This window comes from Gossypium arboreum, chromosome 11 (assembly GCF_025698485.1).
Source record: "Gossypium arboreum isolate Shixiya-1 chromosome 11, ASM2569848v2, whole genome shotgun sequence".
NCBI lineage: Eukaryota > Viridiplantae > Streptophyta > Magnoliopsida > Malvales > Malvaceae > Gossypium > Gossypium arboreum.
This window is the reverse complement of record NC_069080.1, coordinates 37,327,740-37,399,828: the sequence shown is the minus strand read 5'-3', so window position 1 is coordinate 37,399,828 and position 72,089 is coordinate 37,327,740. Positions and strand designations below refer to the sequence as shown.

Genomic DNA, 72,089 nt, shown 5'->3' with positions numbered 1-72,089 from the left:
TTGTTGGAAATTAATTGTTTAATATGATTTGGTTATCAAAATGAATGAAATACCAAAACTTTGGCCTTTGTTCATTTTTACAACAAACAACTATTCATGGAAAAGTGGAGGAAACATCGAGTCTTGAAAAATATGATTATATCTGCAAATAATTGCTTATATATTATTTATCTGATTACTTATGTATAATCCCTAAAGTTTCTAATTATTTTATACTACTCTAATCACTGACTTCGTCATATTCATTCAAGTTATCACAATTAGCTTTGCATTCAAACTCATCTGGTTCAGCATCGCAGGGGAGCTCATCCATTGTGCAAACTTTAACTTTCATCTGCTCTGGCAAGCTTCGGCAAATAGCAGAATGATTTGCGTCGGCTTGAACTTCACGGTAAACTACTTAACCATGTATTTATATCAATTTAATAATAATAAATTTGAGGGATTGAAGCAGTCAAACAACCTATAAACATGAGAAGTCCAAACCATGCGATCATACGTATGCTGCCACAAATAAAAACTGTCTGTCATTTTGGAACTATAAGGACTATCATCTAAAAAGTCCTAGCCAAAGGGTTGTGATATTCCCTGGGAAAATTGGAGTAAGCATATGTCCCATGAAGCAAACGCTTTGACTAAAAACTAACTTATGTGGCAGAGGCAGTTGGCTGGAATGGCTAGCTTTGACACAAGACGGCTGAAGTTAAGGTTAGTTCAAGTTTCTGGATATAACCTGCAAATTAAAGTCCATTTATTCAATTAAAAATGGGTAAATTAAAGGAATTGATTTGTCTTTTATTAAAATAAAAGCATGCTGAAAGGGGTAATACACCCTGAATGGTAGGAAAAGGAGAGAAATGAATAAGACAGTTTGTTGAGAAACATCAGATAAAGTGGAAGTAAAATATGAAGGGAAATAGAACAGAAAAACAAAAGACTGCTGAGTTAAATAACCTCTGATATTAACGGCTTAGCATGTTCTTCCCACTCAGCGGCCCATCTTGCTGAAGAACCTGTTTCCAATGCACCGTTCTTGAGAGATTTCAGAGCATCACATTCATTTGGAAATCCCCTGAAGAGCATCTGCCAATGTTGATACGTACAATAGAAAACCAAGGAATATTAGAAACTGCCATTGTAACAGTCTCAGGAAATGTAAGTCACAAAATAACAACGAACTATTTAATTAGTTATTCTGGTCCCAGTTTATAATAAGGTTCAACAGCCAATCACAAGCTAACACCAATTAGTAGTAGGTGGAGGGACCCAACTTCAATATAAGACCACAGGTAACCTAATACTTGACGGATGTGGGATGTTACTGCTACACAATCCCTTTGACGTGTAGCTCATAAGGCACTAAGGAGCTATGGTTCAGGTCATCATGATGCGATCATGACTAATTGTTCAATTTCAAGGAGTTTGTCGATGTAGATTAAGTTCATGAGATTTTCGACCTACACGAAGAGTTTACTGCAATGAAGTGTCAGTTGCAAGCATGGTTATCAAAACTAGACCAGACTGAATGGTTGAATTGTGAACCGGTAGTCCAACCAGTACCATAAAACCGACAAGGGTTCAACAAGTAAAAACCAATCAAACCAGTTAAACAAATTGAACTAGATTGAAGCTAGTTTAAATATTTCATTTTGAGGTTATAATTTATGAAATGAATGTTTATGTTTCTATCTTTATCTATTATGTTTATTAAGATTCCTAGGCAGGGTTGTATCAAGATATGCGTCATCCACTTTTATTTGCAAGTACCAATTGTCTTTGATAAGTACAAAACACTCACCAAAAGCTCATCAGCTAGCTCTGATGACGATGAAAAGAGCAGACCATTTTTCTCAACCTTCACAAGCTCGTCAATGCTTCAGAAGTCAAACCAGTAGCAGATAGTAATAGACTTTAGCATTAAGAGGTATCAAGTTATAAGCCAATAAACCATGAATGATAAGTGCACAAGTTTACCATGAGTAGGAAACAGCGCATACTGGAAGTCCACAACCAAACATATCCACCACCTACTAGCCAATACAAGTTCGGTGAGTGATAAAGGTTTATCGCTGCAAATGTTCTTTTCCTAAGAAGGCTTTAACGGGAGCACCAGAAGGACATACCTTCATCGGAAGGTCTAATCCTGAGGAGGAAGTATGCAAACAAACACCTAAATCTGCTGAACCTGTAAAATGAAGCAAGAATTTGGATGTAAAACAGGTAGCATGAAGCACTTTTCCCTTCTTCCAAATGAAATAAGAGGAAGAGAAAATAGATTACAAATATGGTACCAAGAAGCAATGGATATTCTTCAGCTGACAGCCACATGGTACGAAATGCAACACGTTTGAGATTTAGCCTCTTTATTTTCTCTTCGTACTTTTCCTTTTCAGGACCTTTGCCTAAATGAATATTGGAGAATTTTAAGAAACAATGGAGCACAGAAGCAGGTGCTTCTGGGACATACAGTACTGTTACCTGTAATGATGAACAATAACCTAGGGTACAAGTATTGCTTTCCACCAGAGATCTCCTTCCAGAGGACCCCTTCATCAGCAGAATCATTTTCATCCAGTAGAGCAGCAACTCGTCTATCATACATCACCGCGGCTTCCAATAGAATCCCAAAATCTTCATCTGGTGTCCTGGAAAGATGTTACTCTCGAGAATGAATCACTTAATAGATTTATAAATACTCACCACGCAAAAATAAGCATGTGCATACTTGAAAAAAAGGGAGGAAATGGTTCAATTAAATAATTTTAAAATAGGATAGGAGAAACTTCTACAGTGAGCATAACTATACTTCAATAAAAGAATATAAAATGTTGAAAGTGAGAAATTAAGTAATCTTAAAATAGAACAAAAAACAAACTTCTTCCATCTAGGATCTAAAGCAACCAAAACACAAATAATCTCAATCAGAAGTAATCAGAAAAAACCATTGGTCAGAACCATATTAAAAAAAAAAGATACCATGCAAAAAGTACGTTTCAAGAACAAAACTTGTCAACTTGAGCATTTTTTATATTCCATAGACTAAAATCTATTAGAATATTCTTTCCATTATCGCTCTTACTGGGTAAAAGTTTAATAAGGCAAGAGCAACAAGGGGTACAACAAAGAATAAAAAGAAAAGAAGAAATATGGAGCGCAAGAAGTACAAATAGGGCATTCATAGAGGATGGTCTCACCAGCTTGTACTGCTTACAACAAGAGCCGGCCTATTTGGCTTCAACAAGATGTCGGTGTCTACCAGAGTTGTAAATAATGTTTCATTTTGGTCATCTGCCCCAATTCCTGTAGTTGCTGCATGATGGGTAAAATCAGTCAAAAGTGTTCTTTAAGGCCGCTAATCAAAATAAATTTGATTATTTACTATACTTACTAGCGGTTACACAATCTCGAACCCCAAGAGGGTGACAAAGATACCTATTTAATCTGCTAAACAACTAAGAAAGGAACTCCATTACAAAATAAATCTTAGAGCACAAATCTTTACGAGAACTCAATAACATGAACCTCACCTTATGCTTCTCCTGAAGTGAAGTTGGACAAAAAAACTCAGGAGGCTGATCATATAAGACTGTTGCTCTACAAATTTAACCACATGCAATATAATTAGACATTTTCCCATAACCTTTCATCAGAAAATGAAAATAATTAACCAACAATGAGCTGGAAATCTTACCTAATTCCCCAGTTTTGAGCTAATTCATGCTGCATTGCCCTTGTTACACATAGGGAACCATTTGCCATTTGCCCATAATGCTTCTCAAACCTAAGCAGATACTTAAAATTCAAAACCAGATCCATCCATCGCACAGCTCAAGAAAGGTCCTCTTGATAATACCAAACAGGAGGCTTATAACTTACCAATGGTATATTGAGACAAATGGGCTGCTTCTTCCCACAGACAATCCAAGTAAGGTATATCCAAAATTATGCCAATCAACAATGAATGCCGATTTTCTCAATGAGCTCGCCCACTTTACAGCCACTAATGTTGGAACAGAAGGAGGATTCTACACAAATGGATGAAATATCAAGATAGTTTCAGAGGGAGAAAAAGGAATTTCTTAAAACAATGAAAGAGCAAGAGAGCAAAATTTATGTAAATGAAAAATTAGGCATCTACAACATGTAAAACCGACAATGAGGAGAAAAACCAGCTAACTAAAAAACAAGATACTGATAACCACGGAGATATTATAAGATGCTAAGAGAGACATGACAAACTACAGAACATTACAAAGTTTCACGTAAGAACTAGACTTTCAACTCCTAGGTCTAAGGTAGAAACTTGGGGAAGCAGTAACTTCAAATAAAACAAGAGAGTTTTACCTCGTGGAGTAGACCAAATCCAAATAGGATGCCATACATACCAAAAACAAAATTATGATAGTAAGGTTCCATCACCACCTATCCATATTGGCCTTATATGATGTTAATAATACCACAAGTATATTATGAATAAAAGTATAATCATCAATGTAATTCACAAAGGCTTTTACTTAAGAATATGGATCATGTATAAGAATGTACCATAGGAACTCTCTTTCGTTTCAAAAAAAAAAAAAAACAACAACAACTTTACATATCATTAGAGAAGAATGGCTACTAGAATTTGGTTGAAATTTTCTCCTTGTTAAAATGAAAGTTTGAAAATGCAAAAACTGAGCAACAAAACTTATTCACACATGCAGAGGAAGCAAGTGTACACCCCAACCATTTGCATGCACATACAAAAATAAACCCAAAAAAATATAGGAAGAAATTTGCTGCAGTAGTGTGAGATAACTCTGGTCAAAACTCATTTAAAAATCATAGAAAGCTTGATAAATAAGAACCACTAGAAAAACAACCACAAAGCCAAAAAAACTCATTCACATATGCAGAAGTAACAAATGTACACCAACCACTTTTGTCTAATCCTTTCTTTATCTCTCTCTCTTTTGAAATCATTGCTCATAAGTCGTAAACCTGCCACTCATCACTTGAGCTTTAGAAAATTGTTATTTTCAACCTCTTAAGCAATTAATAGAAAGAGCTAATTTGTGGTTAATCCCTACTTAAAAATTTGATACACCATGGTAGTACATCAAAATCTTTGAAAGACAGATTCCATCGAAAGGATTCTACAATTTTTGGTGGAAAAGACACAACAACATTCTGTAGCAGTTAAGAGTAAGACTATTTGCTCTAATCAATATAGAAAACAGAACTTGGGATCTCTCTAGTGGAAAATAAAACCTCACCTGCACTATGAAGGCATCAGGAGGAGGAACTTTGAAGCAAAGAAACCAAAGAAGTATTACAAGCTGAATGATTGGCTTCAGTAAGAGCATTAGTGGATAAAGTATCTTCGGTAAGCTATGAGAGTACTTTTGCCATTGTATCTGCGAATTAATTTAAAAAATTAAACAATAGATATTGATAGCCTAGTAATAATACCTTTGCCCAACGATATTCCTCCAGACAATACCATTGTGTGAATATGAATACATTCATTCTCTATAACAGCAGAGTGGGGTTCGGAACCTATCAAAACATTTAAATTCACATTCAATTAGTATATTTATTCATATAAGAAATTCTTAAGATAGTCCATCTAAATTTAGGGTTCGAACAGAATAATCTTTTGTATATAGTGCATAATGTAAAATTTGGGTTCACAAAATCTCCATCATACAGGAAAATTTTCGTAACTTTTTTTCTTATTGAAAGCTGTTAAGTAGTATACACGATTCTATCCTATAAATTTTACTATAAAATATACATTCCATAGCAGGAAAAAGGAAAGAAAAAAAAAGGTGTACAATTTAATTCATTATTACGTAGAAAGGTATACCTCCATAAGCAACAATGTCCACGTCCAAGGATACCTGCAAAATCAATTAGAAGGAGAAGAATGAACAGCTTATTCATTTATTTAACTACTCTTTTGTTTTAACGGAAGCTCTTCATGGCATTTACAACAAATAAAAATGATGTCTTTTTTCTTCATTTCTAAGACATAACCATGCCATCTAAAACAACATGCTTTCTTTTCCGTGTTTCCTCTCAATGTTTCTACTATATTTAGGACATGTCAGATAAGCATGTCATTACATAGGACTAGTATATACAGATAAATAAAGTTTATTACTTTTCTACTTCTGGAGTGTGGCAAATCTGTGAGGACTGGAAGGTAGAGGCCTATTTTGGCATATAAAAATTGCATATCAATAAGTACTAATCATCCTACACCAAGAAAAAAAAACACAGTACTTATTTCCCAATACTGGGCTAATTTACAAGAACTATCCTTAAAGAAAATTTCCTTTAACCACCACAATTGAAAGTATGGAAGCTTACAAGTTGTAGAAGCCAGTCTTTATCATAATTAATTTCTTCATCTAAACCTTCTAAAAACTATGGAAATGGTTCAGGATTATCCACTAAGGTGTAGGCATGAATTGAAGGAAAATATAAGAACCAAGGAGATTGGTAACCGTAGTAGAATATTGATATAACATAAAGAATGAGAGAAAGTCAACAATCTTCTCCAAAGTATATAGAGAGGCATATCCAGCAAAATGTTTGTGCCAACCATTGCTACCTTAATGCCTATATATGTCAAATCTATAGATTATGTCAAGCTTTGTTCCTATGAAGATTAATTAAGTACTATAAAAACATTATAGATACGTAGTTTAGGGGTATTCATTCTGTTCAAAACAAATGAACAAGAACCAACACACTGGCATTTCTACTTTAGTATAAGTATCCTTGCACAAACCAATTCCTTAGGCTCCACATGGTAAGTCATCTTCTAAGTTTGCTTTTTGCTATTAAACGATACACTTTACTAATAAAACATAAAAGAAAATGGTAGAAATCAAAATGTAATTACTTAAAAATTAATAAAAGACTAAAACAAATCATCAATCCTAATATAATTACTTAATATGAATCTAAACCGCGACACTTTTTGTCCAAGAAGGAAGTTTAACATTTTAACTTCTCATTCGTCAAAATGTTAATGTGTCTCCGTATTTAAACTTATTTATTTTGCTTCCAACATAAAAGGCAAGTAATAAAAGCAAATAAACAATACCAATTATAATATTACATGATGAATCCATAACGCAAACAAATAAACAAATATAACATTATTGCGTCAATAACAAATTGAGCAAGAAATTTGTCAAAACTAAACTCTATTAGACTTAAAATAAACGTCTTAGCTCAACCAAAAACACAAGCATATTAAAGCAAAAAATCTCAAGGAAATAAAACCGTAAATCCATAATAAAGAAGAAAATTACTGCAACACCTGACGCGCAAGGGAAAGGGCATGATACTGCATACGAGGGCTACGACCTAGATCTCCTAGAACCACCACGCATGCTCTTCCCCTCTTCCCCATTTTTACTTCTTTTTTTCCCCTGCCAAATATGCAGTCAATATGTCAATCCAACAAAATCAGCTACCTTTTAAAATTTTCAAACTTTTAGGTTTCAAGGTTAAACAGCAGTGGCAGCTACTATTGGCTGTAGCTGTACTGTCCGCTGCCGCTAAAGACTTCAATAGCAGTGTTAACAAATTTTATATCAGAGATCGCAGACCCTAATAACATTATAAAAGAAAATAATGTCGATAGCATTCCGCTATATTTGTAAACCTAGGAAGCACCGACACTGGAAAAATCCCCTCGTACCAGTGTCGTACTGGTGTCCGACACGGACACGCCGCGGACACAGCCGGATACGTACCGGACACGCCTTGAAGCATGTCAAAAAAGGACACTCCCGGTCTTAACTTTGGCTTGAATCAGAAACCGAAAAAAAAACCCATATGCAAGAATAGAACTTTAGTAAACAGATAAAAAGAACTTTAATCGTAATAATTTATGGGATTTTTAACATACTTGATTTGCTTATATGAAGATGATGATGCTGGGTTATTTTTTGCAGAGAATGAAATACAGAGCAAAGGTAAGGATGATAAATGAAAAGGGAAAAAAGGGGTAAATGGGGAAGAAAATAAAGGGGCTGCGTAAGAAATAAAAAAAAAGAGTTAATGCTGTGTAACAAAGAAAAAAAAAATAGCTAATCTATTGTATTATATAGTTATAAATTTATAATGGGCTAAGAAAGTAAAAAAAATTGATTATATATTAATGAAAAGCATCAATATTTTCAAAACAAATTGATTATATATTAATAAAAATATCAATATTTTCATTTACATTGAGTATTTTAACATAAAAAATATATGTATAAAAATAATAAAAATATTTTTATTACTATATCCTACCATATTTGTATTTTCATTTTTTTTAAATTATCGTATCGCCGTATCCGTATCGTATCGTACCCGTATTACATGTCCGTGTCCATGCTTCATAGTTGTAAACCAATACCATTTAAAAAATTGGATCAAACAGAGTAACAAGCAATAGGATCGAAAACATAAAATCAAATATAACAAAGTGAGTGTAGAAGAGGCAGAGAATAGATAACATCAATCGAGCCCTAACTCAAAACCAGATGACTCAAGTTTCAAACTTTACCTTAATCAGAATTTTGCTCTTTGGTTTGATCTGTTGGAAGCTTGAAGGCAGGAATTGGAGGAGGAAAATTGGACAAGACTGGGCCAGAGTTGTTGCGAGAAGCTCGATTCTGAGAATTTTAGAATAGACTTTAGGAAATATATTTTACTAGCTTCTATGAATCTATAACTCAGTAAATCATAGATGTGTTTTATTTGAAATATGCTGGACTAATTTCAAAATACATAAATTAAAATAGGGTTTTTTTATCTAAATAATATAAAAATAAATAATTACTAAAAATGAATAAATGAGCCATTATTTACGAAAATAGGCATTCTCTATAGTAAAAAATAATGTCGCCCGAAAAAATTGGCGGCACCAATAGCTGCCACAAATATTTAGCTAATGATGATCCTATTTAAAGAAAAAAATATTTTTTTTTTGTGTCGTGTGACAAATCGGCAGCACCAATATGAATTTCTAAAAAAAAAATGTCGCATAGCTATACGAATGTAGGTCAAGATAAAAAAAAAATTTTAATAGTATCGCTAATGTATCAAATGGCATCGGAATAAGTTAGTATCTTTTTATTTTTAACTTCAAAGGAAACATCATTCTAACGCCCGCTAGTCACGACTTCTGCCGATAAATTATTTTAGTATTTTGTTTAAATTGTAGTATAAAAGAGGGTTGATTTGGTTCTCAACCCCTGCAAAAGAAAATAGCAAATTAGGAGAAAAGTGTGTTTGTTTGGAGGTTTGAGGAGTTAAAATTAAAGATTATTAAACTATGTTAATTTTTTATATTATATTTGAAAAAATTATTTGTATTTATTTCGAAATAGATTATTAAGCTTTTAGTAGTATTATAGTTTATAATACATTTTTTCATTTTGTAGAATAATATTTTAATGAAATTGATTTGTTAGAAGTTGATTTAGAATTGATAACAGACTCCAATAAAATGTAAATGTAAATTTTATTTTATTTTATTAATTATTTCAATTATTGTTTTTAAAATGATCTATTTAAATAATATTTATATATAAGGTAATTTATGAATCAATTTGGCATCATATTTGAAGTTAACTAAAGGAATAAAAGTAAGAGTTTAACGTATTTGATATTTGTGCTTGCAGGAATATTTATATAGTGTTTGTAATAATTTTAAATTAAAAATATTAATTTTTATATATTTATGAAATTGATGCAGATGGATATAGTAAAAAATTAAAATATTTTACTTCCATAAAATAATTTTGAAATAGGGATTTAGCCTAGAGGTGAGTATGGGCCTGACCGTGCTGGGCTCAACTATAAATTCAGGCCTGTTTGTTAGACCTAGATCCAGCCCAGTCCAAAAAATAGGCTTAAAATTTTGTCCAAGCCCGACCCTAAAATCAGGGCTCGACTTGGCCCACTCATATTAATTTTATATTATTCTTTTATATAATTTTAAAATATATATAATAATATTTCCCAACAAATTAAAAATAAAATTTAAAAAATATGTATACTTAAATAACACTAAGATAGATACAACTTAACAAGCAAATGTCTCTAAAATAATAACAAAATTAACAAATGTCTTTAAAATACTAACAAAATTAACAATAAAATAAGTTTTATACAATATCCAAACAATAATAAAAAGTAACAACTTAATAATAAAATGGCAGTAAAATAGGAAGAAAATAACAAAAAATAATATTAAAAAATCAATTTTTTTGTCCTTTAGTGAATTCGAGCCGGGCCAAGCTCGGGCCAAAAATGCCTTACCCGAGGCCCAACCCGTTTTTTAAACGAGTCTTATTTTTTTGTCTAAGTCCATTTTCCGAGCCTATATTTTTGCCAAAATCCTCTCACATTTTAAGTGAGCCTTCAAGCCAGGCCAAATGGCTTGACCCATGCTCACCTCTAATTTAACCTATCCAACCAAGAGAGTATGAGCTTTAATTTCCTTTTAATATATTGATTTTAGTTAGCTATTTCACATTTTATTTTATTCATTTATTAATTCGATTATTAAAATTTTAATTGTTTCTGTAAATATTGAGAGATGCATTCTTTGATTAAAGTAAATAATCACACAACAAATATCAATTTAATGCATCGTTTCGTGTTTTTTTAATGTTATATTGAATTCATTACTAAAGATTGTTTCTTTGGTTTATTCTTTGAATGAAAGATATATGGATTTTAAGTTTTGAATTCATGTCTCAAAAGCTTGAATTCCCAATTATTTAAAGGTTCTTCAACTTTACTAGTTAACAACTTTTTTGAAAGTTTGAATTTTTTTTTTCTATTGATGTAGGGTATTGAAATTCATTGTTTAAAGGTTCCTAATTATTTAAAGCTTGAATTCACTATTAAAGTGTCTCAAAAACTATTAACTTTTTTTTTTTTTTTTGCTATTGATGTAGGGTGTTGGAGATTCATACTAATTTACATGTCATTATCCTAATTCTCAAGACTCAAGCTTTGTAACTTTAATTTTTAGTTTAAATTATTTACCGTTATATCAAACTATGATAGCTACATTGATTATTAGCATTAAAAAATAACTTGAATGATGCAATGTCGAAGAAAGATAGTAGAGCTATAAGAGAAAGCATGATAAGCACATCATAATAAGTTTATTCTCAAATCAAAGTGATAATTGTTTTTTTTATCTTTTATTACGTTTGGAGCAACGTAAAGTATTAATTCTTTTTTCCACACTTTAAAATTTCGGCATTTGGGTTGGTTCATTACATTTTGCAAGTTGCTTTTTGTGTTGTCTCCCTGTTGTTTTTAATATTGTTCCACTATTGCTTTTAATGTTATTTCACTACCGCTTTTAATATTGTTTGGATACAGTAAAACTTTGATTTTATTTTTCCTTTTGATAATCTCAAATTATATGAATTAATGTCCCATATTGTATAAAAATATAAAACATAAAATCGTATTTAGACATTATAATGTGTTGTTAATGAATTGTAATAGTCTATTACAATTGACTTTAGCAACCATCATGTTTAGACTTATTTACTTCAACAATTACTTTGTCTGCTAATTTTTGGATTAAAGATGATATTGTGAAAATTTGCTTGGCTATAAGATGCTCTAATTGTTAATTCTTCATTTGATCATTGTCTCTTTTATAGGCCGAATATTATTTCTTACAATAATTTTTATCTCTTCTTAGGAGTATAAATTAGGATCTGTTGCATATTACTAACCTCAAAATGGCTATTTTATCATGCTGAAGTTATTATTGTCATATCACTTTTCTTAAAGAGGCTTATATTGCATCAACTTGCCTCTACATTTGAGTTTTATGATGCATTGGCTTCAGACCATATTAGAAGCTTATGAACTATTGTTCTTGATTCTTCATTTGATATTTGTCTCTCTTGTTGGCTTATTTAATTATTATGTATTTTTAACTCAACTCGATTCTCTTCTATAGGGTTATAAGAACCAAAATTTTAATAAGGGCCAAGCTTCGACTTGACATTTATTATCCGAGTTGGGCAAAGACAAAAAATTAGGCCCACTTTTCAGGCCTAACCTAGCCCTAACAATCAAGTCTAAAATTCTATAATAACCCGACCTGACCCATAAGCACCTCTAATTAGGTCTAGCCAATATAGATAGCTGGTGATGGAATCTTAGTATCATAGTTTTGTTTTTGGTATGAATGGCATCCTATTTTAGATTTGGGCCCCGTTCGGCACTACTTGTGTGATGGGCTTTTGGCAAAAAAGTGATTTTTTTGTTAAAAGTAATAAAGAACAACCTTCATCTGTACCACTTTTTTCAACTTAAAAAAAGGACTTTTGCATAAATGAAAAGGAGAAATTTTTGGCTTTTATCAGTCAAAAGTACTTCTTGGCAGTATTTTACTATTTTAACCTCTGCTTTTTCTAGACGTTAGAGGATATTATTTTCCTCTTTTCTTGTCTGATTTGTTCTCTGGTTTGTTCTTCTCATCTTCACCTACTGCTTTAAAAGATTTCTTGCAGAACCTGTTTCCTCCATTTTAAGTAAAAAAAGCAAAACCATAACCAAAACATGTCTCATCTGTTGTAATTCTTGCAGAAGTGTTTTGTTCCTCCATTTTAATTTTCAACAATATTTTCTTCTCTGGTTTGATCCTCTTCTCCACCACCGGTGAGTTTTTTCTTTTCCTTCTCATTCTTCTCTTTAATTTTTTCGTTCTCATCTTCTTCTCTTCTTCTCTCAGTTTGGGGCTTCGCTCACTCACTCTCTGCTTTATTGAAAGCTCACAAATCTTTCTTGCACTCACTCTCTTAAGCTCAAATCGCCCACAAATCTGGTACTTTTGATCTTGCTTTCCCATATATTTGATTCCAATCGATTGATCGTTATAGCAAAATCTTGCTCTTTTTTTTTCCCTGTTGAATTTTGTTGTTAAGTATGCTTCATACTATTTATTTCTGAAAAAGGGTTCTTTTTGGGGTCTTCTTTTTTTTATTAAACTGTTTTAGTTGTTTGTAGATTGAAAGAACTATGTCTATGCCTTTTATCTTTATAAAGATTTTGCTTCCAGTGATGGGTTAGTTTTGTTGATAATTTTTCGTTCAAGTTTGGGTAAGATTGTTGAAATTTAGTTTATTTATAGAAAGAAGGAAAGTCAAAAGGTTAGTGTTGCTTCAGCCCAACAAAAAATAGTAGAATGTTGCAAAACATTAGGCCACCATATTAGCTGTAGTCAAATAGAAGACAATGTCTTGAATCTACCAAAGATAGAGCAAAAATTAATCTAAAATTTATTAAAGATGTAAGCCCAGATCTTAAAGCACCTAAACTAGGATGTAATAGGAAAGACATAAATAATATAAATTATGAGTCAGAAGATTACTCAGATATTAACAAAATAGATAACATTAAAAGAAGTAAAAATATCCTTATAAGAAATATAGATACAAAGATTTTAAGAGAAATAAAAGAAGATATTCTAAAAGAGAGAAATATATGAGGAAAAATACTTTCTCAAAATAATATAGATAATGATAAAAAATCTATAAAAGAATGTAAATGTTTTAGTTGTGGAAAAATAGGATATAGCTAAATATTGTAGGGAAAAAGATAGGATTAATGAGATAAATATTAATAATGAAATATTTAAAGGAAGAATTTACAGATAGTGATATTATATATTTATAGTATAGAATGACGAGAAGTTCATACAGATAAAAAGATAGAGGATGTAGATAAATTTGTACAATTATTAGATTGTCAAGAACAATTTAATCAAGAATCTAAAATTAGAAGAATTATGTTTGATATGAATGAGCTAATTCAGTTTGCTGCTAAAGCTAACTTTGATTTATCACCTAAAAACTATTTTATCTATGTTAATTATTTCGATACCAATTGTCGAGAAAATTCTCAACATGGCTCGCTGCTTGGCTGCTATCTTCTCCATATTTCTACTCCAACGTAAAGAAATTAATTCTATAAGCACTTTTAACCAATGCAAAATATTTTAGGTTATTTTATTAATCATTAATAATTTCAGCATTAAACAGCCTCTCTATGTTTTATTAGTATGCTTGTTTTGTCATTGAAGCTGCATGGTTTAATTGTGTTTGATGTTATTATTAGTTGTGTTCTTTTTCTTGGTTATTATTCCGGTCTTGGAAAGTTGATTTTGATTGAGAAAAAAAAAATCTTAGGATCCTATCTTGATTTCGATACACATCTAAAAAAATATACTTTTGTGACATTTGATTTTCTTAATTGCTTTCTTGGTGAAACGAATCTGTTCGTATACACAATAGATGAGTACGTCGGCGATTGAAGTTAGTGGTGAAAAGTGAAAGCAATGTGGGATAAGAGATTGATGAAATATTTTGTGATATTTGTATTAAAGAGATATTGAAAGGCAATAGGCCTGGTACTCATTTCACAAAAGATGGATGGTTGAAAATAATGACTAACTTTGAGAAAGAAACAGGCAAGGGTTTTTCACAAAGACAACTTAAAAATAGGTGGGATGCCCTAAAAAAAGAATGGAAAGCTTGGAAGAAACTTAAAGGCAAAGATACTGGTCTAGAGTGGAATCCTATAAAAAAAACCGTTGATGCATCGGATGATTGGTGGGAGAGTAGGCTAAAGGTACATTAATAATTCCCTATATTTTGTTTTTTTCTTATTTATGAGTTTATTGATAATTACTGGTATTAAACTATCATTTGATATGTAGGTTGTGCCTGAAGCTCAAAAATTTAGAACATCGGGCATTGATCCTGAATTCGAAGGGAAGTTAGACCAAATATTCATGGGGATAGTTGCAACAGGTGATAAAGCATGGGCACCTTTTTCTGGTACACTCCGTAGTGATATTTTTGAAGATGTTAACAATGAAATACCTGAAGAGAATGAAGAAGAAAATGTGAGAAATGATGTTCGCATTTTAAATGATGTTCACATTTCAAATGATGTTCACATTTCAAATGATGTTCAAATTGATGGAAACGGTCAAAAAAGGAAAAACCCTGAGATATCAAGTTCACATTTTAAAACTTGAAGAAAGAAATCCTCAAAGCAAATTGGAGGGGCTGCAAGATTGTCTAGTCAAATAGAAAAATTATGCAATGCAGCTGACAATATGAGTCAAGCCACATGTTAGAATTAAGTGACCCAAATTCTTATTTAAATAAAATACGATGGAAAATAAAATAAAAGTAAAATCCATATAGAACTAAACTTCTTTTATTTTATTTTAGAATAAGGTTTTTAAACCTTATTAAACTCCATCTATTTTATATTGATTAGGATAAGGTGTTTCAATCCTACTAGAATATGGCTTTGCAAGCCTATAAATAGACATAGTCTATTCCTCTTGTATTTGAGTAAAAATTTTCGACATAGTGAATTTTCTTCTCCTCTGCCTGTGGTTTTTTTCCGAAAGGGTTTCCACGTAAAATTTATGTGTTCTTTATTTTATTTATTTTATTCTATTTTATTTTTCACAAATTGGTATCGAGCTTCCGGTTATTCATTTCGATCACGGTAATGGCATCTTTGAAGTATAAAATTCATTGTTGGACCGCAACACCAGTTGCGTTGTGGCAAATTAAGATGCAAGCGCTTCTTGCAGATGGATCTAGAGGATGCCCTGCTAGGATAGATAAGATGCCTTCGACATTAACAGATGAAGAGAAGAAGCGTAAGGATCGAAAGGCATTAACACAATTACATCCGCATTTGTCCAACGAAATTTTGCGGGATGTGATGAAAGAGAAAACTGCCGCTGCATTATGGAAGAGGCTAGAACAAATATGTATGTCGAAAACTCTAACAAGCAAGTTGCATATGAAGCAGCGTCTTTATGCTCATCGTTTGGAGGAAGGTGCGTCTGTACACGAACACTTAACAGTGTTTAAAGAAATTCTCTCAAACTTGGAGGCCATGGAGGTTCAGTATGATAAGGAAGATCTAGGGTTGATTCTACTTTGTTCGTTGCCCCCGTCTTATTCAACCTTTAGAGACACGATTTTATATAGCCGCGAGTCTCTCACAGTTGATGAGGTTTATGATTCTTTAACCTCGTATGATAAGATGAAGCATCTTGTGGTTAAACCCAACTCTCGGGAGAGGTCTCATTGTTCGTGGGAGACAAGACCGAATGTTGATGATGATCGTGGTAGAACACGAGAACGGAATCCTCGTGGTAAATCTAAGGGTAGATCGAAATCTTCAAACAGAGGTAAAACTTGCAACTTCGCAAGAAGAAAGGGCACATTAAATCGAGTGCTATAAGCTACAAAATAAGATTAAAAGGGAGGTCGCGAATCAAAAGGGAAAACAAATTAAAATTCGGTGAAGTTGATGTTGTAGAAGACTACAGCGATGGTGAACTTCTAGTTGCTTCATCAATGATTCTAAAGTAAGCGAGGAGTGGATACTTGATTCAGTTGCACCTTCCACATGAGTCCCAATCGGGATTGGTTTACAACTTATGAAACAATGATCTGAAGGTGTTGTTTTGATGGGAAATAATGCTTCATGTAAAATCGCGGTGTTGGAACAATTAAAGTTAAGATGTTTGATGGAGTTGTCGAACACTTAGTGACGTGCGGCATGTTCGAAATTGAAAAGAAATTTAATTTCGTTGAGTACTCTTGATTCAAAAGTGCAGATACACAGTGAAAGTGGGGTTTTAAAGATTTCAAAGGGTCCTTGTTGTGATGAAAGGGCAAAGAAAGATTGCCAAGTTATATGTTTTACTGTGGTTCTCTCATATCGGTGATGCAAATTGCCGCTTCCTCTTCCTTGTCGATGATGATATTACTAAACTTTGGCATATGCGCCTAGGGCATATAAGTGAGAATGGCATGGCGAATTAAGCAAAGAGGACTTCTTAATGGGCAAGGAATTTGCAAACTGAATTTCTGTGAGCACTGTGTTTTTGGGAAGCAAAAGAGAGTTCGATTCACTAGAGGAATCCATAACACGAAGGAAACGTTGGAGTATATCCATTCTGATCTGTGGGGGCCGTCCAGAGTGCCTTCGAGAGGTGGAGCTAATTATATGCTAACCTTTATTGATGATTTTTCCAGAAAAGTTTGGGCGTTCTTCCTGAAGCAGAAAAGCGATGTGTTTTCCACATTTAAGTCTTGGAAAATTATGATTGAAAAACAGACGGGAAAACAGATAAAATACCTCCGTCTGCACAATGGCTTAGAGTTACGCTCGATGAGTTTAATAGATTGTGCAAGTCGGAGGATCATGAGACACTTGACAGTTCGTCATACTCCACAGCAAAACGGCGTTGCAGAACGAATGAACAGAACGATCATGGAGAAGGTTCGATGTATGTTGTCAAATGCCAACTTACCGAAGTCATTTTGGGCAGAAGCAGCCTCTACTGCATGTTTTTTGATCAACCGATCTCCATCCGTTGCCATTGAGAAAAAGACTCCACAAGAGGTATGGTCTGGTAATCCTGCTAATTATTCTGATTTAAAGATTTTTGGGTGTCCTGCGTATGCTCATGTTGATAATGGAAAATTGGAACCGAGATCCATTAAATGCGTTTTTCTTGGTTATAAAGCTGGTGTAAAAGGCTATAAGTTATGGTGTCCTGAAAATAGAAAAGTTGTGATTAGCAGAGATGTTGTTTTGATGAAACTGCTATGCTACCTAACTTATCTCTTAAAGACTCTTCCAATAAAGAAAACCAAAAGCGGTGGAGCATCAGATTAATCCGAATCAACTCCTCAAGCCAAGACAAAATTGAGAATAGAGTTGCTTCTTCACCGCAATACTCTATCGCCAAAAACAGGACAAGAAGAGAAATTAAACCTCCAAAGAAGTATGCCGAGGTTGATCTAGTTGCTTATGCTTTAAATGTGGTGAAGATATAGATGCGAATCAAGAGCCATTTAATTATTCTCGAGGCGATTAGTGTGAAGACTCGAAAAGTGGATGTTTGCTATGCAAGAGGAGATGGAATCACTCCACAAAAAAGAACATGGGATCTTGTAAAACTTCCTAAAGGTAAAAAGGTCATTCGTTGTAAATGGGTGTTTAAAAAGAAAGAAGGGACTCAGGAGTTGAAGAACCCGGATATAAAGCAAGGCTTGTTGCAAAGGGTTACTGATCAAATTTCGAGTGGACTTCACAGATGTGTTCTCTCCAGGTTGTTAAGCATAGTTCAATTCGAGCTTTGCTTGGTATTGTGGCCATGCATGATTTGGAGCTTGAGCGATTAGATGTAAAACGCATTTTGCATGGAGAACTTGAGGAAGATATTTACATGCAACAACCAGAGGGTTTTATAGTCTCGAAAAAGAGGACTATGTTTGCTTGCTTGAAAAAGTCCCTTTACGGTTTGAAACAGTCACCAAGACAGTGGTACAAGAGGTTTGATTCCTTTATGACTTCTCATGATTTCAAAAGAAGTAGTTTTGACAGTTGTGTCTACTTTAAGAAAAATAGTGATGGTTCTTTTGTGTATCTACTTCTTTATGTTGATGACATGTTGATAGCAGCAAAAGATAAAAGAGAGATAAGAAAGGTTAAAGCCCAACTAAGTGAAGAATTTGAGATGAAAGATTTAGGACCAGCAAAGAAGATACTTGGTATGGAGATTCTCAGAGATAGAAAAGCAAGTAAATTGTACCTAAGTCGGAAGGGTACATTGAGAAAGTTCTTTGCGAGTTCAATATGCAGAGTGCTAAGCTGTTAGTACTCCTTTAGCAATCCCATTTCGGACTTTCATCGGCCTTATCTCCTCAATCGATAATGAGATTGAGTACATGTCACATGTTCCATACTCTAGTGCAGAGGATCTCTCATGTATGCTATGGTTTGTTCACGTCCGATTTATCATATGCGATCGGTCAGCTTAGCGATACATGGCGAATCTGGTAAAGAACAACGGAAAGCGATTCGATGGATTTTAAGATACTTACGAGGCACTACTAATGTTTGCTTACAGTTTGGAAGAACTAAAGATGGAGTTATAGGGTATGTTGATGCTGATTTTCTTGGAGACCTTGATAGAAGAAGATCTCTCACGAGTTACGTCTTTACAATCGGAGGTTGTGCAATTAGTTGGAAAGCCACTTTGCAAACTACGATCGCTTTGTCTACCAATCAAGTTGAGTACATGGCGATTCTTGAGGCTTGTAAAGAAGCTATTTGGTTGAAGGGACTATTTAGTGAACTCAATGAAGACCTTCAAATCAGCACAAGATTTTGTGACAATCAGTGCCATCTTTCTTACAAAAGATCAAATGTTTCATGAGAGAACAAAACACATTGATATTCGGTATCATTTTGTTCGTGATATTATTGCTCGTGGTGATATTGTTGTGAGCAAAATTAGCACTCATGAAAATCCTGCAGATATGATGACTAAGTCACTTCCTATAACCAAGTTTGAGCATTGCTTAGACTTGGTTGGTGTTCATTGTTGAAGTTAAACCCTTAAGGGGTTTTTTGGAAGAGGTGAAGAACTTGTTTATTGAAAGTTCGCGATGAAGAACTTGTTCATTGAGAATTTGTGTCAAGGTGGAGATTGTTAGAATTAAGTGACCCAAATTCTTATTTAAATAAAATACGATGGAAAATAAAATAAAAGTAAAATCCATATAGAACTAAACTTCTTTTATTTTATTTTAGAATAAGGTTTTTAAACCTTATTAAACTCCATCTATTTTATATTGATTAGGATAAGGTGTTTCAATCCTACTAGAATATGGCTTTGCAAGCCTATAAATAGACATAGTCTATTCCTCTTGTATTTGAGTAAAAAATTTTTCGACATAGTGAATTTTCTTCTCCTCTGCCCGTGGTTTTTTTCCCGAAAGGGTTTCCACGTAAAATTTATGTGTTCTTTATTTTTATTTATTTTATTCTATTTTATTTTTCACACCACATCTAGTTTGACTCCTATTATGGATCCATATGGTATTCCACAAGCGGTCAAAGTGCTCGACAGCATGTCGGAAGAAGTTCCAGAAGCTAGTCTGCTATACTTTTTCGCACTTAGATTATTGCTCAATAAGGACAAGCGAATTATGTTTTTATCAATTAATCCCAAGATTAGAGCTTTGTGGCTTAAGACGGAAATGGAGGATAGCTGAAAATTTTCCAATCTTCTAGGGTTAGGAGATATCTATTATGTGACTAAACAAAAATCCTAGACTAGTTTTATCAATAGTTATTTATGTTTGGTTTTTGGATATTGAATTTATGTTCTACTTATCTATGTGTAATCTACTTTTATTAATAGTTGTTTATGTTTGGTCTTTGGTTATTGAATTTATGTTCTACTTATTTATACTAAATTAGTTTCATCAATAGTTGTTTATATATGATTTTGGATGTTCAAATTTTTTGGCAGGTGATGAGTGTAGTTGAGAATTACAGCAGTGATGACAATGATGATGAAAGGGAAAAGAAAGAGATTTTACAACGCATAGAATGTTTTAATCGATTATTTGTTGTTGTATCTTCTTCCGTACAATTATATTACGAGAAGTATATATTAAAGCAGCCATGCATGAATTCAAAACAGTCAGGTGAAACATGGATTTGAGAGATCCTTGACGGTCAAGAGTCACGTTGTATGATTAATTTTAGGATGTCTAAAATGGTATTCACAAGTTTGTTGAGAGTTTTGGAGACAAGATACAACTTGCAAACTTCAAGAAACATATCTTCTAGTGAAATGTTGGGAATTTTTTTATACATCTTGGGTACCGGTGCAAAAGTTTCCCAATGTCGAGAAAGATTTCAAAGGTCTGGATCAACAATAAGTCAGTACTTTGCAATTGTGCTTGAAAAGTTTCAAGGATGGCCACCGATCTAATTGCACCAAGATCCTTTTTTTAGCTCAATACTCGAACAAATACGTAATGATTCTAGATATATGCCGCATTTTAAGGTTAAAATTTAATTTTATCTTATTATATTTTTAATATTTTTGGTCAACTTAAAATATGCACGAGACTCATATGATTATTTGTTCAGGATTGCATAGGTGCAATTGATGGTACTCATATTGCCGCTATTCTTCCAACAAATGAACAAATTCCCTATATTGGAAGAAAAGGTATCCCTACTCAAAATGTCATGGCGATGTGATTTTAATATGTGTTTCACCTTTCTCATGGCTGGATGGGAAGGATCGGCACATGACACTAGAATATTTCTTGATGCAATTCGAGATCCAAAATACAAATTTCCGCACCCACCAAATGGTTAGATATTTTATTTATATGTGATTTTTAAAAATAAAGTATAAGTTCTTTAATTGATAATTTTTATAAAAAATTCTTGAATTAATTGTTTGTTATATTATGACATGTAGGAAAATATTATCTTGTTGATTCGGATATCCTCAAATGAAAGGTTATCTTGGACCATATAGAGGTCGGTATATCATTTACGACTTTCGTAGAGGTAGACCAGTATCTGGTAAAGAAAAGGTATTCAATCATTCACATTCATCATTACGTAGTGTGATTGAACGAACTTTTGGTGTTTTGAAAAAAAAATGGGCCATTTTAAGAGATATGCCAAGTTATAGTTTTGAAAAGCAAACGATGATCGTTGTTGCTGCAATGACGATACACAATTTTATCCGAAAACATGCCGGCCGAAATGATGCAGATTTTATGGAATACGAAGATATTAACTGGGCATATGAGAATAATATTGATTTAGAAATTGTGCATGGTCGAGAAAGTGATGATGACGACGACGATGACGATGATGGTGATGATGACGGTGAATCAAACAATTCAAGTGGTTTTGAAATGGAATTAACAAGAGATGCTATAGCTTCTAGTTTAATGAATTCACTTTAAATTGTAAATGCTATTGTAAAATTTTTAGTATTTATATTTGGTATATAAATATTATCCCTTTTGAAACTTTAATCCAAATATATGTAATATTTTAATTTGTTAGGTTTATATTTTCTATGTTATCTAATATGAGTTTTACAAATGTGTTAAAAGCATTAATTAATTTTTTTTTAAAAATAATACAATTGTGTCAATATCTAATTACAAATATTTAATTATTATATTTAAATATTTAAATATAGTTTATATATTCTAATTAAATTTAATAAATAATTAATATTAATTACTTAGAAATATTTAAAATTAATATTATATATTAAAATATTAACAATGAGTTATAATAAATTATTTTTATATTATTGCTAAAATATCATAATATTAACTAATTTAAAATTATTTAAATACATATTTGTTACTTTATAATATCATGTCTAAAATAGACATTTTACTTCTCAAAAGCACTTTTTGACAGCAATACCAAACACTTAAAATTTTCAAAAGTACTTCTCAAAAGCACTTTTCCACAGCACTTCTCAAAAGCACTTCTCAAAAGCATTGCCAAACTGAGCCTTGGTTTACTCTTAAACACTAAATCGACTTAGATCCAACTCGACTAAACCCGAATCGACCTACACTTGAACTGAAGCCATAAACACCCTAAACCGATACCAACCCAAAATGACCTAAACCAAACCTTAAAACCTAAATCGACCCAACTAAAAATTGAACCATACTAAACACAAACCAACTTAAACAAAAATCGTACTAAACTCGAACAGACTTACACCCAAACTGTACTAAACCCGAACCAACTAGGAAAATAACAAAAACTGGACCTAAAATCACCATGAATCAAACCTAAAAAACCCTAAACTACCCCCTAAAAAGTCCAAAATCGAACCCTAAAACAACTTGAACACAACCCAACCCAATCAAACACAACTAAACTTGACAATACAAAACGGGACAAGCCCCACACCACACTTAGAACATAAGCCCAAACCTAAACACAATATAAGCCCAAACCGAACCCACAAACACCTTAAAACAATACCAAAAAGACATTGAATCAAACCCAAAATGAAATGACCGAACCCTAAAACCTAAATTCACCAACACAAAAACCAACCTGTACCCGAACTGACATACAGCCAATCCGTACTAAATCCAAACCAACCCACTCTTAAATCGACTAGGAAATAACACAAACCAAACGCAAAATCACCATGAACCAAACCCTAAAACAACCTAAACCGACACTAATACAATCTAAAACGACCCAAACCAAAACAAAAGTAAAAGAGACTGGCACAGTTCAAGAAAGCAGAGAAATCAAACCCAAGTTTTCTTCATTGGACTCCAATTTTCGGCCATTTTGAAAGCGACTTGGGTATTTTATTGTCTGCTACTTTAAAACTAATTGAATTATTGCGTTGTTATTATTATTTTTTATTTAATTGAAGTAGTCATTTGATTAATGCTACTACGAAAGTGAATCCTTGCTCTTTCTCACTTGCCACTTCAATTCGTGTGCAACTGGGTTCTTGTATATAGAGAATAATTTGATGACTGAGATGTTATCATAATCGCTTTGCTAAAAGCCTATATAAAAAATAATGGTTGCGATTTCGATTCTGGAATTTATCTATTCGCCTTGTAACGAAACTAATTCTAATATTTCAACAATTGTCCACCAAATTAGTAATATTTTTCTTAACCAAGATTATTTGATATCTATCGTATCAAACACATATTTGGACAAAAAACCACAACATTGATTGAAAAATTGGTAATACGTTAAAAAACCAACGAATTTAAGATAATTTATTAAAAATGAAGTGTCAAATACTTGGTAAAAATCATTTATATATTAAAATAAAATCAATAAACTCCTTGGTCAAACATTTTTCCCACAAAATTGTCGATAATAAATTCATTTATTTTATTTTATTCGAAAACTTTTTTTTACACTTTCCTAATAATTTGACATCAAATGCAAATACACACAAAAGATAATAATATTATTGTTAATCCAGAGTAAGTTGTAATCTATGTAATTAAAAGAAAACAAAATGGCAAGGGTGGGTGAAATACAATAGAAAAATTACTAATGTACCAAAAAATAGAAAAGAACAAAAAAAAATTTTATTTGTTTGCATTTCAAGAAAACCGCCCGAACCCAATCGAACACAACCAAACCTAACACTACAAGACGAAACAAGCCCAATACCACAATAAAAAACTTAAGCCCAATCTCAGACCCACACCTAAACGTAACATAAGCCCAAATCTAAGAATGACTTAGGCCCAAAAAAGCAAGCCCCAACAGTATTTTGCTAAGAAAAAAAAAAGACCACAACGTGATCCATAGTTTCAAATACGGAACGAAATAGATTTTCTTTAAGGCTCCGTTCGTTTGCAGGTAAAATGTTTTCCGGAAAATGATTTCTGAAAAATAATTTATTGAAAAATGATTTCTGGAAAATGATTTACTTTTCTGGTGTTTGGATGAATCTGTATAAAATATTTTCTGTTGTTTGGCAGATTTCCTGAAAATATTTTCCTGAAAAGCTGTTTTAATAAAAATTTATATATTTAAGAATTTATTATATTTTCTTTGTTTGATTGAATTTGGAGATGTTAAGTGAGCCTTGATCATTAATGGCCAAAATTAGATCAATGCTTATTTGTTGTTGTTCTTGTTCTGGTGTTTTGTATCTTAAAGCTAATACTAAAGCTGCATTTTGCATGTTTAATTTTTAACTAATGAAAAACAATGTCATCTTTTCAAGATTTATGTTGATAATGCAGTGATAATTACCTTCCAAGGCTATTCATCCTTTTTTCTTTTTTCACATCAAGCAAAGTGATATTGAGAGCTAAAAATAACGCATACATTTTTTCTTAACCTCTTAAGGATTGATTTTATATATTTTTTCCAATTAGGAAAAGTATTAAGTGAGGGAAAGATACCTTTGCCTAAAGTCAGTGCATATCATCAGCCTCATAGAGCATTAAAAGTAGTACTAACAAATCACTTACCCATTAAATGGAACTATACTCCTGAGACTCGAACCCAATACTTACAAGTGTATTAATAAGTACTCGATCAACTGAACTGGGATTTTTTTATAATTCTCAAAATTGCATCTCTAAACTCCTGCTGAGGATTTTGTTGAAGCAAATTATTGTGTTTTATAATCAAGCTACATCACATTTTCATCTAATGCCATGACTTGGCAAGGGCCGAGTAGACACGAATCATGATTCATTAGATGAGGTGATTTACTTGCGTAAAAGGCCTCAGATCAGAAGACCACAGTAGTGCAGACGACCAACTCTATAAGCTTTTAAAAATAAAACTTGAAATTATGAGATGCTTTGGTCGTGTCTTGTGGCACTTTTTAGAGGTACTTAACAGCACAGTACTACACCCAATAGGAAATATGAAAAGGGGGGACTTTCATTTTGCTTCTCATAACAAAAGTTTATTAGGAACTTCCCAAATTTCTACACTTAGCATTTAAGTTAAAAGATGGAGGGAAACGGAGTGATTTGAGTCCAACCGTGAATCAAATATGTTGCAAACCGTAATTACCCAATTTTTCATCTAGGACTTGCAGTTAGAAGGGGAACTCAGCTGTACTTATAACAATTTGGTCATTCAGCCAAATTTGTAGACAAAAACCAGCATGTGATACAATTTAACTTCCTCAACAATCGCGAGTACACCCAACTAACCGAAAAGAATAACATGAATCCAAGGCCTCTTTATTATCAAGCAAAAAAAAAAAAAAAAAAACACATTCACCTCCCCCCTCTCAAACAGATACCTTTCAGCAGGAATGAAATTACATATAAGCTAATTGCATTTACAAGATATCCATGTATTTGTCCTGATCTTGTGCATTACCAGGTAATTGAGCAACTTCAGTATGACACAGAGTTGCAGGGTTTGCTCTATAGATATGCCAAGCTGGGGCAGATTGTCCGCGGAGGTTATGATCAGTAGTGAGCAACAACTCTTAGAAAATTCTTCTTCCAACCATTGTTTCGCTGCTTCCCCAGAAATATTGACCATAATAAATTAATCTAGGATCTCCCCCTCCTCCAATTCCTCAGCAAAGAAAACTCCCCTCGAATTTGAAAGGTCTGTTCTATCTTCTGTTTCTGGTTGCTTAGCAAATTCACCTTCTAAATCAAGAAAGTCATCTGGATTAATTTCGGCAATCAGGTCTGAATACGCATCTATTAAGCCTTGATCAAAATCAAACTCCATGCATCAAATAATCCAGAGTCCTTAGCCTGAAGGCTGCAATGTACCCTGTTTCCTGCCCCGGCTCTCGCCGACAAAGACAAAACTGAGTTACCACCGAATGCTTTCTCAGACTTGTTTTGAGAAGGGATTTGATGCATTGGACTTGACAGCACATGCTTCATAAGATCAAAGACCTGAGGTTCTAAAGAGCTACCATTGTCTTCTATTTCCTCCTCCTTGAAGGTAACACCTTTTGGTATTTCATTATCAGCACCGCTAGAATCTTTTCCCTCTGGCCCGTGAGTGACGAGATGATTCTCCCTGATAACTTCAAAATCACAGTGTTCCGAAGGAAGAAACACATGAATCACAGGATACTCTAGAACAACCATATCAGCTAATAGTTTCCATAATGGGGCCTTTATGTCTAACTCCCGGAAAGGCGATTTGGATCCCTTCAATAACACAAGAAAATCATCTATAGGATGGACAGAACATTTTCAGCAGACAAGAACGTGAAAAGGCAAGCATCAATACATATAATCTATAATCCAAGGTCAAAATAGACAAGCCAATTGTCTTCAATCCAGGATGTCTGCATTAAACATGATCTAGATATCATGATTTCAAGAATCTGAGGTAGAAACTTCAGTAAATTGCGCATATCTATAGGATCACAAAGCTTAACTCCAATTTAAACTTGGAAATGCCCCAAATGCTAAACTGCAGAAATATAGAAAAACCGAGCAAACAACCAACATGCTCTGCATGAGTATGTGCAAGTTGGTGAGTGTATAACTCAAAAGAATAAAAAAGAATGAAACCCAGAGGCCTAAATCGCCTTAGGGTATTTTCGGATAAAAAACTTGAGGGAGTCGAGCTGCTCCTCGCAGAACTTCCTAAAAGGATGATTCCAGGGACTAGGTTGGAGATGGTTTTCAATTAATGAACAGAGGCTTGTATCTTCATGTATACTGGCAAAAAATAAAGCATCAGTTATCTATTAAACAATCATCTAATAAAAGACAATATATAGAGAAGATGGGGAAAGCTCACCCATGGTCAAGTAAAACAACATCTGTAGAGTGAAACCGCCATTCAATGGTCCATGAAATATACTTCTTCCTATAGACAGAGCAAAACTTGTATTTAAGCGTTTGCTAGGGAATTAATCTTAACAAAGGTATCATACAGGGAACAACCTGTGGTTAAATCGAGTTTGATTAGTTTCCCTCTTAGACATTCCAGAAGGCAGAAACAAGAGCTTAGTTCTGCGAGAGGCAGCAGCAGTGCGGAGGTTTCGAAGAGGGTGTGGTAGCTTAAAACGAGGATGATGTCCTTATTCTTGTAGCAGATTCAGCGACCCTCTTCGTTTCCTCCAGCAGATTATAATCTACAAGCAATTTAGGTTCAGTAAAGATGAATGGGCTCGTACAAAAACAATAAGTAAATAAATAGGAAAAGGAAGTGGAAGTGAAACCGAGAGGAGAAGATTATCGTCAAGCGAGAGAGGGAACAAAGGAAGTGATGTTGCGTTTGCCAGTGCAGCCAGTGCGTTGCTTGTGAGCATTAACGCAAGGGAGGCTGCAGGTGCGGAGGCAGCAACCTGGGCACTTGTATTTTGACGCCTTCTTTTTGCACTCTTCGCAATCCCCAATCTTTGGTTCCTCCATTTTCTTTACGAATGAAAACAGGGGGTGGGAACAAGGGTTTTACGCCTGCATCGAAGCTTTTGCTAGGGGTTTTTTATGAAACACTTTTCTGCAGTACCGCTTCTGTTATGGATTTCTTTTATTCCCTGAAACACTGCGTTTTTTGCCCCAATCCCGGATCACAAAAATAATACCATGTGAAACACAACATTAGTCGAAACAGAACACAAGGGAGAATAGAAGAAGAAGAAGGAGAAAAGTTACCTGGATGAGAAGAAGGACGATGAACGGCGCACTGAGTTTGGAAAATGTCCTACAGGAAAAAAATCTGTAAGCATTTTACATAAAAAGCAAGCAATTTTACTCGTGTTCCTGAAAATGTTTCGGTAGGTAAAATGTTTTCAGGTTACCAAACAACGTAAAACCAGGAAAACATTTTCCGGAAAATGTTTTCTTGGTTGCCAAACGGAGCCTAAAGCTGAAAACCAAAATCTCTGACAAAACTCACTGAAAATTCAAGTAAAAATTCAAAGATGAAAAGGCAACAAAACAAAGGTAGGGGATTTCAAAATTCACAAAAAATAGAAACGGAAGAGAAAACATAGAATTTCTATCTCACGAAAGTAGACGAGAAACGAACAAACAGAACGAGACCAACAGATTTCAAACGAACGAAACACTGATGTCTAAAGCAGAACACAAAAAATCCTTAAAAAAAAAACTGAAATACAAATAAAAAAGCAAAGATCTGAAACAAAAGCAGAAATGAAAACGCAAATGGAAGAGAAAACTAAAGTGGAAGTATAGATTCATACCTGAAATCAGTCTCCGATAAAGCAGGGATTTCAAAAATCTCAACGAACAGAAACGAAAGAGAAAACTTAGGGCTTCTCTCTCTCACGAAATTAGAAAATAAAACAACCAAAAAGAAACAAACAGACTCAGATCGATGGTTTTCAAACACAGCGAAACAGTGATTTTTAAACCTAAAAATCAAAAACCATAAATAAACCAAAATATACAAGTAAAAAAGCATAGATCTTAAGTTAAAACATAGAAAGGCAAAGACAATGTTCAAGTAAAGATTCATACTTGATGAAGTAAGGGATTCCAAGAATCACCAAAACAGAAACGGCAGAGAAAATTACTGTATAGTGTCTGTGCCTTTTTTCGGCCGTCGGTTACCCAAAGCTAAAGTATGAGAAGAAAAATTGAAAAACGGGGCAGACGGAGAGAATTAAGGGGAAAGAAACGTCAGGAAAAAAAAAAGGAAATTGTGGAAAGAAAAAACTATGAAAATATGCCCATTATCACAAGCCACAGGACCCAAACAGAAACCCCAAAATCATGCCCACTATCCCACGCCCAAAAAAACAGGCCCACCATCCCAAGTCACCCCAAACCAATGGCCCCAAAGGCCCAGAACAAAGAAAACGAACCCGAACCAACAACCTACAAACCGACCCAGCTAAACAAACCACACACCCAAAACAGAGATGAAAAAGCAAGAAGACAAATGTTAAGGAAACGAACAATGACACCCAACATCCATAGATTTGAAAAGACGAACCAAAACAGTATTTCATAAGGCTGAAAACCAAAAACTCAAAACAAAAACCGACTGAAAAACAAGGAAAGAAGCATAGATCTGAAAACTAAAACAGAGATTAAAAGGCAAAGACAAACTTATTCTAAAGATGAAAACCAAAAAACTCAGAAAAAAAAAGAGCATAGATCTGAAACTAAAAAATACATGAAAAGGCAAATACACAGTTGAAGTAAAGATTCATACCTGAAATGGCTCCCCCATGAAGCAGGGGATTTCAATATCACAGAAAACAGAAAACTATCTTCCTGCAGTAGAGAGAGAGAGAGATAGAGAGAGTGTGTGTGTGTGTGTGTGTGTTTTGCAAGTGGTTACACAAAGCTAAAAAAAAAATAACAGGAAAAAAATGAAAAGAGTCCAATAGAGAATCCGCGAAGTACAAGGACGGAGGAAGAGAGAATAAAGAAAACAAAATAGAAAGAAGGAAAATATTACAAAAAAAAAAGGATGAAAAAGGAGGGGAAAAAACATCAAGAATTTAGAGAGCAGTTAAGCTATTTAATGTCTATTTAAAGTACGGTAAATATAATACACTCATTTAATGAAGCAGCAGCTGAGCTACCTATCTAATTAGTCCTTTCAAAACTTTATTTAATAGAAATTGGAACTAAATAATAATAAAAATAAAAAACATACGTAAAGGAGACTGACACAGTTCAAGGAAGCAAAGAATTCCAACCCAAGTTTTGCTTCATTGGGTTCCATCAGTTTTTTGGGCATTTTAAAGGCCACTTGGTTTTTTTTTGTCTGTTACTAAACTAAGCGTCAGTAGTCGATAGTTTCTCTTTTAGCCATGGTTGTGGATCTTCATCAGCTTCCACAGCATAAATAAACCGCATGCCCCTCAAAGACTCCTTCCCAGCAATGCTTATCATATCTGCACATTCAGCGGCATTACCATGGTGTGGCCAGTAGCAATTGAGGTTTGCCTTGCTAGTAGGGGGAATTGGGGATCAATGAAAGCTAGTGACTCTATATTACCTACTCCAAGATTGGATGACTCCCCTGGTTTTATTTTCCCATTTTCTTCAATCTGTTCAGATTGTTCATGACAAGCCCCATGAATGATGCTATGCAAATTATCTGCATTTGGATATGTTTCTGGAACTGTTTCACATGAATCACTGACTTTGTCATATTCATCCAAGTTATCACAATCATCTTTGTATTCAAACTCATCTGGTTCAGTATAGCAGGGGAGCTCATCCATTGTGCAAACTTTAACTTTCATCTGCTCTGGCAAGCTTCGGCAACTAGCAGAATGATTTGTGTATTTGGCTGAGAAGTAGTTTACCATGATGTTCAAGCTGATCAAACAACAATATGACACATTGGTAACAGATCACTAGCAAGCTGATAACTCTGAATGATCGTTAAAATGGAGCCGTGGGTGATTTTTTCCACCATGATCAGCTGCTAACAAATCACTAGCAACCATGTATTTATATCAATTTAACAATAATACATTCCGGGGATTGAAGTAGTCAAATACTCTATAAACATGAGAAATCCAAACCATGCAATCATATGTATGCTGCCACAAATAAAAACTTACTGTCATTTTGGAAATATAAGGACCATAATCTAAAGAGTTCTAACCAAAGGGTTGTGATATTCCCTGGGAAAATTGGAGTAAGCATATGTCCCATGAAGCAAACACTTTGACTAAAAACCAACATATGTGGCAGAGGCAGTTGGCTGGAATGGCTAGCTTTGACACAAGATGGCTGAAGTTAAGGTTAGTCTTTCTGGATATAACCTGCAAATTTGAAGTCCATTTATTCAATTAAAAATGGGGAAATTAAAGGAAATCTTTCATTTCTGTCTTTTATTAAAAAGCATGCTGAAAGGGGTAATACACCCTGAATGGTAGGAAAAGGAGAGAAATGAATAAGACAGTTTGTTGAGAAACATCAGATAAAGTGGAAGTAAAATGTGAAGGGAAATAGAACAAAAAAAAAAGAAAAAAGATTAAGGATGAGTTAAAGAACCTCTGATATTAACGGCTTAGCATGTTCTTCCCACTCAGCGGCCCATCTTGCTGAATAAACTGTTTCCAATGCACCGTTCTTGAGAGATTTCAGAGCATCTGCCAGTGTTGATACGTAAAATAGAAAACCAAGGAATATTAGAAACCGCCATTGTAACATTCTCAGGAAATGTAAGTCACAAAATAACAATGAACTATTTAATTAGTTAATTTGGTCCTAGTTTATAATAAGGTTCAACAGCCAATCACAAGCTAACACCAATTGGTAGTAGGTGGAGGGACCCAACTTTAATATAAGACCACAGGCAACCTAATACTTGATGGATGTGGGATGTTACTGCTACACACTCCCCCTAACGTTTAGCTCATAGGGCCTAAGGAGCTATGGTTCAAGAGTCTCATGATGCGATCATGAGTAATTGTTCAATTTCGACCTACAAGAGGAGGTTGCTGCAATGAAGTGTCAGTTGAAGCATGGTGATCAATACTAGACCGGACCGAATGGTTGAATCATGAACCAGTAGTCCAACCGGTACCATAAAACCGACAGTGGTTCCATAAAACCGACACCAGTTCAACTAGTAAAAACCAATCAAACCAGTTAAAAAACAAGTTGAACTAGATTGAAGCTAGTTTAAATATTTAATTTTGAGGTTATAATTTATAAAATGAATGTTTATGTTTCCATCTTTATCTATTGTGTTTATTAATATTTTTTTCCTATTTTTTCTTTTTTATAAATTTTCTAGAATATTTTGAAATTCTTTATTTTGTCATGGTTGAACCAGGAACAGATGGTCAAGCTGGTTGGACCACCAGTCCGAATCTTACAACATTGATTGCAAGTGGAGTAATTTTCAATTGATCCAATAGTGCTCCAACAAATTATCTAGATCTAGGTGAGAATGGATGCTTAACAAGAACTATCATGATTCCTAGGCAGGGTTGTATGAAGATATTGTGCATCAACCACTTTTATTTGCAAGTACCAATTGTCTTTGTTAAGTACAAAGCACTTACCAAGAGCTCATCAGCTAGCTCTGATGACGATGAAAAGAGCAGACCATTTTTCTCAACCTTCACAAGCTGGTCAATGCTTCAGAAGTCAAACCAGTAGCAGATAGTAATAGACTTTAGCATTAAAAGGTATCAAATTGTAAGCCAATAAACCAAGCATGATAAGTGCACAAGTTTACCATGAGTAGGAAACAGCGCATACTGGAAGTCCACAACCAAACATATCCACCACCTACTAGCCAATACAAGTTCGGTGAGTGATAAAGGTTTATTGCTGCAAATGTTCTTTTCCTAAGAAGGCTTCAACAGGAGCTCCAGAATGACATACCTTCATGGGAAGGTCTAATGTTGAGGAGGAAGTATGCAGACAAATACCTAAATCTGCTGAACCTGTAAAATGAAGCAAGAATATGGATGTAAAACAGGTAGCATGGAGCACTTTTCCCTTCTTCCTAATGAACTATGAGGAAGAGAAAATAGATTACGAATATCATACGAAGAAGCAATGGATATTCCTCAGCTGACAGCCACATGGTATGAAATGCAACACGTTTGAGGTTTAGCCTCTTTATTTTCTCTTCATACTTTTCCTTTTCAGGACTTTTGCCTAAATGAATATTGGAAATTTTTTAAAAACAAGGGAGCACAGAAGCAGGTTCTTCTGGGACATACAGTACCGTTACCTGTAATGATGAAGAACAACCTAGGGTACAAGTACTGCTTTCCACCAGAGATCTCCTTCCAGAGGACCCCTTCATCAGCAGAATCATTTTCATCCAGTAGAGCAGCAGCTCGTCTATCATACATCACCGCTGCTTCCAATAGAATCCCAAAATCTTCATCTGGTGCCCTGGAAAGATGTTATTCTCGAGAATGAATCACTTAATAGATTTATAAATACTCACCACACAAAAATAAGCATGTGCATACTTGAATAAAAGGGAGGAAATGGTATTGAAATTAAATAATCTTAAAATAGGATAGGAGAAACTTCTACAGTGAGCATAACTATACTTCAATAAAATAATAAAAATTGTTGAAAGTGAAATTAAGTGATCTTAAAATAGAACAAAAAATAAACTTCTTCCATCTAGGATCTAAAGCAACCAAAACACAAATAATCTCAATCAGAAGTTAACAGAAAAAACCATAATAAGTCAGCAACATATTAAAAAAAAAAAGATATCGTGCAAAAGTAAGTTTTAAGAACAAAACTTGTCAACTTGAGCATTTTTTATATTCCATAGACTAACATCTGTTAGAATATTCTTTCCGTTATCGCTCTTTCTGGGTAAAAGTTTAATGAGGCTAGAGCAACTAAGGGTAAAAAGAAAAGCAGAAATATGGAGTGCAAGAAGTACGCAAATAGGGCATTCATAGAGGATGGTCTCACCAGCTTGTACTGCTTACAACAAGAGCTGGCCTATTTGGCTTCAACAAGATGTCAGTGCCAACCTGAGTTGTAAATAATGTTTCATTTTGGTCATCTGCCCCAATTCCTGTAGTTGCTTCATGAAGGGTAAAATCAGTCAAAAGTGTTCTTTAAGGCTGCTAATAAAAATAAATTTGATCATTTACTAGACTTACTAGCAGTTACACAATCTCGAACCCCAAGAGGGTGACAAAGATACCTATTTAATCTGCAAAACAACTAAGAATGGAACTGCATTACAAAATAAATCTTTATGAGAACTCAAGAACATGAATCTCACCTTATGCTTCTCCTGAAGTGAAGTTGAAACTCAGGAGGCTGATCATATAAGACTGTGGCTCTATAAATTTAACCATATGCAATATAAATTACATTTCATTAGAAAATGAAAATAATTAACCAACAATGAGCTGGAAATCTTACCTAATTCCCCAGTTTTGACCTAATTCATGCTGCAATGTCCTTGTTACACATAGGGAACCATTTGCCATTTGCCCATAACGCTTCTCAAACCTAAGCAGACTCTTAAAATTCAAAACCAGATCCATCCATCGCACAGCTCAAGAAAGGTCCTCTTGACAATACTAAACAGGAGGCTTATAACTTATCAATGGTATATTGAGACAAATGGGCTGCTTCTTCCTACAGACAATCCAAGTAAGGTATATCCAAAATTATGCCAATCAACAATGAATGCCGACTTTCTCAATGAGCTCGCCCACTTTACAGCCACTAATGTTGGAACAGAAGGAGGATTCTACACAAATGGACGAAATATCAAGATAGTTTCAGAGGGAAAAAAAAGGAATTTCTTAAAACAATGAAAGAGCAAGACCTAGCTTTTCGAGCCATCTGAAGGAAGGAGAAGCGCGAGTGAAGGCAGAACAAGCTTGTTTCTTGCCATGCACCGACGATGAGGTGCCGATAATAGGAGAAGTTCTAGGGATGAAGGGGTGTTATGTTGCCACTGGTCACAGTTGTTGGGGGATACTCAACGGTCCAGCTAGAGGTGCTGCTGTGGCTGAGCTTGTTCTCGATGGACGTGCTACCATTGTTGATCTTAGTCAGTTTAGGCTTTGTTTAGATAGGCAGTGAATTTAGCTCCAGCGATTTTAAAAGTAACCTTGTTGTCGAGATTAATTATCGTAACGTGAGATTAAAATTGTACTAATGAGATTAGGATCAATGGTGGAACATTCAATGGCAGTTATAGCAGTGAGATGAGAATAAAAATGACTATTAAGAATATTAGATTAGAAATGATATATAATAAAAGTTTTTTAAATTATTTTTTTCTTTTTTAAAATTATTAAAATATGTGAATTTATAATTTATTTAATAAAATATTAAAATGTATATTTTAATATTTTATTATAAATATTTTAATAAATTATATAATTAATTTAAATTATTTATTAGATAAAATGATAATTATTTTAATTTTATTGTTAAATATTGTTTTATAATAAGGGTAAACTACAAAAATAGTCACTTTTGTTTGTAAAAAGAGAGAAAGAAATCTAAAAATAATACAATTTTCACTTAAATGTATAATTTATCCGGATAAAGTATGTATTAACAGATATACTTAAAATCTAGTTGGCATTTAAAATCTAATTTTAGTTCTCAAATATGAAAAATAAAATGATAAGACTTTTAAAATTTTAACTTGGTAAAAATAGATCAAGAAAATTTTTACATTATTTTACTTTTACAAAATTATGAAAATACATAAATTTATAAATTCTTTTAATAAAATATATTTATTAAAATTTTTATTTTAATTAATTAATATTAATTTTATAATGGTAATATATATAATTACTATTTTAAAAAATCAACAGACAAATATTCATTAGATAAAAGGTTAAAATTATAAAAATCAAGTTGACTGAAGTTGCTGTTTTTTCATTGGAGCTTTGGTGAGGTGAGGTTTTCCAAACGTGCCTCACCGTTGATGTTCCAAACACCCAAAAAATTGTTCCTTAAGATTTCATCACACTGATATTAATTGGTGATTCAAAAAAAGCCTTAGTCCTGCTAGATTTGTTGGGCGTAGGAGGGTTAAAATTTAAGTTGTATTTTCAGACCATTTTTATGAAGCAAGTAAACGACCATGGGGGCATCAGATTCCCCTTTATTTAACTGTAAATTAAGGCAGAGATAAACACTAGTTTGCTCTAAATCGTCGGTGGGAAACCCCTCAATTATGCTTGAGCTTTTCAAGTTGTCAAATTCCAATTCTTTTAGTCTCTCTGATATATAGGTATTTTAAAAAGTTTTAAAATTAGTTTCTATTGGTTTTTTTTTAAAACAATTTACTTACTCTTTTTTAGGGCGTGGATTAAATTTTTAAAAAAAAGTGTAAACGTTAATAGTTAAATTGTTTTAAAAATTTTAAAAATCAGGTGATTTATGAATTAGTATAGACTAGTTGAACTAAGTTAAAAAAAATTAAACGGGTAGTTGAACTGATTTTTATAAATTTTTAAATTTTGAATGATTTATATGCTTTGAACCAGTCGCATTAATCATTTAGGGAATCAATTTGTCAAATCAATTTGAAATCGTTTCAATTATTTTTTTAGCTCAGTTCAACCAGTCTGTGTGAGACCACTGGTCTTTTACCTCTCAACAGACAATATCCTAATTAGTTCTTCATCCATTCGATTCGATTGGTTGGTCTAGTCTAATTTAGAGATCATTGAATTTTGAATTTTATATATTTTTAAATCTTTTTATTTTTTATTTTTATAAATTTACTTTATGTTTTTATTTAAAATATGAAAAAAAAATAATTCTTTTAAAGGGTAAGAACTAAATTAACAAAAATTGTAATTGTTGAGGGCTAATAAAGCTATTTTACTTATGATATTATTAATTTTATCTACAAAAATTAGATGGAGGCATCAAGATTTTTAAATAAAAAATAAAAATTTAATATCTTAAAATTAAAATATAATTAAAATATAAGGACTAAATTTAAATTTTAATAAGAGTATAAATATTTTTGATAAATTTAAACGAATAATAAATAATATTTAACCTTATAAAACCAAAACACACTATCTATAAACAAAACAATACATCTTTGGATACTTGAGTTTAGATTTTTGGGGTTTGAAATCAAATTTCAGTATTTTGAATTTAAAATTTTTGGGGTCAAGCGAACTTACATAAATTCAAATAATTTATCATAATACAATTCAAATTCAACTATTAAAAAGAATAAAATTGTATAGAAGATCACATTATAATAAAGATTTATATATCGAATTAAAATTGCTTATTATATGTAATACATTTTTTTAAGTTTTTAAAAATATTATAAAACTAGAAAAAGTTGAATTTAAATAAGAGATGAAAAAAAAGTATAAAACATAGTATGATAGAATAATTGTATTTTTTTCTGTATAAGAATTGTACAAGCCTCTATTTGCATGCTTTATATGATAACTTCCATGAATAAATACCTAAATGCAAACTAATGAATTAAAGGAATTTATTTCTACAAATTCTTTGAGGAATGGTTACTTGGAGTTATGAGAATCCATAGTTTCCTTGGTTAATACACGTAACATACAGCCCCATTGAAAACCAATTGATAAAACTTTACTTAAAAGAAAAAGAGTACAATGCGTATTTACTCTCTTAATGATAACGTCATTTAACATTTTTTAGTTGACGCATTCCAATTCTTTATATCACCTTTCCAAATGTCGAAGTTGGTAAAATAGATCAACCAAATTATTATTTAAACGAATTTGTTGGACTTCTATATCACCTTTCTTCTCAAGATCATGATTGAAGATTAATTTTGGTGAAATATGTTTTATTCTATCTGCTTTGATGTATCATTCTTTTAATTAAGCTATACATGATGCATTATCTTCGTGTAAGATGGTTGACATATTTTCTTGTCTCACTAGATATCTTCTTCCCTACGTATGGAAGAAGAAAAATAAAGGCAACTCTTAAGATAATCTACAATTGGAGCAACAGAATGAAAGTCTCACTACATCAACAAACCAATGACGCAACAACTGAGATCATGAGCAACTTGATGTGAAACATCACAAACAAGATGAAAGAATTGGCCTCAGGGAACAACGACGGATGGACAACACACTAAAAAAAAGGAGATTAACTTGACCAAACATGGGGAGGTTGATGCTACCTTTATAGATAACTCTCCCAATGTTTCCTTACTCATTTTTTATCAATTCACCTCCTAGGCCATGACGCCAAATAGGCAAAGAGATGATGCAAAAAGTTGACAAAGGAAAGCACATCTTAAAAGCAAAGTGATTGTGGAAGAAAAAGGGGAGACCACAAAAGCCAAGATGGAGGCTATAGAGTAGAGGTTGATTACTCATTCACCACTTTTCAAATATGAGATGCTAGGAAGCTTGCCTTTCACCCCAAAAGGATTTCAAATGTTGATTATAGAATCGTACGATGGCGCATCAGGCCCAATTAATCACATAGAAATATTTTGAATGAACATATCTCTAAAAGAACTATGCCTCGCCAACCTGATAGCCACATGTACCTCGCTAAGTTGACTCTGTATACCTTACCAAAGAATTGTGCCTTGCATTGCGCAATCAATGTTATCTACCATGTCATTTCCTTGTCACGTTAATTTCACTTGATCCCATCACAACATCGACCTATATAAACATGACCATCCATAGCCACTAAGGGCACGTATTTAAGGATCGCCATGACTCATCAAGCCTACTATTTAGATAACATGCAATATAAAATCCAGAAAGAAATCTTGTATATATGTCACTTAAAAACCTACATAGAGGGCATGGAAAACTTCCATTATCTCTAACTTCACCCAATCTCTATAATCTTCTCTCAAATACTTAAAAATTCTTAGCACAACCACTAAATAACCATCACCAAAGGTTACCTTGAACTCTTTCCTTAAATAAATTTAAATTTTATAGGTTTGAATAATTATTAATTATATATATTTCATATATAATGATTGCTTTACCTTTCAAAAAAATATATTAATTGCATTAAAAACATTTTATATTCAAAGAATTTTAAAATTTATTTTACTTTAGAATTTAACATAAAAATTATTATTTATTATTTTTATTGCTAATAAATTTATTATAATTATATAATATTTATAAATATATTTTCATAAATTAAATAATTACCATTTATTTATTTTCATTTTAAATCTTATAAAACAATTATATTAATGTATGTTTAGTTATAAATTTGAACATTTTCGAGTTCTAGATCAGCTCCATCTTAATTTAAAACTACATTGATCTTATTCTCAAATTGTTATAGGTTCAAACTTTCTCAGACTCGAATTAATTCAAATTTGGATATTTTTACCTTCAAATTTTCTTGATTTATTTTTTTGAAACTTGTGCTTTCTCAAATTCAAATTTTATCAGTTGAGGCGAGCAATCAAGCTCAGAACTGTCTTCCCTGGTCCATGTTGAAGTGGCAATGACCCCCTTTCATTAGGCACCTATTTGCATGTTATATTAGTAGTTTCAGTTGATGTTCATGGACAGTGTTGAAGAGTGGATAAGCTAAGCTTTGGGTTTTAAAGAAAAACAGATTGAGTAAGGGGCCTACAATTACTCTACCAAGTTCATGAATTTAATTGGACTTCTTTAACTAGAAACGGTTTGTGAGGGTTCGGAACGCAATAACACCCTGACCATCTATTAGTAAAAAAGAACAAAAAAAACAAATGTGGAGTAGCTATTTCTGGGTGAGCACATGTGAAAACATGTGTAAAATAATTGGGTTATATTAATAATTGTATTAATAATTTATAAGATAAATTAAAATTTTATGAATAAAATTATACAAAATCAAAATTTATATATATAATTACACGTTAAATCATAATTTATATATAATTTTAAGATTTATCCTTTTATTTTTAAAGCATTAATTAAGGATATATGTCAACCAAGTTAATCCCTTTTATTTATTCAATAAGATAAATGAAAAGAATTGATATTTTAAGTTTACGTTATTAGAAATCTTAAACATATTATGGGTCTACATTGGTATTTGGTTTATTTTGCTTGAAGGTTTTTTTATTTGTATCTATTTTGTATTATGGAAAAAATAAAAGAGTAAGATAAAATAAAATTTTAAAATATAATTAATATTATTTGATTTTTACTGAAAGAGCAGAAGGAAAAGTGGTTTTTCTAATCTTATATATGTGTCGCAAAGTTGACGCAACATAGTATATTTTTAAAAACTATTATTATTTTTTATCGATATTGATGTATTCATTTTCACTTTATCTTATTTCAAATAAATTTATTTTTACTATTTTTAATTTTAAAGGAAAATAAATATTTAATATAAATCTTAAAAAAAGTATTTCAACCTTTTTAATATATAAAAGTATTTTTACTCTTTTAATAATTATATATATAATGATAAGGAATTAATAATTTCCATAATTGATATACCTATTATTTGAAAAAATTACACTCTATTTAAAAAGAATCTATTCAAAATTCCTTGGCGGATTCACCAGACAATCCTTTTAAGTCAAAATTTTTATGCAAATCACAAAGGTAATTTCTTTTCATAACACAAACGTTATTTTTATAGCATCTTAATGTATCCACCTACTTACTTTTATAATATGCTTAATTGTGTCATAAAGAGGGGGGTAATTAGTAAAGCTGCAACAAAACTATTATAGAAGGAGAAAATGGGTAGGAGGAGATGATAAGACATGAAAATTTTTGTGTATTCGTATTTTTTTGGGTCTATTTATTATGTCATAATTTAAAATATTTTATAAGCATATAAATTTCGATAGGTGAATACTTTATATAATATGATTTTTAAAATAATATTGTATCATGCTTTGTATTATATTTTAATTATTTTTTGTGTTCCATGTTGAATAGTGCTGTCTAATGATGATGGTGATGGATAGGGTAATGCATTGATTCCCAGTGAGAACAAGATTACAAGTGTAGATGTTGGATGGAGCAGAGGAAACATTTTCAGTGAACAACAATATCCGGTTGTCTTCAGGCTTGGTCACTATAACGATTTGAAAGTATGTGGTAATAAAAAAAAAATGTAATTCTGAATTTTTTTTTTTATAAATTAAATTCGTAAATATTTGTTGAGTTTTTAAAAAGATGAATTGAAGTTTGAATAAATAATTTTATCGAATTAGTGATTAGTTAGGACTTAAATATTAAATTGTAAAGATTTACAAATATAAATTTTAATTGACTAAATGTGAGAGGACTTATTTAGCAATTAAATTAAGGATTAAAATGATAAATATACCGTCTTAAAATGATAGTGGACGGGTAGGTGAGTTAAATTGTTTAAATATTATTAACATTGAATTAAATAAAGTATATATAACATAAGTAAAGTAAAACATCATATTGGAAAGAAAGAGAAAACATAGTTTGTATCACCTCTTCAACACTGAAAATTAGAAGGTAAAGGAGAAGATCATTCGGCCAAGGTTTTCAAAGCTTGGTTAGTTTAATTTAGTCCATTCCTTATAATTTTTATATTTTTGAGGTTATAAGAACTTAATTTAACTAGTTCATGTATCAATTTGTAAAATTGTTAAAGTTTTAAAAAGTTACCATTGTTGATTTCTTGAAGTTTTAGGTATTAAATTGATAGATTTTAAGCTTAGATGTGAAAAGAGCTAAATTGTGAAGTTAATTGATAATTTCATACTGTCGAAACCATTTTTTTAAAGAAACGGGGATTGACTTCATATTTTGAAAAGAAAACGAAAATTGGAAGTCGCCACCAATCTTTTTTGTTTAGGTGTGATCGGATCACCAAGAAGTGTGGTCATTTTAATAAAACATTTTGGTTTACTAAAACAACGATTTTGGTCTACGAAATTTGAGAAAAACGGGTTCGGGAGTCGGTTACGTGAGAGGAAGGATTAGCACCCTCGTAACGCCCAAAATTGGTACCTAATTGATTAATTAATGTCTTAATGTCGAAAATTGAAAAGATTTAAAATAAATTTTGAAATACGATCCTTTTTTTGAATGTTTGGATAACTTGAAGTGGATATTAAGATTCTCTTTTTTTCGAAGAAGTAAAATATCACATCCAACACGTAGGACACGACATTTCAAACCTTCGATGCCCAAAATCATCTCATGATTTCTAAAACTCATGCATTGAAATTTTTTAAAATGATATTCGGTTGTTTGGTCAAACGGTAAATTGAAACCCAACACGTAGGACACGTTTTCTCGGATTCCCAAACGTTGAACATTGCCTTGTTTTAGAATTTAGAAAACATGAGTGAAATGCTAAAGGAATATTCGATTATTTGAACAAACGGGAAATTACAACCCAGCACAATAGGGTACGATTCCCCGAATTTCCAAACTTCGAACGTTGCCTTCGTTTTAAAGAATTTTTAAAACATGAGTGAAATTCCAAAGGAATATTCGATCATTTTGAACAAACGAGAAATTGCAACCCAGCACGATAGGGCACGATTCCTTGAATTTCTAAACATCAAACATCGCTTTTGTTTTAAGGTTTAGAAAACGCGAACGAAATTTTACAGGGAAATTCTGTAGCACCCCAAACCCGGCCCAGAAGTTATGACCGGATCCGGCATGCCACATCAAAAACGTTAAAAAAAAATTTCCATTCTAAGTCCAGAAAATCGTACTTGATGTTCAAAAGATTAATTCATTAAGGATTAAAGTGAATGGAAGTCATGCACCGTAGGAAACCGGAAAAGAGGTGGTGAGTCCATCGGATCGCTTAAGTACCAAGCTCCTTCGGATCTAATCCTAGACATGCATACCGCCATTGCCACACCTTAATGTCATGGATATTTCTAGGAAACCGATTTGATTAAGTCATTTTTAGGAAAAGTGATTAATTTTGGAAAATACTTTCATTATGGAAGCTTTGCTTGTTGTCGTGTTATTTTGAAATCAACTGTTGTTTTTGAAAACGCGCCTAAAGCTATCCAATTTCAACAGTTAAAATAAGTAATACCTATCTTAGTAATACATATTAAAACCATCAAAATAAATAAGCGGCCTTATTACATTTAAAACCCAAAACTTCAAACGTAAATAAAAGGATGTTCAGTTCACCGAAGAAAATCAAACTTTCGAACGGTGGCCACTCCGAATTCCCTCACGCTCCAAGCCCACTATGGTTGGGGATTTCTCGTGGATGAAAATAAAAGGGTGAGTTTAGGGAAACTCATGTGTAAGGAAAACCCATTCAAAGCCCAAGTCACTCAAGCCTATTGGGCCTAAGCCCATTCAGTAATAGTGGTACTGGGCCAGAGCCCTTTCAGATTACAATAAACTGGGCCTTAGCCCCTTATTCAGATAACAGTATGGCCCATAGGCCCATTTCAAAATACATGCAACATCAGTAAACATATGCAAGCCCATTTGGGTAATAGTGGTACTGGGCCAGAGCCCTTTTCAGATTATAATAAACTGGGCCTTAGCCCCTTATTCAGATAACAGTATGGCCCATAGGCCCATTTCAAAATACATGCAACATCAAGAAACATATGCAAGCCCATTTGGGAGACTACTCAACCCACCAACCACTACACTCCACCCGTACCAGCCATACACTCCATGTGGGAATAGCTCAACCCACCCACCCAACACTCCACAGTGTTGCAGCCTTGCGCTCAGGTTAACAGTAAATTGAGGCAAAGCCTCCAAGACGTGGACAAGCCACTTTCAGACTTCCTCCGTCAATATCCCATCCATGCATCGATAATAACAACATGGCATGCAATAAATAACAACATCAAACATGCATTTAGGTCAATTTAACCCTAGGGGTATTTTGGTAATTTATCTACTAGGGGTAAAAGCGTAAATTTTCCACTTTTAAAGGTATTTCAGTAATTTATCTATTTTAGGGTTTTTCATGCATATTCCTACTTTTCACGTACTAACGAATCACGCATCGAGGGTTCTTACGAATTGGGCCGTTGGCCCATCATTCCAATTTTGGCCCATTAAGCCCAAAAATATCGAGGGCATAGAAATCATGCACTTTGCAGTCCAAACATTGCAGCTTACCAAAAACATTAATCAATTTACCTCACGAGCATTCGACACTTTTCGCAAATCTACAAAATACCGCTTTTAAGATTTCGGCTTTTCGCTTTTGCCGATCTAGACTAAGAAAGAGGGTGTTAGTTACACACATTTTGCGACGATATCTTGATGAGATCCACACACGAACCGCCTACAATTGGATTACTAACACGTTAATCTAACTATTCAAATACTGAACTACGATTAATCCCTTACAATATTCGCCAACCACACCTACAGATCATAGTAAGCTTATAAGAAATCAATAAGCAACTCATTAACAAATTTTGTCAATGTTTACCACATAATCATAATTTCACTGCAAGCTGTCTTCCTGAGCAACAGTCACTAAATCATTTATAACTGGAGCTACGAAACTCCAAATCAAGTTCCGTTAATTTTCCTTAAAATAGACTCATATATCTTCTATCCATAAAATTTTCAGAATTTTGGTTTAGCCAATCAATACCAGATTTTTCTCAAAGTTTCCCATGTTTCACTGTTTGACTAATCTGACCACTCTTCATTACGAATCAAATTTCTCATTGTACAGAATTCAAAATATGTTCTTGTTTATTTCATTAGAAACTAGACTCAATAAGCTTTAATTATATAATTTATTCAGCTTCTAATTCATCTCCCACAATTTATGGTGATTTTCCAAAGTCACGTTACTGCTGCTGTCCCAAGCAGATTTATTACCAAATCATTCTTTCATACACCTATCTTGCATGCATGTTATTTAAACATGTATATCACCAATCAATCATCACATATCTATGATTTTTACTTAAGCATAATCTCCATTTCATCATTTCAAAGCACAACATGTTAGCCGATTTTTTCTCTTTAGCATCTAAGGCACATGCATGCTCATTTGTTTGGCTCAACTTCACATATCTTCCATTTTTCATCAAAAGAACAAGAAACAACAACAATTTCCTTCATTTTAATTCATGACTAAATGCTCACAACACAACTAAAAATCAAAATATACTTCAAGAGTTAAGGTAGAATCAAGAAGAACTCATGAACCTCAAAATAGAAGCAAGATACCAAGAACTTACCTTCAATTTTCCTCCTCCTAATGACCAAATACTCAAGAGTTTTCTCCTCTCCTTTCTCTCCTCTAACTTTCAGCTATGATGAACAAAGATGGACAAAACTTTGTTCTTTTCACCCCTTTTTCTTTTAATAAAACTTCATATTTCATCCATTTAATTCTTTAATACAAAAGACATGTAATTCTTATCATGAAACATTTACCTAACCCATTATCATGAAACATTTACCTAACCCATTATCATGGAATATTTACCTAATCCATTGTCATGGAACATTTACCTAACCCATTATCAATTTGTATCAATTTGTACCATAAGTTATGGATATCAAGTGTACATTTTGTCTACAACAACATGATGGTTGGCCACTTCATGTAAAATGGGAGGTTTATCATGCAAATCCTCCTATTTTGCACTCCTATTTATTTGGCCACTTCAATTTAGCCTATAGCATTTTCAAACATTTTCACATAGGTCCTATTTTATAATTTCACCCCCTTTTTCTTATGGAACAAAAATTAACTAAAATTGTTGGGTTCTATCTTAAGTTTGGGCTTTCTAGAGGCCCACTAACATAATTAAACCTATGCCAACATTCACAGAATTCCCGAAAATTGGGGCGTTACAAATTCGATTATTTAAACGAACGAAAGATCGAAACCCAACACATTAGGGCACAATCTATCGAATTGCTAAACACCAAACTTCGCCTTTGTTTTATAAAGTCGACCCAAAATACATTAATTTGATTTGGAATGAAATAGAATCATGAATTTCGGATCAATAAATTGAAAATTACAATGCGACAATTACGAATGAAAGGCGAAATTACAAACATGGAACAATATATATGGATAAAATACTATACAAATGAGTGACAATAGTATGAAAATAAGTGAACGAATTATAGCACACACAATGACATTTCTACTCAACATACATTATTTAAATATTAATAAATAAAGTGAAATGTAATGAATAATACGAACAATCAAAAATAGGCAATAAGATGATTCTAGAAGAATAATATGTAGAAAAACAAGCTTGAAATAGACACTATGGAAAATGATTTAAAGTAAATGATATCAATCAATTTAAAATCATTAATATACAAGATAACAAAATAATATAAATAGAATAACTTAAAATAATAATTCAAAAAAATGATTTAAAATTATGTATAAAATTTTAGAATAAATAATATCGTAAAAAATAATAATTTAGAATAATTAACATATAGAAGACATGTACAAAAGTTTGATATGAATAACATATGAAATTTTAAAATTAATAGTAGTAGAAAGATTTATAATAAATAATAAAAAGAATTTAACACAGTTATCATAGAAAACGATATAACTAAATCACATATAAGAAATTTAAGATAAGTAATATATATGTATATATACATAATAATTTAAAATACAAAGATGTATATAAAAATTTCAAAATAAATAATACGTATAATAGGTTAAAAGAAATAACATATGTAAAATATTTAAAATTGATAATAATATAAAATATATGTTGCTCAATAATAATAATAATAATAATAATAATAATAATAATGTAAATAAATACAAAAGAAAATATATAATGTGACAAAATCCATATAAAATTAATTAGTTTAATAAGATGATGATAGCAATAGTAATAATATAATAATAAAGTAGAAAATAATAATAATAATAATACGTTAATAAGAATAATAATAGTATATTAATAATAACAATAATAGAAGGTAATGATAAAATAATAAAAATAATAATAATAATAATAAAATAAAGAATAGTGCCAACAATAACGTAAATGGTAATAGAAAAGCAATAATAGAAACAGTAATAATAATAAAAGTAATAGTAATAATAATAGTGATAATAAAAATCATGATAATAATAAATATAATATTAATTTGAAAATAAAATAGCAAAATAATGAAAAAGGACTAAATTGAACTCAAAACAAAAGTTTGGGGCCAATTCAAAATAAAAGAAAGGGGAGGACCTATTAGAACACGCGAATAACATGGAGGGACTAAAATGGGAAAATAATCCCTTTCTCCAAAACGCGCAGCTCTACGAGGACTGAAGTGAAACAACTATAAAATTAAAGGGGCAAATTAAAGAATACAAAAAAAAAAATGAATTTAGAAATTAAAAAATACGGAAGGACTAAAAGGGTAAATAACCCATTTAATAAAACACGCGGATCCTCTCCGAGTCGGGTCAACATGCGGGTAAAGGGAGGCTGAAACGACATCGTTTAGACGTAAAAAATTTGGCCCCTAAACGGTGCCGTTTTAAGGTTATATAAAAGCAGAAAACTTTTTAAAAAATTCATTTCAGCCGAAAACTTAGAAAAAAAAACTCAAAAAGCTTCTTGTTTTCTCTGCTGGGGTTTATGCTCTAGCCATAGGGGACTACCGCCGTCCGTCGTCGGTGGCCACAGTGTACGGTGGCCGGGGGTACGAAACTGGCCTCTATTTGACCCCTTTTACTCTTCTCACCTCAGATCTGAGCCTCAAACACGCGAAAACTCTCTAGAAAATCGAAGGGAGCCAAAGGAACCTTTCGGTTCTGACTTCTCCGACCCGAATAAGGTACGAAAATCGTATTTCTCTTAAATATTGTAAAGGAGAAAAAAAACCGAACGAAAGACTACCTTTTCTTGATCTTTTCAATCTATTTTTTGTTCTTTTTTTATTAATATCGAATCCCCCCGATACAATCAATTTTCGGTGGCTTTATAGCCGAAATACATTGTTTTCCATCACTGTTTGCTACTGTTCTCTGTTGTACGATTTGTTTGCGTGTTGCGTTGCTTCTGTCTCTATTTCTGCTTTGCTTTTGTTCTCTTTCGCAGGTTGCTAGGAGGTCAACAGGGTTGGTACAAGGCCGAGCAAAGGTGGTCAGGCCTCGGGGCCAGGCGCGGGCAGTGCGTTCGAGGCACGTGTGGGCAAACGACGCCTATTGTGCTGGTATAAAACCCTAGGGTTTCCTGGTTTAGTCTTTTGGGCCTATTGGGGCCAATAGGAATTGGGTCAGATTTTTTTGTAAAACGGGTTTGGGTTTATTGGCCTTGGATTTGTAAAATGGACTGTTAACAATTGTTTGGTTTAGAAATGTTCAGCCCGGGCCAAAATTGGGCTCTACACATACAATAGTGACCAAATTGAATAAATTGTAAAATCTACTGTAGAAATGAGAATTATGAGGTTCCTAATGGTTAACGGTGAAAACTAATTTCAATTTGGAGCTTTAGATTGAAAGTTATATTAGTCTCGATTTTAAGGACTAAATTGAATAAAATGTAAAGTTTATATAAATTGAAAATTGGTCATGAAATTGGTTGATTATTAATGATATTGTATGTTTATGTTAATCCGTAGCTAATGTTAACCCAAATTCCTCTAGAGGGAAGGGAAAAGCTAAAACCATCAACAAATAGCTCAGAGTTCACAGTTTGTATTTTTACAATTTGATTTGCTTAAATTGTTGCATCATTACATTGTATAACATGGTAAGATGTTAAGGTAAGTTGAGATTGATTATTTGGATTGAATTGGTATGGAAATATTAACTTTCGAGTTAGAGAACCAAATTGAATAAAGTTGAAAATAATGTAAACCAATGAAAATGTGAAAATGATTGTGAATTGGGCTAATTCTTGACATTATATATATGGAATGACTATTCGGTTGTTGATTGAATAAAATGAATTATGATATTGAATTGTATTCAAAGTTAAATTGGTTATTACCTTGTTAACTATTCGGGCGAGTCGGATATAGTTGGCATGCTGTAGGATAGGTCGAATATGGCTTACTTTGACTACTGATCGCCTCCGGACATACAAACGTCCAGAGTTTGAATACTGCAATAAGATATAGAAATATGATGTGGTATCTGCAAGTATACGTGTCGAGTTGTAATATAATTTTTACAACGGAGTAGGCGACTATTCCGAGGATTGTACCAAATGGAGGCGAGTGCTAGGTCAATTCTAATCTAAACACTAAAAAGATCTAATTAGTACTATAAATCATTTATAGTATGAAAACATAAAAAGGGTAGTTTCACTATAGCAAAATAGGTTTTTAGCAACGTTTGAAAAGAAAACGGCACTATAAATTAAGCATTAGCGGCGCTTTCCTAAAAACATCCCTATAGATAGAGCATTAGCGGCGCTTTTTAAAAAACGCCACTATAGGTCGACCATTAGCGACGCTTTTTAAAAAACGCCGCAAAAAAATAAACGTTGTTTTATGCTTACCTTTAGTGGCTATAGCGACGCTTTCTAAAAAATGCCGCTATAGATATAGCATTAGTGGCGCTTTTTTAAAAATGCCGCTATAGGTCGACCATTAGAGGCGGTTTTTTAAAAAATGCTGCAAAAAAACTAAACACAACGACGTCGTTTTATGCTAACCTTTAGTGGCTTTAGCATCGCTTTACGAAAAACGCCACTATAGATCAAGCATTAGTGGCGCTTTTTAAAAAACGCTGCTATATGTCGACCATTAGCGGCACTTTTTTGAAAAACGCCGCTGTAGATCGAGCATTAGTGGCGTTTTTAAAGAAAACCCCGCAAAAAGTATATATTTATTTTTAATTGAATATTTAAATTCTTCAAAAAAAATAATGACGCGTAGAAAAATTTTGAAGGTCAAAATATAGGAAAATATTTGTTAAAAATGAAAAAATTAAAATACTATTATTTAAAATAAATTTAAATTTTTTGGTATATGACTGATTATTTTTAATTTATATATTAAATATTTTCTTATATGATTGTAAAATAGATAGTATTAATTTTAAAATATTGAATTAATTATCATTATAGTTGAGGGTTTATAGTTTAGGGTATATGATTTAAGGTTTAAGGTTTAGGAGTTGCTATTTTAAGTTTTATGAATTATGTGTTTAAGGATTATGGTTTATGCATGGTTTATGGTTTAATAGTTAGGGTTTAAAGTTTAAGGGGTTAGGGTTAGGGGTTAGGGTTAAGGTTTAGGGGTCAAGGGTTAGATGTTTATGGTTTTGAGTGGAAGGTTTATGTTTAAGGTTTTTGTTTAGGGTTTAAGGATATTTTAAGGGTTAGAGGTACTTTAGGGTTTAGTGTTTAAGGTATAGGGTTTAGAGGTTTAGGGTTTAGATTAATTAGTAATTTTAATTTATATATTAAACGATTTCTTATATCATTGTAAAAGAGATAATATTAATTTTAATATAAACTTTATATATATTAAATGGTTTAGAATTTAAGGTTTACTTGAGAATTGTTAAATGATGAAATTTTATACAATCAATTAATGCTTTTATATTTAAAAATATTTAAGCTAAACCATTTGATATATTTAAATATTAGAATTAAAAAATTGATAAATAAATAAAAAAGTAACAAATCGATATGGTTAGGTAACTATCTATTTAATAACATTATAAACACATAGAAACCAAATTATATTAGAAATTAAGGGTTAAGGATTAAATATTAAGCATATTTAAAAATCAAAACTGAAAATTATGTACTTCTATACAATGTAAAAAAAAACATTATTAATATGTACCATATATCGCAAGAGAAAATCTTTTAAACTTTACTTCATAATATTAGGATTCAAGCCCTTTTATCACCTATTGTTCCTCTCACAAGTGTGTAGGGATTAAATTATAACTTATCATCATATTAACATTTATCATTAGTATTAATAATTAAAATAATTAATCTAAAGAATTAATTCAACGAATAATTCAATTCAAATTAATTCATCTACACTTAATTTACTTAACTGAAATTTAAACTTAAAATTTCAAAGTTATCATGCAATATAAATATATTATTAAATATTGACTATCATAAGTTAATTATTATTGCTACCAAATTATAACAAATAAAAATAAAATATAAAAACTAAGATATTAGTGGCGCTTTTGAAAAAATGCCGCAAAAAGCATATAACTTTAGGGCATTAGCGGCATTTATTTGCAAAACGCCGCAAAAAAATATTATAATTTAACTAAAACGACATTGTTTTAATTTGAGATTTAGGGGCATTAGCGGCGTTTTATAAATAAACGCCGTAAAAAGCATTATAGTTTAATAAAAACGACGTGGTTTTAATTGGAGATTTAGGGGCATTAGCAAAAACGCCGTAAAAATCATAATAGTTTACTAAAACATCGTTGTTTTAATTGGAGATTTAAGGGGATTAGTGGCGCTATGTTAAAATGCCACAATAAATAGGCTTTAGCGGCGCTTTTCGAAAACGCCACAAATGGTCAAATTTTTTTTACCGAAACGGCATCGTTTTCCTTCCCTTTCCCTTCCCCCCAAATAGATTTCCCCTAATCCCTAAATTCCCCCCCAAATCCCTAGGCATCTGAAGCTCTTCAGCAAACACGACCACCTACTCATCGTCGTCTGCTGCCGTCTCTGCTGCGTCTCCTTGCCATCCGTTGTCGTCTCTGCTGCTTCCCGTCGCTGTCCGCTATCGTCTCTGCTGCAACCAGTGGGGTTAGGTTAGTCTAAAAAAAATTAGGACGTATGAAATTACAAATGTTGGCAACTGGTGAAAACATGTGCAACAACAACTGTTCATATTTTTGTTTTGAAATCTATTCAACACGATGGAAGTTTTATTTGTGTTTTGGTGTATTGGATTTTATCTATACAAATGTGATGGCTTTGTGTTGAAGTTTCAATACTGTGAAAATCGTAGTATGAAATTACAAATGTTGGCAATTGGTGAAAACATTTTAGTTGTAAACTTGGTTATTCGTGGGTGTACTGTTTAACGAGAAAGTTTCATGCTAAGAGCAGAGAATTCCCAATTTTCCTTTAGTAATTTATAAAGTTCTAAAACTCAGGCTTCTGTTTGAGTGTCTGATATGGGTATGTTTAATTTTTTAAAGAGTTTTTCATGTACTTGGAGGATTCTAGGAGGGCCATGTACTTGTATACTTGTCCGAATATGCATAAAAAAACCATATATTTCAAGAAAAAAAATGAAGAGTCAAAGTAACATTGCTTTTATTTGTTATATTTTCATAGAGATTTCAAATGTCGCATTTACTAGTCTCGGTGTTCTACAATGACAAAGAATGTTAGAGAGACCGTAAACCCTTATTGTCTGTGTTAACAGAGGAAGGAGATAGATCACTGATTGTGGATATATCTGAGATTAACCTCTAGGCTTTGTAGTTAGCTATCAAGCAAGATTTAAAGAGCTCAATGTCTTGTAGAAAATGAGTTGGCATGTTGTGCTCGAACTATGGGAATGATTTTTTTGCTTCAAGTAGTAATGCAGAAAGCACATCCTTGTATCTCTGTTAGCCCTATTGTCATCCCCGGTTTCATAATGGCTTCGACTTTGTTGTCGAAGGAAGTGCTAAGTTTTTTTTTGTTTGGTGTACATGGTCTCGAATTTGTTTAGTTAACAACATTATGGCGTACTGAATTTTTTTTGATAAGTTTAATACTTAAGCATAAAACAGTATGTTATTATCTCTAAGTGTATAATATCATTGTTTCTGTTGATTTCTTTTCTTCATTACTTTTGTTTTTGAACATAATGCCTAGTACTACCTCTAGCCCATCCCGAACTCTTAAATAGGAGCATAATGTACTTCAATGCACTTGAATCCATGTCCTCCTGGCAACAATACCAATGCCAATCAAGCTAAGACTTAACCGACATTTTTCTTCATTACTTATTTGGTGTTCGTTTTCATACAATTAATGATATGCGACTAGTTCTGGAATAGTTTGCTGTTTATTCTAACAGTTCATCCACTATACGTTTTTCTGTATTTAGATTTTTACATCAAAGTGGATTGAAGAGGTACAAACTGAGCGGGGTAGTGAATTAATCTAGTTTACAACTGCTTTGGCTTCTGGCTGTGGTCATTAAGTTGATGTGAAATTGTCGGTAGCCCTCTATATTTCAGTTACTACTTCTGCTCCTCCTGTAACTATTGGTTCAACTGAAGCTGCCATTTAATCTTCGAATTAATATTTGGTATTGATATTGATAAAGTTTTTATATTTGCTTGAACTAAAATATATTTGGTGCTACTCTTATAATCTTACATCTGTTCTAGGTACTGTCGAGCAACTAAATTAATATTTGGTGCAACTAAATACACCACAGCCATGGACATCTGTTTTAGGTACATGTTTCGTTGATAAATTACTTAACTTATTTCTATGCATTTTCACTTTAAATTACTTAACAAATACTACTTTTTTGACTCCAGCCTCTGTTTGCTGGTGAGAGTGGAGTAGACTAGGTTGTTGAAATTATTAAGGTACATTTTAGTTCAAAATTTTAAGCAATAATAGTTTTATCATGATGATTTTGGAAAAATTAATATTTTGAGGCTGCGATTTTGTATAGATTTAATTGTTGGTTCTGTTTGAAGCAGAACTATTTTGTTTCAAATTATTTTTAAATTTTTGCTTTTGAAAATATTTTTAAATATATATGTTTTCAAAATTATGTGCTATAATATAAAATTAGTTACACTATAATAAGATTTTAATTTGATATGTTTACTTTTTAATTGAACTCGAATAATTTCACTCAATTTTATTCGATCGACTCAAATTTCATTTTACTTAACTCGATAAAATTTTAAATTGAGTTAAGATAATAAAATAAAACTTATCAACTCAAATTTTTTTCATTCAAAAAATAACTTATCATAAAATAAAACTCAATTGATTCAATGGAATACTCGCTGATGATTGCATTAGAAAAGTTGGGAGTATGACGAACTTCCCTATATCATAGCCATTATTAGTAGTAACGACGGTAATTCTATAAAATCATGGACTCTAGGAACAACCCCAAAAATTGAACTTATGGTAGCCATCATTGTCTGCTCCAAATTGACGAGCTTCATAAAAAAGAGAGATGAAAAGCCAAGTCGTATAAATATTTTGTTTTCTTTAATTTTATTTTCAAATTACCTAATTAAATTAAATTATATTTAAAGTTTCATTTTAAATATTTTATTTTATTTGAATCACGAAAAATAATTTTAATATTTTATTTTATTTTAACATTACCTAATTAAATTAACTTGTATTTAAAGTTTTATTTTAAATATTTTATTTTATTTCACTTTAATTTAATCACGAAAAATATTTTGTTTTCTTTAATTTTATTTTCAAATTACCTAATTAAATTAAATTTTATTTTCAAGTTCACTAGCAACTCACATAATTTACATAATTTACATAATACATAACTTACATAATTTAAAGTTCAAATTTCATAACCTATATAATTTACATAACTTACATAATACTTAACTAACATAATTTAAAGATCAAATTTCATAAATTACATAAATTACATAACTTACATAATACATAACTTAAATAATTTAAAGATCAAATTTCATAACTTACACAATTTACATAACTTACATAATACATAAATATATATCATATCATAACTTACATAACTTAATTATACTTATAAATAAACAACTTACCCGTGTAATTTATTGTCAACTTTAGACTTCAACAACTACGAAATGGATAGGACTTGGATGAATTTGTCAAGGGTAAGCAACGACTATTGAAATGGAGTACAAACTTTTCTAAATTTTGTATTTCAAAATGCAAGCCAAGAGAGTATGATTCTTTGCCCGTGTAAGAAGTGTGGTAACATCAATTGGCATTTTCGTGAAGTTGTCTACGAACATCTAATTGTTGATGGCTTTATCCGGGGATATAAAAAATGGATTTTCCATTGAGAGTGTACATCTAGTGGAACTTCTTCAACGATTAATCTGACTTATCCTGATACTTCTTACCATCAGTATGTTAGACAAGATGACATGGAAGGTATGTTGCGGGATGCATTTAATATGCACAATCATGGTGAGCAACCAGTTTTACCTGACTTTATTGCATCCAATGATTGTAATATTGGTGGAAATGTTTTTACCGAAACGGGAACAAGTGCACCTGATGAGGAGCCAAATGAAGAAGCGATGAAGTTCTACAATTTACTTAATGAAATGAACGAAGAACTTTATGAGGGATCAAAATATTCGAAATTGTCCTTCTGCATTCATCTATTTCACTTAAAATGTTTGGGAGGGTGGACTGGAAACTCTTTTACAATGCTGCTAGAGTTTCTGAAAGATATGTTTCCGTTTGCAAAAATTCCTCAGTCTTGTCAAGATATGAAGAGACTAATAAAAGAGTTGGGCCTTGGGTACGATAAAATTCATAGTTGCCCAAATGACTGCATGTTGTACTAGGGTGACCAGAAAAACCAAAAGTCTTATCATGTTTGCGGTAAGTCTCGTTGGATGAATAGGAATACAGAAGATGTGAATGCGGAGGAAGGTGGGGCACAGTTAAGAAAGAAGCCAGTCAAGGTTTTGCGATATTTTCCCCTAATACCAAGATTTCAAAGGCTTTTCATGTCGTCAAAGACGCCGATTCTATGAGGTGGCATAATGATCAACGAACTGATGATGGATTATGAAGGCATCTTGCTGATTCTTTAGCTTGGAAATCGTTTGACAGTAAATTTCTAAGCTTTGCAAGCGATCATCGGAATGTAAGGCTAGGGCTAATAGCTAACGACTTTAACCCTTTTAAAATCATGAGTACTTCGTACAATACTTGGCTTGTAGTACTTGTTCCTTACAATTTACCTCCATGGATTTGCATGAAGCAATCTTCTTTTATATTATCTATAATTATCCCTGGAGAGAAAGGTCCCGGAAATGATGTTGATATTTATTTGCAGCCACTTATTGAAAAGTTAAAATAGTTATGGTCAGGTGTTGAGACATATGATGTATTGAGAAAGGAGAACTTCAATTTACGTGCAGCTTTGTTGTGGACAATTAATGATTTCCCGACTTATGCCAATTTATTTGGTTGGAGTACCAAAGGACGTTATGCTTGTCCTTATTGTGCTGCGCAAACATGTTTGAAATGGTTATATAATGGGAAGAAGTTCTCTTATATGGGGCATCATCGGTGGTTGGATGGAAATCATAGATTTAGATTTCAGAAGACTTTATTTGACGGTACTGAAGAGTTTAGAGAAGCTCTTGAGCAGACCATTGGATTTGAAATCTTGTTCATGTTAAAAAAATATGGATTTCAGCTATGGGAAGATGAATCAACCATCCAACATACAAACAAAGAGAAGATCGAGGGACGAATCTAATGAAGAGAATGATCCTAATGAGGCGGACTTGTGGAAAAAAAAGTATTTTTTTAGTTGCCTTATTGAGAGCATCACATTTTACGACACAATTTTGATGTCATGCATATTGAGAAGAATGTTTGCGAGAACATCATCAGAAAATTTTGAATGTCGACGAAAAATCAAAAGACAATTTTCAGAGTCAACTTGATTTAGTTGACATGGGAATTCGGCGTGATCTTCATCCCGAAGTACTTCTGAATAGGAAATATCGGTTGCCGCCTCCAATTTTTGCAATGTCGAATAAAGAGAAAGAAGTGTTCTGCACGGTGTTGAAGGATATAAAGGTCCCAGATGAGTATGCATCAAATATATCTCGACGTGTGAGTCTTAAATATCGAAGACTATATTCTTTAAAATCACATGATTATCACATCTTGATGCAAGATTTGCTGCCACTTGCTTTACGGTGCTGTATGTCAAAAAAGGTGACGTCCTGTATAATTAAACTTTCCAATATAATGAAAGCTATTTGTGGAAAAGTTTTGGATGTTGAAGAACTTGAGAAAGTGCAGGATCAAGCTGCTTTGACTTTATGCAATTTGGAGAAGATCTTTCCACCTTCCTTCTTCACTATTATGGTGCACTTGGTAATCCATCTCCCTCGTGAAGTAATAATTGGTGGACCGGTTTTCTATCGATGAATGATGTTGGAACGCCGGTACCCCCATGGCACAGCGGAAAAAAAATTATTCTGGCGATCCAAACCATGGATCCATGTGCAAGGAACGAATCAGGGTGAAAAAGGTTTCTAAATTACCGAAACTTCAATCTAAGTAGACAGTGAAGCCTCGGCAATGAGAATACTGTTTTGCTTTCGAATCCAAGCCACAATCTTTATAATCCCGACTTCTACGTAATCCACTCAGTTGACAATGAATGGAAGAAATCCCCAAAACTATTTTCAGAGATATTTTGCTTGACGACTTTTAGGCCTAGTAACAAAGCTTCGGGTTTGTATATATATTCACTTTTTTTAGGTTTTTTTTCTCCCTTTCTATATATAACTAACCTTTTAATTGGTATGTATATAACGAATTCTTAATTTATTAAATTTTAATCCGAACATAATAATCATAATTAAAATAAATAAATATAATAATGTTTTAACCGAAAATTATAATTACATTAATTATAAATATTTCGGTAGCTATATTTATTTAAATTTATATCTGAACCAAATTCATATATTAATAGAATTATGTTCTCCTTATGTGTACATGTACAACATCCTTGTACATATAATATATTCGATATTTGATTGGCCAATTAAATTAATTCTATAATTAATTTAATTCATGTGACAACCAAATACAATACCAACTATGTTTTATTCCGTTCATTTCAACCATAGGGTGTGACCCTGTAGGTTCTTGTAACGTTAGTAGTAATACTAGAACGATTCTAATGTTACAAACAATGAGTGGCATCTAGCAATGCATCATTGCTACCTAAGTTACAAGAAGTCATGATTCGACATAACTTTTTGTGATTAACCTTTCATGCATTAATCCTTAAGTCCTTTATCTCTGGAATGGACACAAGTCATGGAATAGTCACACTTGCATAGTCCATCCCATGTTTCTTGATACCTTGAGTAGACTATGATACACAAATAAGTATGACATCTCATATCAACTTATTTGAGCATGGCCATGCATTTCTAGTCTCACTCAATCAAGTGGCCTAAGATATTACTCCCATTATGTAGGTAGGACTTATCCTATATTGATCAACCATATCCCTCTACATAGATTGCGGTATAACCAACATCAGCCTTTATAAAACAACCAGTTACGGTGTATGTTTGACTGTATCAAAATATACAACTCACGATGTTGGGATAATGATGATCTCAAGTTTGAAGATCATATACATATTAATCACTATGAGTAATGTTGTGACAATTACATAATAATCCAAGAAACATACTCATAGCGGGTCAATCCAATATGTTGTTCTCTAACACACATATTTATGTATTGATTCTGACACTCCATATCAATGACAACTCTTTATCATCAATCAACTACATGTTAGTCTTAATGCATTATTGTTGTCCTAGTCAACAATAATACTTGACTGAGGACCTTTTAAGAATAATCATATTATTCTCAGGACATTATTATAAAATAGTTTATTTATATACACAGAAAAGAAACTTAAATAATAATGGCAACGCCTTATATTAATAAACATGGTAAATCAAGTATGTTATTACAACCATCTCATGATTGATCTTTGGGCATACTCTTACAGATGTATCCTATAGAAATGTGCTAATTTATTTGTAAAGTATTTATTCATTCACTTCTATACATTTAGTTACAACTTTTGATAATGTTGTATATCGTGTTTAGGTTCCTAAGCAAATTGAAGTCTTATTGTCGAAATAAGCGTTATCCAAAAGGATCAATTCTTTGAAGGTCGCTTAGCGAGGAGTGTATGACCTTCATTCTAGATATTTGGAAGATGTTGAAACAAGATTGAATAGACCAAGTAGAAATGCTGGGCTCAATGATCCCAACTTGGCCGAAACTTATTTATTTCAAAGTTATGGAGAACCAATCGGTAAAGTTGAAATTGTAAAATTAGATGAAAGATCTTGGGTACAAGCACATAGATATGTTCTTTTTCACCACGATTCAATTGAACCATTACGCAAGTAAGTTTTAGAATATGATAAATATTCATCCTTTTGATTTGTTTATTTTCTAACCAATTAAACCTCTTTTTAACATAGTGAGTACAAACAAATCTTGAGATCTCGTTCACGCTCTAAAGATTACAACAACGAGAGATTAATAAGTTATTCATAGAATCTTTTCATGAATGGTTAAGCCAAATGGTATGTAACTTAACCTTTTATTGATAGATAATAATGTTTTCTCATAACATTTATAATTACTCAATTTACTTTCGATTCAATAGGTTTGGAGTGGGAAGGACGTTAATGATGAAGTTAAATGACTTTCCCAATGTCCGAATAGAGTAGTAAAAAGATATAGTGCCTTTATCATCAATGTATTCAAATTTCATACAAAATATCACGAGAGATTGAGGAGAACTAAAAATTGTGGAATAGTTGTTAATTCTTCAATTACAAGTTATGCTAGTACTAGGGACAGTAATCCCGTTGAGGGAAATGTGGAGTATTATGGACTTCTTTTGATATTATTGAGTTGGATTATTATGGAAAATGGAAAGTTGCCTTATTTTTATGTGATTGGGCTAATGTTAATACTGCTCGCGGAATTAAAAAAGATCAATTTGGATTTACAATGGTGAATTTCTCTCGATTGATTCACTTTGGAGAACAATTGATAGACGAGCCGTATGTATTTTTTTCTCAAGTGAAACAAGTTTTTTACTTGAAAGATCCAACTGATGAGGGTTGGTACGTTGTACTCCGAAACACCTCTAGAGACTTGTTTGACATGGGCAATAGAAGTAGAGATGACATCGTCGAAAGATCAGAAACTTTACCTTTTCCAGAACAAAACTTAAATGAAAATATTCTTAGTACTAGTACACAATTTCAATGGGTTCGTCCGGATGTGGATGAAGATATTTACGAATTATGATTGTCGAAACCATTTTTTTATTTTGGAAGAAAACGGGGATCAACTTTTAAAGCAAAGTGTGGAGTCGCCACCAATCCTTTTGTTTAGGTGTGATTGGATCACCTAATAAAACATTTTATTCCATTTAAATCAATTTTGGCCTACGTAAATTTGAGAAAAGGGGTTCGGGAGCCGTTTACGTATGAGGAAGGATTAACACCCTCACTATGCCCAAAATTGGTACCAAATTGATTAAGTACTGTCCTTATATCTAAGATTTTAAAAAACATTTTGAAATATGGTTCCTTTTAAAACATTTGAGTGGCACAAGTTGGTCGTCAAAATTCTCTCGTTTCAAAGGAATACAACATCACATCCAGCACGATTGGACACGATCCTTTATGCCTTCAAAACCACGATTAATTTTTGACTTCCAAAAGCTTATACGTTTCAAAATTACAAAAGGATGTCCAATTATTTAGTCAAACGAAAAACTGAAACCCAGCATGGTAGGGCACGATTTCTCGAATTTCCAAACGTTGAACATTGCCTTGTTTTTGAATTTAGAAAACATGAGTGAGATTCTAAAGGAATATTTGATTATTTTGAACAAACGGGAAATCGAGACCCAGCACAATAGGGCACGATTCCCCGAATTTCCAAACATCAAACATTGCCTTCGTTTTAAGGAATTTTCAAATAAATAATTGTAAAACTAGCTCAAAACACATTAATTTGACTTGAAATCAAATGGAATAATCATTCTAAAACAAAAAGTTGCAAATTACAAAGTAACATTTGTAAACAAAAAGCGAAATTATAAACATGGGACAATATGCACAAATAAAGTATTATAGTTGGTGGATGAAGATAATATAAACTTGAGAAACCAATTAATAAATAAACAATAAAATAGAACAAATCCAAGAAAAATATAACAAAATTTTCAAGCATGGATAAACAACAATTAATATAACAATACAAAAAATGAATAAATAATATGCAACAATAACATATGGAATAATTTGAAAATCGAAAATGACACACAATATGCCAAACAATATGGAAACTAAGAACAGATATAACACACAACATGAAAAACATATAATATACAAAACAATATGGAATTTAGAAGCCAATTCAAAACAAATTAAAATTATATGGAAAAAATTACAAATGAATATTGCATGCTAAAAGTTGAAATAATTTACATGTACAAAAATAATGAAACCAATAATTTATGAATGATTATTGAAATAGATATTATGTAAGAAGAAATTGAGTAGATAATATATGAATAATTTAAAACAAAACATATTGATTTAAAAATGATGATATATATGCAAGAAAAACTTAGTAGAAATAATGGATATCTGAAGATGTTAATATATGAAAGTGTTTAAAATAAATAAAATATACAATTCAAAAATAAATTTAGAAACAAATTTGTTTACATAAATAAATTTAGAAGAGGAAAAAATGTATATATACATAAATAGATTTAAAAGAAAATATTTACATAAAACATATTCGAAAGGGAATTTTAATTTTAGTGTAAATTATGTGTATATGTATATATAATAATAATGTATAAAAATAAATATCCTAAAATCTTTAAACATAGAATTATATAAAAGAAAATTTAAAATGCAGACAAATTACAAAATAAAACAATTTTTCTTAAAAAATATGCACATGAAAACATGAAAATAATAAACTAAAATAATTAGAAATCAATGAAATAGCATATTAAAATAAAAATGAGTGATAAATGGGTTAAAAGAGTAATAGAATTACATAATACTAAAAAAACTCTTTGGAAACAAAAACAGAGTCAAGAGGATAATTTATAAATAAATTTAATTATCAAAACAGAATTAAGGAACAGAACTAAATGCGCACAAATAAACAGGGACTAAAAATGCCAATGTCTCGGGTCCCAAAACGCGGCACTTAAGCGTGGACAAAATTGAAGCAGCGTGTTAATCTCAAAGAAAAATTTAAAAAAAAAGAAAGGATTCTAAACAAGATTTAATTGAACAGATCGACAAACAAGGGGGATCACACGTGTAAATAGACCAATTAAGGGGAAAGGGCGCAAATTCGGGCCACGAAACGGGTCGACGCGTGGATCTCCTCCTTCCCTAAACGACGCAGTTTCGTTTCGTTATCAAAACTAAAAAAAATTGAATGGTAATCTGCTATTCTCTACAGCAATTGAATCAAAACCCTAATGCCCCATGTTTTCCCCTCATTTGGCCGGCAAAGGAACCAAAACCTTTGCACCTTTTGATTCTCATTGGATCTAACCGAAAAACTCCCACTAATCGCCATGACACCACTGTATTTGATGATTGGCGATGAATATATGCCTCTCTTTTACCCCGTTTGATACCACAACTCGTGGATTACCGATTTTAACTTCGAAATCCCATCTCAAGCTTCGATTGCGACGAAGGAGGTAGGGACTCTGACAGTGTACTTACGAAGGTAAACCCTTCCCCCTTTGTGTTTTTATGTGAAAGCAAAAAATATGTAGGACCAAAAAGAAAAGCAAATCGCAAAAACGAAAAAAAAATCTAAGATCACTTTCTAATTTTTTGGATTGCTTTTCTTGTATTTCATATGCGTAAGCTTTTCAAGTACAAACGATGGCTTTTTATTGCCAAATTTACAGAATAGATAATAAAAAAATTCTATTTTCCTGCTGTCATTTGCTGTGTATTCTGTTAGTCTGCTTCTTCTCATGTGTTCTTTTGCAGGAATGGCTGTTCAGAGGCACGAGTAGAGGTGCGTGTGAAGGAGGCCGTGCGTGGGAAACCACTTGTGGGAGCCCGATCCTGGCTAGCTGCTGGCGTATTCTAGAAACCTTTAGGGTTTTTGGTGCTTCCACACTATTGGGCTCATTTGGGCCATGCGTAAATTGGGTTAGGAATTAAATTAGGGGTTTTGGGCGTAGGTTTATTAAGTTTAACATTTGGGCTGTTATTTTTGGGTTAAATGAATTGCAAATGGACTTTTTGGACTAATTTTATTTATTTATTTTGGTTTTTTTGGTTTAGTTTTTGTATGGGCCCGGGCAAATTGGGCCTATTACAATGATGTAGTAAGATTTTAAGATTTTTTAATTATATGTAATATTATAATTTTAATCTTGGTCATGTTATATAATTTCACTATTTTATATGTACTATTATTGTTGTAATTTGTTACTAAAATTTCAACTATTTTATGTGTATTGCTGGAAAAATGGGTAGAAAAAGATTACGAGATTTAAGTATTGTCAAGAATACTCCAAATTCGGAAGAAGTAAATAGTGAATAGCAGACAGTTATTGGATCTTGAATGTCTTAGAGACACTTGACGAGCCTGCGAATTTCAAAGTAATGTTAAGTTTATTTTACATGTGTTGACTTTTATTATTGATTTATTTTTCAATTTTAATATAGTAATAATATATCATTTTTCAGCTGAAAGTGGTGGGACGCGTAGAGGTCGAGGACGTACGCTACTTAAAGATTTATACGACTTAAATCCTGTCGAGCGTGTCAAAGTAAGTAGAAACAGTCATGGTCAGCCTGTTGGATCTGAAGCTCGAATTTTAGCAGCTATTTGGGCATTATAGCACGAAATGCCAATATATTGCCATCAACTACGAATCATGGCATCACATGCCTGATAGCAATAAAAATCAAGCTCTCGATAATATTAAGGTAACAAAACGTGAATGTAATTTATAATACTTTGGTTTAAGTTTTATTTATAGTTACATTCTAAACTTGTGTTTTTTTAGGAGAGATCTGCTTTAGAGGTCTCGGATGACTATATCAAGAAGGCATTGGGTTAAAAATGGAGAGACCATAAAAGCACTTTGAAAAAAGAATATTTTAAGAAAGACATAAGCCTTGAAGAAAAATTGTGAAATGTCTCGCTGGGAATGCTAAGGTACCAATGGGAAGATGTGGTTAGATTCTGGAATTCAAAGAAAGGAGAGGTATTACGTACTTCCAAATTCTTATAAATTTTTCGGTATATAGTGTTTACTATATACATAATAATAATTTCATTATGTAGGACCGTGAGCAAGTTGGAATAAGCAGCAGGCAAAAACAAAAATTCACGCACACGGCAGGGTTGAGAAGTTTTGCTTCTGTAGCTGAGGCCGAGGTATTATGAATTTATTAATTCTATAAGATATTAATGACTTTCTACTATTAAATAATATTTTACTACTATATTGTAGGAAGTCTCGTCTGGTAAAAAAGCTGGACGCTTTTAGCTTTTTGAGATTACACATAGGAAGAAAGATGGATCTCCTATGACATCCAAAGCTGGAGAAATTATGGTATATTTACTTAATAAAATTTGATTTATTATACATATTTATAATGTTTAATTATAATGGTTTAATTCGTCGTTAGTAGTTTTAAATAATGTTAAGTTATGTTGCATTCCTTTTTATTATATATTTTGTTTCTAACTCTTTGATTGATTTATTAGGAGAAACTAAAGGAGAAGAAGGCGGAGTATGAAGCGATTGCTTCAACTGATAGTTCTGTTAATCTTGATAACATTGATAACAAAATTATTACTGAAGTTTTGGGTCCTGAAAGGTATGGTCGGGTTCGATTTCAAGGATCTGGTGTTACCTCGACCTAATATTTTGGATCCAGCTCCCAACAACACATGCCTTCCGGGAGTCAAGCTCAAGTTGAAGTTCAGAGGTTAAGAGATCAAATAGCTCAGATACAAGTGAGCACAGTTGAGCAAATTGTCGAGTTTCAAAGAAAATATGAAGAACTCCAGCAACAACTTGGAGCGGAAGCAGCAGCGAGGGAGGCAGTGGCAGCAGCGAGGGAGGCAGAGGCAGTAGCGATGGCAGCAGAGCAGAGCAGAAAGTACAATGAGCTCCAGCTACAGCTTCAGCAATGATGAAGATGTTTCAGCAGTCGCAAAAGCCGCCATCTTAGACATTTGTTTTCTCGTTGTAAGAATATTTTTAACATTTTCACATTTAACATTATTGAAAGAATATTTTGAGTTATACTTCATTTATTAATTTACATCAATATCTTTCGTTGAATTTGAAGTATCATTTAGATTTAATGTTTTTGGTTGTATTTTTTTTATGCTACATTTGCTGTTTTTGGTTGGATTTCATGTTATATTTGCTACTTTTGGTTGGATTTAATGCAGGAAGGGTTGGATATTGGTGTAAAATGTATATTGCAAATCTGCCAAAATTAGCAGCGTTTGTGGAGGAAGCGCCGCTAAAAGTCATGGCTTTTAGCGGCGCTTATCCCACAAACGCCGCTAAAAGCCATGACTTTTAGCGGTGCTTTTCCTACAAAGGCCGCTAAAAGCCATGATCTTTTGTGACATTTTTTTTCAAATAAACACAGCAAAAATTTGTGCGTTTCTTATAGCGGCATTTTTTGCAGCGCTTATGAAAACGCCACAAATAGTTCTAGCGACGCTTTTGCTAAAGGTCGCAAAAAATGCCGCTAAAAGTCTATTTTCTTATAGTGATTTAAGGGTTTTTATATAATAAAATAAAATAAAAGAAATAAAAGCTCAAGAGATAGAAAAGTAGAATGAGTCAAATCTCAATTATGGTGATTAGCTCGTTTTGGTAATCCTCATCAACTATTGTTTCAGGTTCCTTGTCAACCAACTAGTCGCTACCCTAGCAGGATCTTTCGATCTTCCACTAACACAACGATTCAGCAAGAACTACTTATCTTCTGACTTTATAGTCTAGACTAGCTTGGGGTAAAGGTGTTCATGGATGGGTAATACCAATTTTGGGTTAATTCCCACCTTGATGACTTCCTCAGATTGTCAGGCTTGGGGTTTATTTCACGTTTTTCCTTTCCTAAACAGCTAATTCATTGAGGAACCTTACAAAACAGGTAACAGATCATACCTCCATTCGCTAACCCCCCATAGAGGGATTAGTTCCTCATGACTTTAATAGACAATATGAAATTGGTATAAAAAGAAAGCATGCTAATTAAATCGACAAAATAAAGTAAATAAAAGAGCTTGATTGTATTGAAATTAATTGTGAATCTACAAAGTTTGGATGCTTCTACAATTTAGATATCTTTAAATTAATAAGAACAAATTAAAGAAATCTAAAACCTAAGAATGAAAGAAAACTAAACTAAATTTTACAAAGAAAATTTAGGCTAAAAGAATCATGCCTATAACAAGTGACAAATGAGCCTATTTATAGCCTTCAGGTGGCTGTTATCCTTAACCCTAGGTTAGCTGATGTTCCCGAGCTTTAGGTTTGATTGTGCAGAACAAAACGCTTCTACTTCATATTTAATTTTCATCACAGAGTCATTGTCGCGACACATTGGGACTTCTGTCGCGACATAGCAATTAGTTTACTCCTCTTCAGCTATCTTCAGGGGTATGTCGGGACACCCTCAGTCTGTGTCGTGACATCAAAGGCAAACTTGAGCTTTCTCCATTCTGTTCCCTATGTTGCGACATCGAGTCATCCATGTTGCGACATAGAGACCAATATTCATTTAATACGCCTTCTAATGGTCTCCTACACACTCACAAAGTGTGTTAGCTCACCCTTAGGCCTCATTCGGCCTCTAAGGTCAATAAAAGACTAAATTAGCACATTTTATTGAATGTAATTAAAACTAAGAAAATTTAACTAAAACATAATGAAAATGCTTGTATTCAAGCTCCTTAAATGCGAAAACTAGTTTAATCTGCTACATCAAATTACGATAGATCAAACTTTTCCAAATTTAAGTCATTACTTGTCCTCAAACAACATAAACAAAAAAAAAAAAAGAAAAGAAATAAAAGCGACGACCCTTGAGAAAATATCATATAGGTATTGATTTTAGAGCATATGATTTAGGCATTTTATGCTTACTAACAACTTTAACATGATGAATAATTGACTTACCACTTTTGATCACAAACATCTAAGTTCAATATGTTACAAAATATACAAGTATAAAAGGTTTCACCTGTAGGGATTCATCAATAAATTATACAAGTACTTTGATTATCTGAGTAGAATACAAATAGTCATTTATGTAACGCCCCAATTTTCTTAATTCTGGTTTTGTAATTTTGTAACACAAATACCTGTCTGCTTTAGTGGTTATTGCTTCTAGGAGTGACTGAGAAGTCTTGGGTTCAAGCCTTAACTTGAGCAAAATTTTTTTAATTGAATAAAGCCTTACTCTTGTTCAGTAGGCTTAATTTTAAATGTTAGTAAGTTTATATCAGAATGGGCCTACTAGTCTACTTGTAACACCTCGAACCCGAGACCATCGCCGGTGTCGGACACGAGGGGTTAACAAGCCAAGTTCACATGTTTTGCCACCAATTTGACATTTCCAGTCAGGCTGGAAAACTGCGTCACCGTCGCCTTAAAAATCATATCTCGAGTTTCAAAACTCGGAAACTGGTTTCGTAAATTTTCCATGAATTTAGACTCATATATCCATCCATGGATTTATTTCTAGAATTTTTGGTTGGGCCAATTGGTACAGTTTATTAGTTAAAGTCGCCCATGTTACAGGGATCGACTGCTCTGACCTTCGCGCGCTATAACTTGAATATCTCTCTGTACAGGGATTTAATACTGGTTTCGTTTGTTTCTAATGAAACTAGACTCAAAATGGAATCTGTACATATAATACATGACTCATAATTCTTTCTGGATAATTTATAGTAAATTTTTAAAGTTGCGACAGGGGACCCAGAAACCGTTCTGGCCCTGTCTCACAATAGCTTTCATATCTCTTAACCTGTAACTCCTATGACCATTTCGTTTCTTCCATATGAAAATAGACTCATCAAGGTTCATTTACATAGCTTATTCACTATTTAATACCATTCCTACAAATTTTGGTGATTTTTCACATTCACGTCACTGCAGCTGGCAGCTTCTGTTTTTAAGGTAGGTCTTACCTATTTTGTAGTCTCCATGAACCAACTAGTCTTGCCATACATAGGTTCATATATGATCATTTTAACCATACCAATGGCTGATCATGTGACCAACATTCCCATTTCCAATCCATAATCACATCATGACACCATATATATACATACAAACCAAAAATAGTCTAAGTTCATGCTTCCTTTTACGAGCCATTTTCGCATGGCCGTATACATATACATCACCACATTTTAAACCAACAAGGGGTAGTCCTATACATGCCATTTCAAAGTTCAAACAAAATTTATACCAAAATAGAGCGTTGATAGTGTGGATGACTTGACTTTATTGATCCCGAATCCGATTGCTATCGGCGAAATCTATAAAACAGAGAGCCAAAGCAGCGGGTAAGCATTTTTATGCTTAGTAAGTCTCAAGGAATATAATCAACTTTAATTAAAGCAATACATTCACGTAACCAAATGCATCATTCCATTAATACACATTCACATAGTCATTCTTACTTCACACTTCATCATTATATACTTTCACAAAGTATCGATCAATTCAATAGCTGAAATTGTTAGACGATTGAGCGAATGTTGCTCAAACATGTCGACTTTCCAATGCACATATAAACGTACCTTATTCTTTGGGCTTTTCAAGCGTACTAATTGAATTCATTACAGCAACCAACACTCACCTCCAGCCCAAGATTCTTGAATATAACCGGATATAACCACGCACAAATGCCTTGGTCTTAGCCGGATAGAATGACTTCGCACAAATGCCTTGGTCTTAGCCGGATGTAGCCACTAGCACAATTGCCTTGGTCTTAACCGGATATAATTTCCACATTAACGTCTTGGGCTTAGCCGGATATCATTCAATTTCTCATGCGCATACATCAATAATCATTGGACATACATATTTCATTTTCGTTACTAAGGCTCAAACACAATTATGATCACTAGCATAATCGCCTTCGGGACTTAGCCCGGGTATCATTCAAATACTCATACACACATAATCAATAATCAATACACATCCATACATCATTTCACATAATTCAAGTAGGGTCACTTCTTGAGGACTTACCTCGGATGTTGTCGAACGACTTTTACGGCTATTCGATCACTTTCTCCTTCCCCTTGTCCAATTGTGGCCCTCTAAGCTCTTGAGCTAATTCAAACAAATTCAATTTATTAAAACCTCATTGTGCTAGCTTATGGCGAATATGACAAGGAGTTTAAATGGTCATATGGCCACCCTTTAGCTTGAATACACAATGGTCATGCACATTTTATACTACATCAAGCAATTCAATACAATTTATTCGAGCATCAAGGAAAAGCTAAGGCCTTCAATAGGCTACCCAAGGCGAATATTCATGTACATGTTGAGGCCAATTATGCACTTAATACCTCACAAAAACAGCATGCATTTTACTAGTTAATGCTTTGCATATTGTAGCTCAAAACTTATAATATAGCATCAAGCACTCATGTGTGTGCTAGGCGAATGTGCTTGCAATTTCACAATTATTCTTCAACATCTTCTTCTTTAAACAAACATATTCATCACTTCCTTCATAACCAAAACATCATGTGCAAACATATATATACATATATGAGCATGGCGAATTTCAAGGTGTCCATAGCCATCCAAAACACAAATTTTAACTAACATGCAAGAAGCATGAATCATGCTCATGAATGCATCATGGCGAATATGACAATCATGCCCGCTTTTAACTTCAATCATGGTTGAACAAAAGAAAACTCAAAATCTTACTCAAGAGTAGACAATCCATCATTGCATGCATCATCATCAAGCTTCACACTTAGCATGCAATGGCTTTATCACCATAACAACTTTGGCCAAATACCATTTCCATGGCATAACAAAGATTTGAGCCATGGCTAACATGCACATCAAGTTAGCAACCAAAACATGCATGAAACTCCCAACACAACCTCATACATACCTTAATCTTGATGCAATTTAGCCAAATCTCCTTCTAGATCTCTTCTAAACCAAGCATGAAGCAAAAATCCTCCCCTTTTTCCTTAGTATTTTCGCCAAGAAGTGAAAATGGATGGACAAAAATTTCTCCTCTCTTTTCCTCTACTCACGGCAACAAGGGCATCCAAGCTCATCTTTCTCCTTTTTTTTCATTTTTTATGCTTATTTTTATTATAATACTTCCTACATAACTCACTAGCCAAACATGTTGGAAACATGTTTTCCCTTATATAATTTGTCATGGCCGGCCATCCACCTTAGGAAATGGGATAATTGACATGCAACTCCATTTATTTCACTTCATGCATTATTAGGCCACTTAAAAATACACCTATCACATTTTCAAGTCCTAGCACATGGGTCCTTTCTTATAAATTTGCACCTAATTAATAAAAATCAAGACACGAAATATTTACGCATACAAATTCCACATACAATAAGCACAGAATATAACACCTAATTATTCTTGTGACTCGGTTTCGTGGTCCCGAAACCACTCTCCGACTAGGGTCACATTAGGGGTGTCACACTACTGGTTAAGTGAAGTGTTAAGTGCCTAGAGGTTCAGAATTCGAATCCCCGTGCAAACAAGAAATTTATTTTGCTGCTTGTGTCTTGTGAGTGTTTGAGTAGAATGAGATTCTGAGCAGTGGAATGAGTGGGGAGTCAAGTGGAGCGTTTTTAAGAGTAAATTTTGGGAATGAGGTAGTTATCGAGATTTGATTGTATTTTTTTCCCATTACCGAATTTTTTTTCTTTTTTTCCAAAAAAGTCTATGCCGATTTTCTCTTCTTGTTCTTCCTTGCTGTCATTTTCACCTTTGTTTTGCTGCTAAAATTCTTATTTTCTCGCCTCTCTTCTTTCCGAATTCTTCCCCATTCGGTTTCGTGCCGTTTCTCCTTTAACAGCGGTCGTTTAATAAGTGTTAGTTAGGTAAATTTGTTCTTTGGTTAATTATTATTAACTGTTCATTGAAAAGTGTCATTATTATGATTTAGGAGGGGTTGCAGGGATTCAAAATTGTTTGCTGGAGGCTTAGATTCGTGAGAATCGTTGCTGTTCTTTTAAATGTGAGTTTTTGTCGCTCGTTTGATGAGCACCTCGTTTCGGGTTTGGTTTAATTCAATTGTTTAAGAGACCAACTGAGTGAAACATGTCTAATTATAGGTTTTGAGAGTGTTTGAGATTGCGTTAGCATCAAATCGATACCAGTTGTGTACCCAAAACACTGAAAACACAATTTGGTGAAAAGCCAAAAAAGCGTACTATCGACGCCACTCAGGGGTGTGGTAGCCCGTGTGGTAGGCCGTGTGAGGGGACATGGTCATGTGATCGACGAACCAGGCTGTGCACGCATGACACAGGCGTATGACTCAGCCGTGTGATGGCCAATGAGGCCGTGTACGAGACACAGGCTCGACCAATTACGCCATATGGGCCCACAACCACACGGGCATATGGGATGTTGGGCCAGGCCGTGTGATCTACACGGCGAAGGCCAATTCGGGCCGTGTGGCCCCACACAGGTAGATCACATGGGCGTGTGAGTCTATTTTATTAATTTGTTTGCTAAGGTTGCACGGGTCTCCCGAGATGACTGTGAACCTACTGTGGGGTCGGTAAGCAATGCTTTGATCCCTAATTGACTGAATGATATATGTATGGTTATTGAGCATGATTATAATACCGTATTGATTGTATGTATAACACTATGTGATAGCATGCCATGATTGTATGTTGCATTGCATAGGGAAGGGATGATATATGTGGAGGAAGTGTACTAAAAGGCTTTAAGATTAATATACTGGCAGTACAACTGCAGCTTACTAATGGCTTTGAGCCTAATACTGGTAGCTCAGTTGGAAATTATTGTCTAGTGCTGCTTTCGGTACTATTTTAGAGTGTAGGGATGGGTGGGTTGATTATATCCCCACATGGAGTGTAGGGTTGGACGGAGATGATGTGTAAAGGCTAGCTGGGTAGGACTTGTGTACTGCATAATCTGTTACTATACTGATTACTGATACTGTAATAAGCCAAGGCCCGAATGCATGACTACTTTTGTACTGAGATGGGCTAAAGCCATAATTGATACTGTCACTGATACTGAAAAAGGGCTTAGGCCTAAACTGAGTTTATTCTATATACTGTTTGTTTGTTTGCATGGGAAATTACACACTGAGTTTTCATAAACTCACCCTTCTGTTTTATCTGTACAGGTAATCCCCAGACTTAGACGGATCGGAGTGGCGGAGGACTCAACGGTGGCCACACGACCTTTTTTTGCATGTTTCGTGTTTAATTAGGTTTTTAAAGTTTT

At 32.9% G+C, this 72,089-nt stretch overlaps 3 protein-coding genes, 2 long non-coding RNA genes and 2 pseudogenes across 14 annotated transcripts; 2 read left to right on the top strand and 5 right to left on the bottom strand.

Annotated features, from left to right (window-relative positions):
• Window positions 1-411: 411 nt before the first annotated feature.
• Window positions 412-8,089, bottom strand: LOC108473346 (UDP-glycosyltransferase TURAN). 6 transcript variants are annotated; one of them, XM_053021871.1, is made up of 18 exons: window positions 7,913-8,089; window positions 7,703-7,809; window positions 7,319-7,430; window positions 5,852-5,885; window positions 5,455-5,541; window positions 5,259-5,287; window positions 3,877-4,025; window positions 3,692-3,781; window positions 3,528-3,594; window positions 3,389-3,452; window positions 3,195-3,309; window positions 2,479-2,645; window positions 2,292-2,402; window positions 2,124-2,185; window positions 1,975-2,027; window positions 1,799-1,874; window positions 955-1,083; window positions 412-733 (listed from the first exon to the last, which is right to left on the bottom strand). In XM_053021871.1, the coding sequence occupies exons 2-18, from the start codon at window positions 7,774-7,776 to the stop codon at window positions 710-712; spliced, it is 1,443 nt and encodes a 480-aa protein (XP_052877831.1). In that variant the 5' UTR covers window positions 7,777-7,809; window positions 7,913-8,089; the 3' UTR covers window positions 412-709. The 6 variants fall into 6 exon arrangements, with proteins under 6 accessions (XP_052877831.1, XP_017630328.1, XP_052877832.1 ...); XM_017774839.2 differs by having other exon boundaries at window positions 5,259-5,399; window positions 5,486-5,541; XM_053021872.1 differs by lacking the exon at window positions 7,703-7,809.
• Window positions 8,090-14,481: 6,392 nt separating this feature from the next.
• LOC128283859 (L10-interacting MYB domain-containing protein-like) lies at window positions 14,482-15,079 on the top strand. The gene is made up of 2 exons (XM_053021273.1): window positions 14,482-14,667; window positions 14,756-15,079. Exons 1-2 carry the CDS (start codon window positions 14,482-14,484, stop codon window positions 15,077-15,079), a joined length of 510 nt encoding a protein of 169 aa, XP_052877233.1.
• A 10,350-nt stretch (window positions 15,080-25,429) lies between these two features.
• Window positions 25,430-26,952, bottom strand: LOC128283728 (uncharacterized). Its single transcript, XM_053021112.1, has one exon. The coding sequence runs from the start codon at window positions 26,523-26,525 to the stop codon at window positions 26,127-26,129; it is 399 nt and encodes a 132-aa protein (XP_052877072.1). The 5' UTR covers window positions 26,526-26,952; the 3' UTR covers window positions 25,430-26,126.
• On the bottom strand, window positions 25,522-27,703 carry LOC128279304 (uncharacterized; annotated as a pseudogene).
• A 15-nt stretch (window positions 27,704-27,718) lies between these two features.
• Window positions 27,719-28,871, bottom strand: LOC108471984 (uncharacterized). Its single transcript, XR_008274136.1, has 3 exons — window positions 28,601-28,871; window positions 28,050-28,098; window positions 27,719-27,939 (listed from the first exon to the last, which is right to left on the bottom strand). It is a non-coding gene; the product is annotated as an uncharacterized LOC108471984 (long non-coding RNA).
• A 997-nt stretch (window positions 28,872-29,868) lies between these two features.
• On the bottom strand, window positions 29,869-34,995 carry LOC108473347 (UDP-glycosyltransferase TURAN-like; annotated as a pseudogene).
• Window positions 34,996-51,285: 16,290 nt separating this feature from the next.
• LOC108473180 (uncharacterized) lies at window positions 51,286-62,962 on the top strand. Of its 5 annotated transcripts, none has more exons than XR_008274544.1 (4): window positions 51,321-51,530; window positions 52,826-53,029; window positions 53,112-53,180; window positions 62,580-62,962. It is a non-coding gene; the product is annotated as an uncharacterized LOC108473180 (long non-coding RNA). The 5 variants fall into 5 exon arrangements; XR_008274543.1 differs by lacking the exon at window positions 62,580-62,962 and adding an exon at window positions 54,538-54,610; XR_008274542.1 differs by lacking the exon at window positions 62,580-62,962 and adding an exon at window positions 53,268-53,377.
• The last annotated feature ends 9,127 nt before the right edge of the window (window positions 62,963-72,089 follow it).

Excerpts from the sequence above, each read along its gene's own strand:
- LOC128283728 (XM_053021112.1), bottom strand. The coding sequence starts at position 26,525 with ATGGTTGTTCTAGAGTATCCTGTGATTCATGTGTTTCTTCCTTCGGAA.
- LOC108473346 (XM_017774839.2), bottom strand. The coding sequence starts at position 7,776 with ATGCTTCAAGGCGTGTCCGGTACGTATCCGGCTGTGTCCGCGGCGTGT. Across the intron at positions 2,646-3,194 it reads GTTGTAAGCAGTACAAGCTG|GACACCAGATGAAGATTTTG; the intron begins GTGAGACCATCC and ends ACATCTTTCCAG. Across the intron at positions 1,084-1,798 it reads AGCTAGCTGATGAGCTTTTG|ATGCTCTTCAGGGGATTTCC; the intron begins GTGAGTGTTTTG and ends CAACATTGGCAG.
- LOC128283859 (XM_053021273.1), top strand. The coding sequence starts at position 14,482 with ATGACTAACTTTGAGAAAGAAACAGGCAAGGGTTTTTCACAAAGACAA. Across the intron at positions 14,668-14,755 it reads GGTGGGAGAGTAGGCTAAAG|GTTGTGCCTGAAGCTCAAAA; the intron begins GTACATTAATAA and ends TTTGATATGTAG.